This window comes from Prionailurus viverrinus, chromosome A1 (assembly GCF_022837055.1).
Source record: "Prionailurus viverrinus isolate Anna chromosome A1, UM_Priviv_1.0, whole genome shotgun sequence".
Taxonomy (NCBI): Eukaryota; Metazoa; Chordata; class Mammalia; order Carnivora; family Felidae; genus Prionailurus; species Prionailurus viverrinus.
The window spans coordinates 141,819,378-141,891,466 of record NC_062561.1 but is presented as its reverse complement, the minus strand read 5'-3'; the positions used below and the strand labels follow the sequence as shown (position 1 = coordinate 141,891,466).

Genomic DNA, 72,089 nt, shown 5'->3' with positions numbered 1-72,089 from the left:
ATCTTATTTTTAATGCATTTCATAGTAATTTACAGATAACAGTATAATTCACCTCTAAATACTTCAGCATGGATATCACTGACTGTAATTCAATATGTTTATGATTTTTTTTCTTTTAAGGCAAAATTCACATTCAGTGAAAGGTAAAAATCTTAAGAGTATCACTAAGTAATTTTGAAAAATAAATTTACCTGTGTAACCCAAACCCTCTGAAGATACATAGCACTCCCTTATACCCATTTTCTGGCAATCCGCATTTAAAAACACACAGATACCACTATTTTTTCTTCACTGTAGATTAGTTTTGCCTATTCTAGAACTTCATATAAATGGAAACACTTAGTACCCTTTTGTGTAAATGGCTATATATAGTACTTCTTTCACTCAGCATATTTTAATATTTATCCATATGTTGTATCAATAGTCTTCCCTTTTACTGCTGATCAGTACTCCACAGCATGAACATACCACAGTTTGCTTATCCATTCTGTAAGTATGGTGTTTCAAGTTTTTGACTATTATAAATAATGCTGCTGTGAACACTCTTATACATGGTTGTTTGTATGTAGATATTTGCGCTGAGTAAGTATCTAGGAAAGGAGCTGCTGGGCCATAGAGATGTGTGTTTCATTTTATTCTATTTTTTTAATTTAATGTTTACTTATTGTTGAGAGAGAGAGAGAGAGTGAGAGAGAGAGAAAGCACATGCAGGAGGAGGAGGGCCAGAGGGAGGGGGAGACAAAATCTGAAGCAGGCTCTGCTTGTCAGTGCAGAGCCCAAGGTAGGGCTCGAAATCGTGAACTACGAGATCATGACCTGAACTGAAGTCAGACGCTTAACTGACTGAGCCACCCAGGCACCCTATGTGTGTTTCATTTTATAACAAACTGCCAGACCTCTCCAAAGCGGATACACCATTTTATACTCCTACCAATAATTTATTTATGAGAGCTCCAACTACTCCACAGGCTTGCCAATTTGTTACGACCAGCCATTGTAATTTAGCCATTCTAGCAGACTTCCAGCAGGTATCTCATTTGATTTTAATTTTAATCCCCCCAATGACTAATGATATTGGGCACGTTTTCATGTGCTCATCAGTCACCTGTGTATTGAGAGTGCATTCTTGTATTGGTTTTTCCACTGTTCCTGTTTTACTCCCTTATCCCTCACACTTGGCGTCTAGTATCCTTTCTCAAATAAACTACCTGTTTGTGATCCTTTGTCTTGGGTTTACTTTAGGGATATCCAAGCTAAGATATCAGAAACAGCTGAAGAGCTAAGAGGTTACAAATCCATCCTATCCCTATTCCTGTGAAAATAGCAAAGGGGATGCTTCTCTATCCTGGTGAAACCTCACCCCTCACAGGTCATTAGGCTGGCTTCTGTGTGATGGAGGGGAGGGGTATCCAGAAAAATGCACCTACAACTGAGAGGATTCTGTACTGACTAAATGCAGGTGTGTTTCTATAGCTTTTACAATCAACAAAATCTTATGTTTTTAAAATTTTCTATTGTCATTGTTGTTTCTATTGACCACTAAGATGGTCATTCACACTAAGTTCAAACACAAAGGACATCGGTTTAAGAAACAGGCAGAGAAACGGCTTAGAAAAAAAAATTCTTCTGGGGCACCTGGGGTGGCTCAGTTTGTTGAACATCACACTCTTGATTTCAGCTTCAGGTCATGATCCCAGGGTTGTGGGATTGAGCCCCATGTCAAGCTCTGTGTTGAGCATGGAGCCTGTTTAAGATTCTCTCTCTCTCTCTCTCTCTCTCTCTCTCTCCTTCTGCTCCTTCCCCCTGCTTGCACTCTCTCTCCCTCTCCCTCTCTCTCTCTTTCTCTCTCTTAATTAATTAATTAATTAAATTAAAAAACCAAAATTCTTCTTCTGTTCATCACTTGGGCTTCACAGGAGACCCAGGTTGGCCTTCATATAGTGGACGCCATCTTTCCTCTGCACCCAGACTACCCTGAAGTACCTCACGACTCTCCAGTATCTAGGACCAAAAGAACAAGCCTGAGAAAGAAGCTCCCCCACCCCACCTCCTTCAGCATGTCCTATGCTTATGTTCTGCCCCAACAACAGAAATAAACCTTAGAATTTAGCTGAGGTTTGTAGACTTAAATACAGAACTACTACCCAGAACAGTGCCTTGTGCATATGCATTCAGTAACTGTTGGTTGAAAAATAATGAATACATAAGTGAACAGATGTAGATTTAAGTAAAAGGACAAAATAGTATGTGGTAAACACACACATATCACACAGAATGATACAAAGGGCAAGTTCCATGGGGAGGTGCAATTATGGAAGAGGAAAACACATGCTCCTCCCACCTGTCAACTGGTCTGGGGCTGATCAAACCTGTGGCCTCATTACTCCCAACCATGCCCGGGAGACCCACATCAGTACCAAAGGCCCTGAGGAAGCCAAAGAGATACCGGTGATGGCAGACACAGGTGGTGGCAGCTTGGGGACCATCTCACACTCGCTACGCCCACCTCCAGAGGAGGGAGTCCATCTTTGAACTCTGCAGGCTTCGACTACACTGCCCAGGTCTGAGTCCCTGGGGGTCATGGTCACAATGCCAACAAAACAGGGCAGGAAGAGGCTTCACTCCTCACAGAGCGTGTGATAGCAGCCTCTGCTTGGGTGGCTAGCAACAGCAGCTTGAAAACTGACTCTGAGGGTGGACAGCTGTGATGCCCTGCCAGGCAGAAGGCTCTAGAAATATGTGGCACAGATGGGTTGGGGTGTCAGGTGATGGCTGGGGTGAAAGCCGTGGAAGTGACAACTAGAAAGTGCACCATCTTCTCAGTAACAGCAGAAGAGAAGGTAATGAAGGAAGAGACGGCGGACAAACCAGTAGGTAAGAAAATAGATGTGTCCAAACTGAGATGTGCTGTAAGTGTAAAGTGTATACTAGATTTCAAAGACTTAGTACAGAAAAAAAGAGAATGTAAAATATCTCCATTCTATATTGACTACATGTTGAAATGTTATTTTTGAAATATTGCATTAAATATGATTTAAATGTTTTGAATGGAAGAAATCAGTAGGCAAGAATGGATATAAAAGATTTATGAAAGCTGAACAATCTGAACTGAGCCTTGAAGGGTAAGTAGGATTGAGCTGGGTAGGAGAAAAAGAAACAGCCTATAAGAGAAGACACAGCCTATAGAGACCTGAATTCTTTCTGATGACCCTCTTCCTGGCTGAAGTTAACTTTCACTGCAGCACTGAAAAGGTCAGGGACACTACCATCATAAGATTTAAATTTAAAACCCCCTTTCACTATTGATTTGTGTTGAACAAATCAATAAATGTGAGCCTCTGGTTTCTCACTGAAAGCAGGTATCAGAAAAATTCTATCTCATATGGCTATAGTGATACCTAAATTAGGTAATATGTTAAAGAGCTTTAGGGGTGCCTGGGTGGCTCAGTCGGTTGAGCGTCCGACTTCACCTCAGGTCATGATCTCATGGTCCGTGAGTTCGAGCCCCGCGTCGGGCTCTGTGCTGACAGCTCAGAGACTGGAGCCTGTTTCAGATTCTGTGTCTCCCTCTCTCTCTGACCCTCCCCTGTTCATGCTCTGTCTCTCTCTGTCTCAAAAATGAATAAAACGTTAAAATAAAATTAAAAAAAAAGAGCTTTATTATCAAGCATCTTGAAATCTATCCTTCTCACTTCTCCACTATTTCAGAATTGGCACATCTTCCCAACAATTTTTTTCATAAGCCCTGTGTTTCTCCTTCAGTATGCATGTATAGTCCCGGAGGCCTGTGTATTTGAATATATTTTGAGACACTTGAAAATACCTTACTCCCCTTCTGAATACATATCTCTTCCACAGATAGCAGACTCTTCTTATTGACTTTGGGGGGCCATGGTATATAGAGAGTAGAGTCCCTGCAGAGGAAAACGTCCATTTCTCATCTTCCTGATTTTCCTGTTCACTGAGTGGCAGCACCATGCATCCAGCTGAGTGAGCTAACACCCAGGAGTCACCCTCACAACACTCCCTCAATCCCCATATCCAATCTGTGAATAAGCGCCGTCTGTTCTGCCTGTCGGCCATCTCTCACTTCTCTGGCTGCCACTCAAGTCTAAGCTTTCAACTTTGCCCGAACTACTGCAATAATCTCCTAGATGGCATTATATCCTGACTTTTGCCCACCTCTCTACAATCCATTCTGCATTCTGCAGCCAAAGTGATTTTCTCATTATTAAGGAAAAAACATTCGCTCATGCACCATTCAGTATGATGTTAGCTATAGGGTTTTTATAGATGCCCTATGTTAGGTCAAGGGAGTTCCCTTCTATTCCAAGATGGCTAAGTCATAAATGGGTGTTGAATTCTGCCAAATGCTCTTGATATAGTAAATTATACGAACTTTGCCTGTTACCTAAGTATTGAAGGGAATTAGCTAAATGGGAGATAGAATTGGAAGGACAGAGCAAGATGATATTGTCTGAAATAACTGGAGGCATTATGGCCTGGTAGAAGGGAAACAACTAGACGCCATCTGGAAGTCTCTGCTGCCTCCATGATTCAAAGGCAACCGGGCACATAGCATATACTCTGAAACTACTGATTCCATCTCAGTCTGTGGTTGACAACTGAGATCCATTCTTCAACTCTCAGAGCACTGTTTTTGGGAGGCCCCTATAAGGTTTCAGTTAGTATTCATTCCATCTGCCTTGCTGTCCTTCAACAAACAGCAACTGTGACATCTCCACCATGAAACTGGGGATACAGGTTACTTATTATTTACACACAGTCCTTGTAATTAGCTGTTAAACTTCACTTGCCAAACCCCAATGCAAATCTACTCATCAGAGGATAATTAATTAAACTTGACTTTCTCATTAAAAACCTATAGTTTCCCTAACCTTTCATTCAGGTCATGGATTCCATGTGATAAATATCACCTTAAAATTTGTCATATATGTCAGAGCACTCTATTTTATCCCATAGAATGGGAGAGAATATTTGCAATACATACATCTGACAAAGAATTTGTATGCAGAATACATAAAGAATTAATACAATTCAACTATGAGGACAGAGGGGCATCTGGGTGACTCAGTTGGTTAAGTGTCTGATTTTAGCTCACGTCATGATCTCACAGTTTGTGAGTTTAAGCCCCGCATCAGGCTCTTTGCTGTCAGCACAGAGCCTCAGATCCTCTGTCTCCCTCTCTTCTCTGCCCCTCTCCCATTCATGTTCTCTCTCTCTCTCAAAAATAAACATTAAAATTAAAAAAAAAACTATGAAGACAGAAACCAATTAAATATAGGCAAAATATTTGAAATCACACTCCACAAAACAAGATATATGAATGACCAATAAATACACGGGAAGACCTCAACATCATTAGTCATTAACAGAATGCCAATTAAAACCAAAATGAGGGGGTGCCTGGGTGGCCCAGTCAGTTGAGCATCTGACCCTTGATTTCAGCTCAGGTCATGATCCCAGGGTCATGGAATTGAGCCCTGCATTAGGGCTTAGCATGGAGCTTAGCCTGGAGCCTGATTGGGATTATCTCTCTCCCTCTCTCTCTCTCTCTCTCTCTCTCTCCCTCTCCCTCTGCCCCTCCCCCCAAGCATAGGCATTTTCTCTCTCTCTCTCAAAAAACAAAAGAAAAAAACAAACAAAATGAGGTACTACTTCACACCCACTAGAATGACCAAAATGAGAGACAGACCATATTAAGTGTCATTGAGGATGTGAACCCCTGGAACTTTCATACGTTGCTGTTAGGAGTGTAAAACATTACCACTACGTCAGAAAACATTTAGTAGTTTCTCACAAATTTAAACATAGAGTCACCATATTATGCAGTAATTCTACTTCAGGTATCTATCCAAAGGAAGTTAAAATATATATCCACACAGGGGTGCCTGGCTGGCTTAGTCGGAAGAGCATTGGACTCTTGATCTTGGGGTCATGAATTTGAGCCCCATGTTGGGTGTAGAGTTTACTTAAAGTAAATAAATAAAAAACTTAAAAGTATATATATATGTGCACACAAAGACTTATATGTTCATAGCAGCATTTTCAAAATACTGTATAAACAATACCCTCAAACCAGAAAAAACCCAAATGTCATCAACAGAGGAATGGATAAATGAACTGTGGTATATAAAACTCAGCCAAAAAAAAAAAAAAAAAAAAAGAATCTACTGATACATGCAACATAGGTGAATCTCAAAAGCACTATCTATGATAAATGAAAGAAGCCTTTTATATTCCATTTGTATGAAATTCTAGAAAATGCACACTTTTCTATAGTGACAGAAAACAGATCAGTGGTCGCTTGCGGGTGGGAAAAAGGAAAATTTAGTGAACAGGGTATAAGAGAACTTGGGAGAGTTATGGAAATATTCTGTATCTGGATTTAGGTGGTGCTTACATGGCTGTACACATTTTTCAAAACCCATCAAACTATACATTTAAAATGGTAGCATTTTACTGTACATAAATTGCACTGTGAAGTTCATTTTAATTTTTTTAGTTTTTATTTTATTTTAGAGAGAGAGAGAGAGAGAGCACATGCACAAGCAGGGGGGAGGGGCAGAGATGGAGAGAGAGAGAAAAAGAGAGAATCTTTTTTTTTTTAATTTTTTTTAATGTTTATTGTTTTTGAAGGAGAGAGAGAGAGACAGAGACAGAGACAGAGCACCAGCAGGGGAGGGGCAGAGAGAGAGGCAGACACAGAATCCGAAGCAGCCTACAGGCTCCGAGCTCTCAGCACAGAGCCCAACAGTGGGGCTCAAACTCATGAACAGTGAGATCATGACCTGAGCTGAAGTCAGATGCTTAACCAACTGAGCCACCCAGATGTTTCCAAGAGAGGAGAATCTTAAGCAGACTCCATGCTTAGTGCAGAGCCTGACACAGGACTTGATCCCACAACCCTGGGATCATGACCTGAGCTGAAATCAAGAGTTGGACACTCAACCAACTGAGCCACACAGATGCCCCTGTAAAATTCATTTTATTTTATTTCATTTCATTTTATTTTATTTTTTTAAATTTTTCTAATGTTTATTTATTTTTGAGAGAGAGAGAGAGAGCGACAGAGTGCGAGCATGGGATGGGCAGAGAGAGAGGGAGACACAGAATCTGAAGCAGGCTCCAGGCTCTGAGCTGTCAGCACAGAGCCCGACATGGGGCTCAAACTCACAGACTGTGAGATCATGACCTGAGCTGAAGTTGGACACTTAACTGACTGAGCTACCCAGGCGCCCCTGTAAAACTCATTTTAAAAAGCAACAATAAAAAAACAAGTTCTTCAATGCTCCACTAGCTGCCCATTGTCACCTAAATCATAGGCTTGTAAAGGGGACATCTACTGTACTTAGGCTCCTCCAGGCAGATGTGTACTTGGCTCCCAGGTCATAGTGTAGTCCCTTACCATGGTGAAGAGGTGGGTTCACGATGGGAGAGAGCCCCACAAGAACCCCAACATGGGGCCTGGACCAGAGGCAGGTTTGAGGGCCTTCTGTGCCACCCTCACCCTAAGATCCCACTTAGCTTTCTCAAGGGAATAAAGGGCACCTCATCCCAAGTAGGGAGCTGAGCCGGTCTCAGGAGGAAGGAGAAGAAGGGTACAATGAACAGAAAATATCCCTTGTGCTGCTTTATAACTCATTCAGGGACAACTACCATGGTTGACTAATGACTCACTCTGGGCAAACACTGTGGTGAGAGTTTTTCATGTGCTATCATATTCCATTCTTGTCATAATGCTAAGTGTGACTCCTTCTGTCATGCAGTTTAGACAGGAAAAAGCGAAGGAAGCAGAGAAGCTAAGGAACCGTTCCAAGCTTTCAGAGCTAGTATATGGCAAAGCTGAACCCAAGCACCATGTTCAAAGCCTGTGTTCTTAACCACCACACTGACTTTGCTTGTAAACGAGCTCTGCTTCCGACTGCCTACACTGGTCCCTCCCCTCATCACCCTACACCAAGTGCACACTGTTGGGGGCAGGCTCAGAGGACAGTTTTCTGAGCAAACAGGACCCAGGCCTGGAACATGGAGTCCTGTTCTCCCCCGCTCCAGCTATATCAAGAGTGCCCAAAGTTCAGAATCGTATCAAGTCATTTTCTCCATAATTCAAATACAGAAGTACTTTTGAGAGACATGGCATTCCGGCTATTCCTGTGTGCTATAAATATGCAATTTATGGGGGAAAATGGGAACTCTGTGTCACATTGAAATTGAGAACTATCTGAAGAAAGGAGAAAAATATCCCATCTTATTGAGTCATGGGGAAAAATGTTTATAGTATATCATACTAGTAAATAGGAATGTAAAAATAGCTTCTGTTTGGAGGTGGAGATCAAATGTTAATGTGGCCTTGAGTTCATTTCAAGCATTTTTCATGAAGCATTTTCACTTCCACAACCTGGTAAGTCCCCCTTATTAAACCAAAGTCAAATGATTTTAGATGCCAACTTAAAAACCCTTAAGATCAAAGTGTTCAACTCCCTTTGAAAAGAAGAAGCAGGGGCACCTGGGTGGCTCTGTCGGTTAAGCATCTGACTCTCAGTTTCATCTCAGGCCATCATCTCACGGTTTCATGGGATTGGGCCCCATGTTGAGCTCTGCACTTGCTGGAAGCCTGCTTGGGATTCATTCTCTCTCTCTCTCTCTCTCTCTCTCTCTCTCTCTCTCTCCCCCCTCCCCCACTCATGCTTCTCTGTCTCTCTCAAAATAAATAAATAAACTTAAAAAAATTAAAAAAAAAAAGAAGAAACATACAACAACTGTTCTTTGAAAACAGACATGCAGGTCATTAATGATTAAAGAACAAGATACTTGAGGGCAGGGCCCCTGGCTGATTTTTCTTTGCCTTGCCCAGAGCACAAAGCTCAGTGTGGGGTGGCTGTTTCTCTTGGCCCAACACCCCTTTATTTCAGGACACAGAACTCTTCACTGGGAAAACTCCCTCCCCCACTCTGAGTCAAGTAAGAGCAGCCAAACCCATCCCCCTGACCACACAGGGGAGAAAGCCAGCCAAGCTGGGTCCCAAGATTCTTCGCATTTGAAGAGCCTGAGAGCAAAGGAGCTTCTGGCAGCTGTGTTTCTGGCTGAGGTCCTAAGTAACTTGCCCATATTCACATCATCACTAGCTTTGTGCCCTTACTTTGAGGGCAACTGTAACACTGCTTGGTCTGGATTTGGACTCCTCCTAACCATTCTTGTGTAGGCACAAATTACAAAAACAAATCTAAACTAAAAGCCTGGTACAAATGTTCTCATTTTTTTTTTTTTTTATCCATGGAGCTGGCAAGTGAGAGCTGAACCCAGTCCCTTGAGCCTACCCAGCAAGCCCATCAAACTGGTAATTTCGTTCACCCATAGTATTGACCCTGCACAGGGTTACCAGAGAAGGCAGCTGAGAGTAGAACTAGGGAAGAGCCTCAGATTTCTATAGAATGTGACTTTTAGAAATATTTTTTCTATTGTGGTAAAATTTACCATATTAACCCTTTTAAACCCTTTTCGTGGCATTAAGTACATCCACGTTGCTCACCCACCAACCATCTGCAGAACTTTTTCATCTTCCTAAACTGAAACTCTGTGCCCATTGAACATTAACTCCCATTTTCCTGCCCTCCCAGCTCCTGGCAGCCACCCTTCTACTTTGTCTTTTTTAAATTTTACTTTGTGTTTTATTTCTTTTTGAGAGAGAAAGAGAGACAGAGTATGATGGGGGGAGCGGCAGAGAGACAGGGAGACACAGAATCCAAAGCAGGCTCCAGGCTCTGAGCTGTCAGCACAGAGCCTGATGCAGGGCTCGAACTCATGAACTGTGAGGTCATGACCTGAGCCAAATTCAGATGTTTAACCGAATGAACCACCCAGACACCCCAACTTTCTGTCTCTTTGAGTTCGACTTCTCTGAGTACCTCATATAAGTGGGATAGTCTATGCTTTGAATTTTCAACTCCTCCAACTATTTACTGAAACCTACTATTTCTATAGCACTGTGCTAGGCTTTGTGGACAGAATGTATAAAACATGAGATCTGATTCCTGCCACTAAGATCATTATATGATTGACCCTTGAACAACACAGTGTGAACTGCTCAGGTCCACTTATATGTGGATTTTTTTTTTTTTTTACCAACACAGAACTATAAATATACATCTCTTCCTTGTGATTTCTTAATAACATTTTTTCTCTAGTTTCCTTTATTGAAAGAATATAGTATATAATACATATAACATACAAAATATGTGTCAACTGACTGCTTATGTTATTGGTGAGGCTTCTGATTTACAGTAAGCTATCAGTAGTTAAGTTTTTGGGAAGTCGAAACTTATGTCAAGACTTTTGACTTCACAGGAGGGGGTCAATGCCCCAATCCCTGTGTCGTGCAAGGGTCAGCTGTACTTGAGCTGTGAAGGCAAGGCTAGCTTCTAAGATACAATGCGAATGTGTACATGCATGATACCAACCTGGAGGACAGGAGAAATTTAAATGAGCGAGATCCACCATAAACTGGTATAGTCTAAGAAGTCTTCATAGGAGTGGTGACTCGAGGAATGAGAATGAGGTTTGGCTGGGCATGGAGGAAGGTTCTGGATTAACTAAATCATTCATACATTGAGGCAGGCTGGATCTTCCCAAGCAGCCAGAGCCAGAGCCAGTGGGCCACAGCATTCTGATCCTGTCTTTCTGAGGATAGTATGATAAACCCTAGACCTGTGAATCAGACCTCTGGTTGCAGACCCAAGCCATACATGCAATGGTTTCTTTTTCTCCTATTGCAAAACAGACACAAAAGAAAATCAAAGGATCCTTATTGTTGTTATTCTTTATAATTATGTCAATAAATAGCCCAACCAGGTCTTTTGTGCAAATTTGTCTTTCTTCTTTGGCAAAAGGAATTGGTAAGAACTTCTGAAACTTGTGAGGAATGTCTGACACCAGGTCAGGTCACATCAACTCTGACCACAGCTGGGGAAAGAGACCCCTGGGGTTGTGGTGAGATAAGCCTCCAGATGCTCACACTAACCAGCCACACAGGTGCTTTAAACAAGCAGTCCACAACACCCCCACTTTCCCCCGCTGCCACCAATATTTGGAGCAAGTGGCCAATGGAGCAGCACCCAACACGTCACTTTGTAAGCATAACCCTCGCTAAGGACTCTGTGTAAGAACAGTAAGGCCTGCACTGCTGCATCATATCTCCTTGTCTTTTTTTTTAACACTTTTTTTTAAGTTTACATATTTACTTTTGAGAGAGAGAGATCAAGTGAGGTAGGGGCAGAGAGAGAGGGGAGAGAGAATCCCAAGCAGGCTCTGCGCTGCCAGCACAGAACTCGATATGGGGCTCGGACTCACAACTGTGAGATCATGACCTGAGCCGAAATTAAGAGTCAGATGCCTAACCGAGTGAGCCACCCAGGTGTCCTCTCTCCATGTGTTTTCTTGTGTGTTCTTTCTTCCTGGCCTCCCTTTCTTCCCTTCAAGATGTGGTAGTAAACAAAAAGGTAGTCCTGACTTTAGACGTAAACATTCCTCAGTGCATCTCACAGCAACAAGGTTTGATTCTGCCCATTCAACTGTATGTATGTTCACAGAAATTGCAACTTTGGGGCCAAGTGAAGTGGCCAGAAAGTGCACCATGGGCCTTTACGAGGAATTTTACAGCCCTAAGAGAAGAAAAATGTAAAATGTTATCAAGCGCGCCCTGCAAGCCTCCCACAGTCAGAGGCATGGAGTGGTCCATGGCAAATGGATGCACATAGACCACAACAGAACACAGGATAGGGAACCAATGGATTCTGCAAAGGTATTGAAATTCTGAGATAAATCCTTGTACTATTTCTTCCTAACAGTTCTGAGAAATAGAAATCCTTGTCTAATGCCTCGCTGAGAATTCCCATAGGAAGGGCCGCCACCAGTGCTTTCTTCTCGTTCCAGTGACCTGGAAAAGGCCCCCTGGGAAGCACTACTTTCTAGAGATGAGTACACAGGCGTGGTACTGTCTGAGCAGGAGCTCAGTCTCTTCAAGGACACTGAGGCAGGTAAAAGATAGCAGGGAGATGGGGGAGTTACTTATTACTAAGCCATCATCCACCTGTTCTCTTGGTTATTACTTTCCGCTACATACTGAACAGTGTGAATCTTAAAAAGGTCTCAGCTCTGGTCCACAATATTGCAATACTCCAACAGGCCTACAGGTCTCTAGTTTGTGTTCTTCAAACACAGTTCCACTACTTCCCCAAGGCGGTATACTTAAAATATAAATGTCACTATTAATGCTCTTGCTTAAAACTTCCTTCAGGACAAACTTCAAGCTTAGTTCACTATATTTCGAACAAAAAAGAAAAGTGCATTTATATGTAATTAGAGTGAAAATGTAAAGGTTCAAAGATACGTCTAAAAGTTTCATAAATCTTCAAGCAAAAAGCCAACCAATGAAAAAAGCATAAAATCTATGTGAACATTTTTTCTAAACATTAGATGGCAGAAAATGATAGACATAAAAAATGAAGAAGTTGGGTCTGAAAAAACCTAGAGGTGAGGATTGAATATAGTCTACTACGTGGGAATAAGTTTTGTTACAAGTGTAATAGCAAGTATAAAATGAAAACATTATTTGAAAGACACATTTATAGTTAACAAACTAAGCCTCTTCATCTTGGTGTGCATTTCTTTCTTACTCTCCCTGTTGCCGGGGCCTCACTTCCCATGATCACCTCTCAGACCACCTGCATTCAGTTCTTGTCTCAGTCACTGCATTTGGGGGGACCGAAGCTAAGAGAGTAGGTACCAGAGTTGTCCCAGAAAGGAGAAGCTTAGAACCTCCAAACCTCAGGATGGGATTCTGGACCTGGGTTGTTTACCCACCTGATGGTAACAAGAACCCCATTTCTGGTTGTAAGGGAGTGATGATAACTCTTGGTGGGCTGTAACAGCAGGAGAAAGATTCTCACCTGTAATGGATTAAGATGAGGAACAGATGAAAGAGGAAATGTTGGTTTATTTGGTATCTTTGGCTGATTCTATAAAATATACACATCCAGAAGCAACTAGCCTGATATACCATTAGAACAACCTATTAAACGGTCAGCTAAGATGTCATTTAGGGAATATCCTGTAGGGATAGGGTGCTGTCCTCTAAGGTAAATTGTATGCATTAAATCAATGATTTATGGGTCTGTGTCCCCAATAACTAGAATACACGGGTTCTCAACACTGTGTACGCTTTCAAGCACCACAAAACCTGATGTCTATTAATATGGGTATTAAAAAGTAGCTAGATCAGAATGAAATCTTGACACTTGCAACAACACGGATGGAGCTAGAGAGTATAATGCTAAGTGAAATAAGTCAGAGAAAGACAAATACCATGTGATTTCACTCATATGTGGAATTCAAGAAGCAAAACAAATGAACAAAGAAAAAAAGAGACAAACCCAAAACAGCCTCTTAACTATAGAGAACAAACTGATGGTCACCAGAGGGGAGGTGGGTGGAGTGATGGGTGAAATAGGTGATGGAGATTAAGAGTACACTTATCAAGATGAGCAATGAATAATGTATAGAATTGTCCAATTGCTGTACTGTACACATGAAACTAATATAACCCTGTATGTTAACTATACTGGAATTAAATAAGTAATGAAGTAAGTAAATACATACTTTTTTAAAGGTAGCTAGATCATACCTGTCTCCCAATTCTCAGCTCTTCAAATTACCTTCCACTTTTCTCTAGGTCAGCAAAGCTGTAGTCCTCCTAAAAGAGTAATTCTGAGAACACTTTTCCAGTCAGTCTTCCCCATTCCATTCCCCATTCCAGGAACTCTGTTCTCCAAGTTCCGTGTCTGATTTCTCTTGGCAAACTTTTCTTCCTCCCTTCCTTTTTATCTTTTCTTCCCTCCTTTTTTCCTTCCTTTCTGCCTTCTTTCCTTCAAATTCTGCCAAGATGCATATAATTAAGGAAAAACTAAGTATTCCAGGGCATCAGGACAAAAGGAAAATAAAAGATTAGCACAGGAACTGGTAGGTGTCACAAGTTGAACTGTGTATCCTTCCCCCTAGAAAAAGATATGTTGACGTCTTAAGTCCAGGTACCAAACCTGGGGTTATTATTTGTAAATAGAATGTTTGCAGATGTAATCAAGTTAAGGTGAGGTCATTAGATAGGGCTTAATCCAATATGACTGGGGTTTTTATAAGAAGGAAACCTGCATACAGACACACAAAGGAGATCATGTGCAAGAAAGGTGGAGACTAGAGTGATACAGCTGCAAAGAAAGCAAGGATGGCTGGCCACCACCACCAGAAGCTAGGAAGAAGCACGGAAGGATTTTCTCTACAGGTTTTAGAGGGACCATGGCCTTGCTGACACCTTGATTTTGGACTTATAACCTTCAGATCTATGAGAGAATAAATTCCCATTATTTAAGCCAATGAGTTTGTGGTACTTTGTTACAGCAGCGCTAGAAAACTAACAGAGTAGGCATCCCATATTTGACTCAGTCTCTTCCTAGCAGCTGAAGCAAGGAAACAGTTTGTGGAATGATCCACAGTGTCCACAGGATTAAACAGTCCTATTTGCTCAGGGGATGCACAGCTTTTTATGACACTGAGAGATCAGAGAATGGTCTCCTTTACATCCTACAGAAAAAAAAAAAAAACACTGTAGGAATCAATGGACAACATGTGGATGACATCATGACACTAGCCCCAATAAGAAATTTTATGCAGCTATTTCCTACAAGGTGCACATCTAGGAATCAGAAATGAAAAAGGAGACATTACCATCAACCTTGCAGAAATAAAAAAAGTTAATTAAGGAATAATAGGCACAACTGTACATCAACACATTAGGCACCTTGGATGAAATGGACAAATTCCTAGAAAGATACAAACTACCAAAACTGACTCAAGAAGGAAGAGATGGGGGCGCCTGGGTGGCTCAACCAGTTGAGTGTCCAACTCTTTATTGTGGCTCAGGTCGTGATCCCAGGGTCAAGGACTGGGCCCTACATTGGGCTCCATGATGAGCGTAAAGCCTGCTTACAATTCTCTCTGTCTCTCCCTCTGCCTCTCTCCCCCACTTGGGCGTACTCTCTCACTAAAATAAAATTTTTAAAAAAATTTTAAAAAGAAAACAAGAAGGAAGAGACGATCTGAATAGACCTATAACAAATGAAATAATTAAATTAGTAATTAAAAAACTACTCATAAAGCCCAGGCCCAAATGGCTTCACTGTTGAATTCTACCAAACATTAAAAACAAACAAACAAACAAACAAACAAACACCAGTTATTTGCAAACTCTTCCAGAAAGGAGGAAAGAATACTTTTCAACTCATTTTATGAGGCCAGTATTACTCTGACACCAAAACCAGACAAAAATGCCACAAGGAAACTACAGACCAAAAGCATATATAGAATGTACCAAAAGAGTATGGTCCAAGTACACAGCTCTATAATTTTATGTCTTTGAGGTAATTTCCATAAATAGTTTTCTCACAATGGGTTTTTGGTAAGGTCAGACAGCAGATTTCAAGGCTATAATCTTTGGCAAGCATCTGGTGAGTAAATATTCCATGTTACCAATGAAATGCAGGTCTTAATGCTTTGCCAACTTCCAGAGGAGGGGAGAGAAATGAGGTCTTCTGATGAAAACTAAATGTTATTTATTTATTGTTAAATGTATGATGGGGGCTCCTGGGTGGTTCAATCAGTTAAGGATCTGACTCTTGATTTCAGCTCAGGTCACGATCTCACAGTTCAAAAGTTTAAGCCCCATGTCAGTCTCTGTCTCTGTCAGTGTGGAGCCTGCTTAGAATTCTCTCTCCCTCTTTCTCTGTCCCTACCCCACTCATATTCTCTCTGTAAATAAATAAATAAATAAATAAATAAATAAATAAATAAATAAGTAAACTTTAAAAAAAATAAATGCATGATGAAGGTTAGGGGAACTGCCACTACCAAAACAAGAATTGAAGAGCATTTTTCTTGCTGAAACTTGAAAAGTGTGGGGCAAAGAAGAAGAGTTATTAGGTATTTGAGAAATATTTTATAATTTATTTAAAAGTTAATTTAAAACTATAAGAAAGAGGTTTTAGATTATAAGAAAGTTTAGGCATTGAATCAAACACAGAAGATAAACAGACTCTGTTTCTCTGGACTTTGAAAATAAATCCAAAACACATCTTGCTAGGATAACAAACATGTAATTTCAAGAGTCCAAATCCTACCCTTTTTCAAATTTTGGTTAAATGCTGCCAGTAAAAAAAAAAAAAAAAGGAGCTGTTCTCAAATTGGTGTGGCACTTGAATGTTTCCTCTTATATAACTTTCCACTTTCTTCTTGAATTTGTCTTACTGTCTTACTGAAGTATAATCTTCCTGAGGGCAGGAATGGTCTCTCAAATTTCCAGACTCTTACTCGGGTTTAGGACAGTGCTTTGTTCACAACCAGCACTTAGTAAAAACTATTCTATGAACTAATGAAAATATCATGTACCTCATTACATGATTTTTAAAGTACTCAAAGCAATAAAGCCTGTTGTTAGGGGCACCAGGGTGGCTCAGTCGGTTAAGCATCTGACTTCAGCTCAGGTCATGATCTCATGGTCAGTGGGTTTGAGCCCTGTCAGCTCTGCTGACAGCTCAGAGCCTGGAGCCTGCTTTGGATTCGGTCTCCCTCTCTCTCTGACCCAGCTCACGCTCTGTTCTGCCTCTCAAAAATAAATAAACGTTTAAAATAAATAAATAAATAAATAGGGACGCCTGGGTGGCTCAGTTGGTTGAGCGCCCCACTTCAGCTCAGGTCATGATCTCACAGTCCATGAGTTCGGGCCCCGTGTCAGGCTCTGTGCTGACAGCTCGGAGCCTGGAGCCTGTTTGTATTCTGGGTCTCCCTTGCTCTCTGCCCCTCCCCAACTCATGCTCTGTCTCTCTCTCTCTCTGTCAAGAATAAACGTTAAAAAAATTTTTTTAATAAATAAAGCCTCTTATTAAAAGGATTGCCAGATAACAATAAACTTTAAAATTTTGTTTATGAATTAAGTCATGAATAAGAGATGACTTAACCAGATTCATTTATACTAGTTACTATTCTTTTAAGCAGACATCCACAGCATTAAGTATCCTTCTGAGAAGAAAAACATTAACCTGATAGTTAATCTTCACATTGCAAAATTATCCCTTTTAAGACATCCAACCAGTTTCTTCTGAAACCATTCTTGGAATGGTAAGGAGAAATTTCATTAATAGGCTTTGAAACTTAGAAAAATGTCTAATTGAAAAAAAACTACTTGAACCAAAGCATATAAGTGGACTATATTATTGTAACCAAAAATTTCCTGTCCTCCTTTTAAGAGAATTACACAATCTCTGCCCATTGTCATATACCTTGCAAGGTTTCCTTTTGAGAGTGTACTTTCTGGCCCCACTGACAACAGGCTTTGTCATATGACTTGCTTTGGCCAATAAAATGTGAGCAGAACTGAGGCGCACAGAATGTGTTTTAAGTTTTAAGAGCAGCACCTACCAGTGGTGTATAAGAGCTGACTGTAACATTTCCAGAAATTTGGCAAGCCACTTGTTAAACTTGTTAACAGTAGCTTGTTAAAAGTAGCTTGAAATCGGCCATGGTGGGTTTTTACATCATAGGTGAGTATTTACATCATGGAAACAGCAAACACTACAAACCAGGACTCCTCTTCCCTCAAAGTTGATTCCAGCACGTGGTGAGGTGAGTGCGTCCCAAAAAAGTTGATCTTTGAACCTGGAGCCTGGAGTGAATGAAACTAGTGGAATAGAGCCAAAGATACCTGCAGCAGATATAATTTGCTTGAGAAATGAATCTTTGTTATTGTAAATCACTGAGTTGTAGGGGTTGTTACCTCAACATAATCCATGAAAAGGTGACTGATACCACTAGCTAGCGTTAAGTTTTAGAGCACCAACGAGCCCAACCTTTATCTGTCCAGACCATGGTTCAGTTGGCAACAACTTGAACCATCAGACTCCTTGAACCTGAAAAGATGCAAACTGCACTCAGACTCCAGATAGGAATCCAGGTCTTGAAAGGTTAATGTAAAAGTATAAAATAAAAATTACATTTTCTAAAAGCACTAAACAATTGTATCATTTTTAAACCTTGGCAACCACAAGTCTGTCACTCGTGGACCTGGATAGTTAAGGAGTGACTCCCCAGTCCTTTCCCCTATAGGCCACACGTTACCACCCCACCCCACTTTTACCCCCAGAAGCGTGAATTGAACGCTGTGTCTTTAAGGGAGACGCGCGCAGTGGTTTCCGCACAGAACAAAATGTCTGCGAGGATCCTGAAGGCGACCGGGCGATCCCAGACTTCCAGCCCGCCTTCCGCTCCCGCCACGCTTCGGGGGTGATGGGGTGAGTGTGCGCCACCACGCATGCTGTGGCGCTCCCGGAGGCTGGGTCAGGGCGCGGCAGGCCAGGGGTGGGGGGAGGGGACCAGCCACAAGCCTCGGGGCCGCAGGTGAGCCTTCGACCCGCAAACGCCAGTATCCGCTATTATCACAGGCTGGCTGGTGCAGAGGCCGCCGGACGTGCCCTTCCTTCGCTGTGGTCAGGTTGTTCCCGGTGTAAAAGATGCGTGTGGCCCCAAAGTCTGAATAAAGGCACCGATCAGCTTCTTTTAGCACCTCATTTTTGCTCCTCCACAGTATCCCTTCAAAAAAGTTATTTGGGAATATCGAAAATCATCTGCTCTCCTTTTTAGTAAAATTGCCTTTTTTGCAGTCACACTTTTAACAGTGCAAGTGGTTGGGTGCCCTGTAGTGTGCTCTTTCTCTGAGATTATCTTAAGGTCTCAAATTTTGGTGAAGAGAAAACGGAATGCGAGCCAAATGCTCAAACAATCCCTGCCCCCACTTCCATGATGCTCAAACAAAAGAATTTTCTGATCCTCCCTGAGTATACAGGAGCAGTTTGCTGTAACTACTGACAGTAGCCAAATGCCCCAAGCTTACCAAGCAAAATTATTTTTCCTTCTATGAAAGAAAAAAATAACCACCATCCGAACTTGTAATTAGCCCAGACTACATGGATACGGTGTTTAAGAGAAACTGTTGTAGAGTGAGCTTAATAAATTAACATAATTAGGGTAATTATTTTATGCACTTCGCATTAATCTATTATTTGTACACCCTTTTTGGCCAAAAATAGCTTGAGGCAAAGGACAATAAAAAGGATACAACAGGGGCGCCTGGGTGGCGCAGTCGGTTGGGCGTCGGACTTCAGCCAGGTCACGATCTCGCGGTCCGTGGGTTCGGGCCCCGCGTCGGGCTCTGGGCTGATGGCTCAGAGCCTGGAGCCTGTTTCCGATTCTTGTCTCCCTCTCTCTCTGCCCCTCCCCTGTTCATGCTCTGTCTCTCTCTGTCCCAAAAATAAACGTTGAAAAAAAAAATTTTTTTTAAAAAAAAAAAAAAAAAAAAGGATACAACAATGTGTAAAATGGCCAAGAGCCAAAACAAGGAAATTCTCAATTAAAAATTCTTTGTTACAAAGGCCTTCAAAGTAGGACAGCTTTAAATTCTTCTAATTCATATCAAAGTATGCATTTTACAAGACAAAATGGATCAACACCCTTCCTTTCAGGAACATATGTATTAAAGTAATGTAGGCCTGAACTAAAGGTCCACTTCAGGGTAGAAAATTTTCATTTAAAAAAATGCATTAATAGAGAATACATCAGAGCCTTTTAGCTAATGGTAGAGGTATCTAAGAGTTTGGCTTAAGACATGTAGAGAACATCTCTGACTCTCCATATAATTAGTTGTGGGTCCAGTAAATTTTTTTAAAGTCCATGTGTAACCTTTATCTAATATTTTCACACTTATCCCTTTCTTGCCTGAGCCAAGTATCTACACTTTACTTGGTTTTTAACTTCATCAAAGTCTTCAGCCTGGTGATTCCAGACTAGTTTTTCTAATTGTCTCGATTTGTTTATAAACAGATTAATTCATTAATTAATATTAGTAAACTAATATTTCTACAGAGATGGACAAGTAACAGATGAGTGAATTGTGTTTTCCTTGATATTTGGGTCAATTGTCAAGGCTAATTATTTGTTTTAATTATTATGTTCTGCTTTGATTAAAGTTACTGGTGGATGAAGTAAATGAAAATGTTTTTATTGTTTCCACACAAATCTATGTGGATTTTGCATTAGTGTCAATTTCTTACTAAAATCCAGGCTCAACCTACACATACTTGTTTGTAATCCTGCCAGATTAATCCATCTGAAGTGATTGGCCTTGGGTGTGGAAGGACAAATACAGCTATAATTCCTTATTCCCTTTTGAGAACATTGCCTGGTTCTTTGGCCTTTAGCCTGCCTAATATGTTGTCTATGTTCAGGTTTAAGTGTAAAATAAAAAAAATTAGTTTGTTTTATAGGATGATTTTTAACGTTCCAGTCATGTTTTTTATGTACATACACACATATTTACACAAATTACTCATCCAGGTTTTGATCTCCCTTATTCTCTATACTGGTATTCAGGGGGGTCATACTGAAGAATCTCCATTTTAATCTGATAGGTTTTGAGAAGACTGGAACTTCAGAGAACTGCAAATAAAACTTTAAATGCAGTTTGAAGTAATTCATGTGAATTTATTATCTTTCATGGACTTTAACTTCTTACCATCCCTTCCAGATAGTGGATACTCAAATGAAACTCCCTTTGGGAGAGAGCAGAGGGTGGTACACTACTACTCTCTCCTCTTCCATGAAATAACAAAAATCTGCTTTTCTTTCAGCTTGTTTCCCTCTGAAACCAGACTAAAAAACTTCTACTGTTCATTTCATGCTAGCCGCTTTTTTTTTTAAGTTTACTTATGTATTTAGAGAAAAGAATGTGCACATGAGCTGGGAAGGAGCAAACAGAGAGGGAGAGAGAATCCCAAGCAGGCACCATGCTGTCAGCACAGAGCCCAACGTGGGGGTCGAACCCACAAACCAAGAGATCATGACCTGAGCCAAAACCAAGAGTCAGAGGCTGAACCAACTGAGCCACCCAGGTGCCCCTAGCTACTTTCATTTAGCATCAAGAAATTTTATTTTAGGAGCACTTGTCTGGCTCAGTTGGTAGAGCACCCGACTCTTGATTTCAGGGTCTTGAGTTCAAGCACCATGTTGGGCATGGAGCCTAGTTAAAAAAAAAAAAAGAAGAAGAAATTTTATTTTAAAATATCAGCTGGAGGGCACCTGGGTGGCTCAGTCGGTTAAGTGTCTGACTCTTGATTTGGGCCCAGATTATGATCTCAGGGTTTGTGAGATCGAGGCCCATGTCAGGCTCTGTGCTGACAGCATGGAGCCTGCTTGGGATTCTGTCTCCCTCTCTCTGCCCCTCTCCCACTCATGCTCTTGCTTTCTCTCAAAATAAATAAATAAACTTTAAAAAATAAAATATGAGCTTGGAGGTCTAGTTATAAGACTAAAGAACTTGGTGAGAGTTAGCACTAGTGGCAATGTGTTTTTGGGCCCTGAAGGAGGTGGAAAGGGAAGAGATGCTGAAGCAGGAATCTCTGCATGAACAGTTGTATAGGGTCCCCAAGGCCTACCCTTTCCCCAGCATGGACACCGTGTGATGGAATTCACCCTCATGAGTGAACACTGCTCTGACCTTTACCACCTGTATCAGAATTATTGCTGGAAGCATCTCTCCTCACCAGACGGTAAGCTTCTGGAGGGGATGGACTATGTGGGTCTTCTCTTGGCATCCTGGGTAGTAAGCCCTTGCCTGACCCTGAGCAGGTGCACAATGAGCAATTTGAATGAGAATGGATGGAGTGAATGGATGTAAGCAAAATAATCACATTCATTGTCACCTTTCTTATAATTTAAAAACTGTTTAAGCAGAAGAGCACCTAGGTGGTTCAGTCTGTTGAGCATCCTACTTTGGCTCAGGTCATGATCTCCTGGTTCATGGGTTCGGGGCCCATGTTGGGCTTTGTGCCAACAGCGAGGAGCCTGCTTTGGATTCTGTCACCCTCTCTCTCTGTGCCTCCCTCACTCATAGGTGTATATTCTCTGTCTCTCAAAAATAAACATAAAAACAAAACAAAAAAACCACCTCTGTCTTAAAAAAAAAACTAAGGAAAAATTTAGGGAGTTCTTATTTTTCATTTTCTTCATATTAGCTAACCATAAGTTAATAGGTGTGTGTTTTTGTTGGGTACTTGGTAAGGAAGAAATGCATATCAAAGGGCTCCAGGAAACCAGACCTCCCCATCAATTTTTTTTTCCTCCATCATTTTCTACCTGAGAGGTGAGCAACCTAATTTGCATGCAGGTCAATTTAGGAAATAAGTTTGGTTGGGGAGGGAAGGTGGATCTGTGATTCTTTGTTTTTTATATTCAAAAACCCTCAAGGGAATTCTTCCAACTTAAACTACCTATTGTAGTGAATAATAGAATGTCAAAGAGAGAAATAACACTGCCTTTAGCTACTAAGATCTTAATGTAGGCATGTATGAACAGTAAATGCTGGTAGCTTCTTTTTGCTCATGTCTTGAATTTATATGATATAGCACTGGAGAGTCCAATAGTGAGATCATCTGCATTATTTGATTTCAGCCACCAGTTTAGAGGCAGATAATCTTATCATTTCCCTTGACAGATGGGGAGATTGGGACTTGGTGAGCTGGGCCTAAGAAAAGTAGAGTCAAGTCATTACATTGAATACAGTGTCCCTTGAATGCCTGCCTGTGCTAGGGAGATGAGTGAGGTGTGGATCAAGACTCCTTCTGCTCAGGCAGGGCACAGCAAACCACCTGATATCGAGCAACCCTCCACACTGGGTTCCTTCCACGGCCAGATGGCAGCACCCTATGCCCCATCGGACTGATCCTCCAGTCTCCATAGTTAAGGTTGCTTAGCCCAGCCTGAGCTCACATACCCAAGGATTGTTTCATTAAATTATTTTGTATTTATGCTGTCACGAGCACTCTGTGAAGGCATGTACACAAGTTCTGTCTTTCCACAATGTCAGCTTTATTCAATCATAAAGCAAGGTTAACATAATTGTAAAGCAGATTCAGAATTCCAAACTCAAAGACGTTTCACTACGCATTTAACTTGGCGTCGTACATGACACGCAAAACAAGAAAGATACAGTAAGGGTAAGTTAATGAATGAAATGCGAAGTCAGTCCATGAGCACACAGCTGGGATGAGGCCTTGACCAGTATGGGTCCACTGAGCGCTTCCTGCTTACTGTGTTCAAGCAGTGGAAGATCTCCATCACTTTCAGAGATCAAACGAGCAGAGCCTTCAGTGGCAGTTGCCTGATGCCAGTGGGACAGGGAAGGGTCAGCATCTGGAGAATCTGGCAGTTTGCCTCAACAATCTTCCCTTTTTAAACGAGTTTCATCAGTCTAGCCCTTTCAGACTTCTTCTGGGTCTAATGATTATCGGTTCTCCTTTCTTCCAGGCTCCCTTGGTTTTGCTGGTTATCAGTTCTGGGTGCCCCCAGGCTGTTAACAGTTTTAGCAGTATCTGTTCTCAGCTCATCACCCTTGTCTGCTTTCTTGATTCATTACATCCTTGCCTGACATGAGTGACTCCATCTTGCTCTCTACGTATGTACAGACCCTGCCATATATGTAGTCTACCTAAATGTGTCCACAGATGTGCATGCTTTCTTAGTACCTTTTTCCTCTTTTGTGTTGGATGCTTCCCTTTCTCCTTTCACACTAGCTGCCACACCCTCAACCGTCCCTCAACCAACCGTGTATCTCCTTATTTTTCTTCAGATATATATAAAATCTTAATATATCCTACACAGATCTATATATTATTTAATAATAATGACATATTATATGTACTTCATCTGACTTTTCTCCCTGTAGAATTCCTCCAGAAATCCCTCTAGATCATCTAGCAGAGTTCCAATCCATGCTTTGAATGGCTGCACAAAATTCCCTGGTGTGAACACATTATTTACCCAGCTATTCTCTGACAGGTGTTCCCATGTTTCCAGTTTTTTGACATCCCAGATAATACTGTAGTAAATATCCTAATACATTACTTTACGTATTAGTACTTTTAGTTCTACAGAATAGATTCCCAGGAGTGGATCCCTGATTATATTTATTTTTAATTAATATAAATTGCCAGATTGCTTTCCTAAAAGCCTTCACATCTCCACTAGTAACGTATGAACGTATCCTTTTCTTTGCCTCCCTTCTAGCTTTGGCTGACAGACCTCTTCATTTTTGTTAGTGCGACGGATCTGAGACCTTATTGTTACTTTAATAGCACTTCCCTGAATAGAAGTGATGTGTATCTTTTCACATATTTCTTGGCCATCTAATTTTGTTCTTAGGTCATTTGCCTATTCATATTTCTTGCCCATTTTTTATTGGGTTATTTGTCTTTTTCTTGACAGTTTGTTAGAGCTCTTTGTGTATTAGGGTTGTGACTGAAGATGCTAACTAAGGCTTCTCTTCCAAGCCAAGATGGTTGGCTAGGAGGCTTCCCTCCCTCTGCACTGTAGGAAAAGTCGAAACAAGCTGAGGGGTTGTTTAGCAGAACTAGGAAGGCTGTTATGACTTGTGGCCACAGACTGCTGTTCACCGTTTAGATACTTAGTCTGAACAGAAGACTGTATTGAACCAGAATGTAGCCGTATGCGGAGGACTGAGAAGGTGAGGCAGTTCAGTACTGTGCTGCCTTCCACCGGTTAAGACCTCCGAGAGCGAAGGCCTGCCAAGGCAGAGGATGTCCCTCTGCTGCCCTTGGAGGGGCAGCGCTGTGCTGGCCGACATTTGTAGTGCTGCTTGTCCATGGCTCAGATGAGGTAGTCCACTAAGTCTAAGTCCACTAAGTCTTAATTCTGATTAAGACATCAGAATCAGTGCTTCTCACTCTTTTTTTCCACCTTCACTCTTGTAACAGATGGCATTCATGTATGTGGCACTCCTCTGGGCATTCCAGATTTTGAAGAAACCCAGAGACATCTTGCAGGGAGGTAAAGCATGACTAATTGTTCACCTCTGGTACTTTTAGGGGCACATCAGTAATGATCACTCTCAGAGTGTGGCACAGGTAAGACAGTCTACAGCTTATGCATAGTTTTCAATCCCCAGCTCAAGAAAGCATATCAGAATTCAAAGTAATAGTCTTGATATTCTAGAATACCTTTAAATCTCTTTTAATTTATAAAAAAACAAGGATTCATAATACTATTCTCTCCACTTTTGTTTATGTTTAGCAATAAAACAAGGAACTCTGGAAAGAGAAGATTCCAATGTAGACGAAATGGAATTCTAAAAAAAATTTTTTTAGGTAAATTTGGGTAACAAAAACAAAGTCTAATACTAAAATCTGGTCTGTTGACTACCCATAATGTTATATAACCATAATGTTTACTAAGCGTAAAGAAAATTATCCGTGAAAGTGGTCTGTAACTCCCCTCCTCATCCTGTTACTCCCTTTTTGTGGACTTCAGGGATTTAGTAAATCTCTTGGAGGAAGTCTAGCCTTTAATTTTTAAAGATGTTTTATAATAATTGGCCTTCATGAGTAACCATATTCAAATCAATGCCTAATGTATCAGAAGATATGTAAATAGCTATTTCTTTTGTTAGAAGAAGCCTGGTACTTACTTGTCTTTTTTGATGATTCTGGTAAATTCCTTCTTTTTTTAAAAATACGAGCGATATGTTAAAGGTCATGTCTGAGCCTGATTACACTTGCTTGGTGGGGGAAAAGTGAGCTTTGGAAAACTGTAATGTATCTGTAACAAGAATCTTAGCAATTGAAATAAAAGCTTACGCTAAACACTACTGCTATTATAGCAACTTATTTTTCCAACTTTGCCTTCCATCATTCCCAGTTAACGTTTAACCAAAAACATTCTGGAATTTTATCATCTGCACTGTTGCTGGTTCAAAGCCTGACAGCATGAATGGGCACTGGCTATCTCACGGCGCATCTTGGCCTTGATATTCCCCCTGAAATAAATTCTCAGAAGAGCTCCAAGTCTTCCACGTGTTCTCTTACTATTTTTAAAGTTCCAGAACAAAGTTGTTTAGAATCACACATTTGGTCCTTTGTGAAGCTACTTTCTGAAGAATCAACTTCACCTTTTCTATTCCCCCTCGGTTGGTAGGTTATTGCTATGATGAATTGTTTTAACAGAAAAGACTTTGCAGCGACAGTCATTGGGTTGTGTTTGGATCCTTTTAACAACATACACGTTGGACAGAGCAAGTAGCTCTTACTTTTCTTTATTTTCTTCCTTCATTAAAAGTAGTGATCAAGCCTTTTATCTTTTAAATATATAGAAGGGAACACTGCATTGTGATGAGCAATAAAGAAAACAAATTTTGTTTTGTAACTGGAGCACCTGTGACAGGGTCAGAAAAACATGAACACTCAAACATGGTGCTAGCCAGCATTTCTAGTATCTATGTTTAGGGGGCGGTTTGCTGAATTTCTTTTACTCACTGCCTGTCCTCTGAATTTACTCCTAGCACTGCTGATGGTTCTTCAGAACTCAGGATTCCTGCTCAGTGTGTCCACCTGAGAACTTACATTGGCTGGAAACCATGAGGCAATGACAGGGACCCCCCAAGGCCGACAAGACATGGCCTAATACCTAATTTAAAGGTAATGATTTAGAAAACTGCTTTGTGTTTTGGTTTTCCTAAAGACATACATTTTTAAAACTAAAGTGTTAGTGGTTTTTAGTGCTGCCATTTTCCTCATAAGCACGTTGTTTTTAAATTCACAAAACAAAGACTTATTTTGAAAAAAGTTCCCTCATTGAGAGGTTTTTAAAAGGCTGTTCAACTGGCACTTTCCCCCCTAAAGTGTAAGAAACACATTTTTCATTCCCAAAGCTTTCTTTTCAGCTCGTTTCTACAGTTTGTTCCCTAACACTAAGAAAACAAAACGGACCCTTGCTCTTATTCTGAAAAGGCAGTACATTTTTAAGAAGAAAAGGAAAGGGGCGCCTGGGTGGCTCAGTCGGTTAAGGCTGTGAGCTCAGCTCAGGTCATGATCTCACATCACAGTTCATGAGTTCGAGCCCATGTGGGGCTCTGTGCTGACAGCTCCGGGCCTGGAGCCTGCTTCGGATTCTGTCTCTCCCTCTCTCTGCCCGTGTTCCGCTCACGCTCTCTCTCAAAAATAAATAAAAGCATTAAAAAAAAATAAAAAGTTAAAACTCATACATACAAGAGCACTTATTTAGCTGGTTTTTCCACTGAAGAAGCTTGGCTTCCCAGTTTTTAGTGTAACTACCCGCTAGCTGCGGACCCACGTGATTTTGAAGAGCGTTCCTAGTTCAGGGAAGAAGGCCTGGACACGTTGAACATTTTCTGAGGAATAAACCGTTAACACTGAAAAAGAACCCCAGGTACTACCCGAACGGAAGGGGTTTCCTCAGTTGTGAGCGTGGGTGTGGGTGGGTGTGGGTGTGTGGCTGGCGGCGGCCCTTACCTGTTTCTCCCTCGAACGCAGACGCCGCCGCGGAGAGAATGAGGAGTGACGAGCCGACGACGCCCATGGAAGAGAGCGGCGCGCCAGACGACGCTACGGCGCAGGGCGGCCCGTGTCCCGGCCTGGCCCCGGCCCCTCCCGGCCGCCTGGGGGCGCCCTACTGCGAGGCCTGGGGCTACTTTCACCTGGCCCCCGCGCGCCCGGGCCACGCGGCGGGCCAGTGGGCCACCTGCCGGCTGTGCGGGGAGCAGGTGAGCCGCGGCCCGGGCTTCCACTCGGGCACCCCGGCGCTGTGGCGGCACCTCAAGAGCGCGCATCGACGGGAGCTGGAGAAGAGCTCCGCCCGCAGCTCGCCGGCCGCCGCCCCGGGCCCGCTGCCGCCGCCGCCGCCTCCTCGCGGGCCCTCGGCCGAGGGCGACTGGGCGCGCCTGCTGGAGCAGATGGGCGCGCTGGCCGTGCGCTGCAGCCTGCGCGAGCGCGAGCTGGCGCGGCGCGAGGCGGCGGTGGAGCAGGGCGAGCGCGCCCTGGCGCTGAGGCGCAGGGCCCTGCAGGAGGAGGAGCGCGCGGCGGCCCAGGCGCGGCGGGAGCTGCAGGCCGAGAGGGAGGCGCTGCAGGGGCGGCTGCGGGAAGTGAGCCGCCGCGAAGGCGCCCTGGCCTTGGCCTCTACTCCGCTGCAGACTCCGCTCAAAGAAGAGCCCTTGGGGGAGAGGGACGGCTACATAATTACCAAGGTCCTGTAGGTCTGGGCCGCTTTCCACTCCCAGCCCCTCCCGTGCCAGCGCTACTCCAAGAGTGGTCCACGGATCAGCCTCACCTGGGGGCTGAATCTCAGGCCCACCAAGATCTGCAAGTGTGGACCCTTGAGAAGCACTTAGGAAACCAGAGCAGAACCAAAAATCACTTAATGCTCTGTGCCCCGCCACGCCCCGGGATGCCTGGGAGCACCAGCTCCAGGGGCCTCCTTTGCTGTTGGGCTTCGGTGCAAGGAGGTGGTTTTCCTGCAACTCCTTTCGGAAGGACAGCTCCGGCCTATATTACCCGGAGTCCTGTAACTTCCATACGGACCAAAGACTGCCACACCACGTGGCTGGACACCCGCCAGGGCAACCCAGGGTGGAGGGAGCACGGAAATGAGGATCGAGCGTTTTATTCAAGGAGAGTTTTATTCGTTTCCTCACGAATAAATCTTCGGCAAGTTGGCTTTGCCAGGCACGAGGTTCTGAAAAGGGGGCCATTTAGCCTCCACAACTGTTCTTTACCCTGTCATCCTAGTGCCTCATCAGAACAATCTGGGAGAACCCCTGTTTGCGCCCCAGCTTGAAGAGAGCGCACCCCAGCTGTTCCCTTTCCGTTGAAGACCCAGTGGCGGCTGTGGTGCGTTTGTGCCTTACGCTTCCTTACTAGCAAAACATGAGCTCCTCCCTCCTGAGGAAGGGAGCTTGGTTCCCCACAAAACAGTCCTCACTTCTGGGCCACAAGAGAAGACCTCTCTCCCATCTGAGGTCACCTTTACTTCTTCCCGTTTGCATCCATTCCTCTTCCACCTTTACTGGACCTTTGCTCCATTACCGTTTCTCCTTTCCTCTCACTCCCTCTCTTCCCCAGACTACTCTGGTTCCTCAGCAACAAGTCTCGCCTTGTACTAAAAAGAAAGATTTGCCCAGCTTGACTGTCCCCAGCTTAACACTACCCAAGAGGGGTCCAGTCATCCTTGCTGCCTGTATTTCCTCCCCATACTTAAGTCCTTTCCTGGAGGTCAGCTTCCCATTCTACACTGGACCCGTAAGCTGAATAGAATTTGTTTTGAGCCTTCATCTTGCTAGTAAAATGAACACCCACATATACCCTCCACCTAGACTGAACACTTGTTAACATATTGCCTTATTTTCTCTGCCCTCTATCCCAAACATACATGGCATTTCATCCTGAAGTATTTCAGTCTATATATCCTAATAGCCTCTAATACAGAGTCCTTAAAATTCTCCATTGTCTCAAAAAGGTCTTTTTATCTTTCTTACAAAACAGGGTCCAATCAAGGTTCATACATTACTTTTTGATAACTTTAGTCTCTTTTAGTCTAGAATAGCTCCCTTATTACTTTTTTTTCCATGACACTTTTTTTTTTTAACATTTATTTTTGAGACAGAGCATGAACGGGGGAGGGTCAGAGAGAGGGAGACACAGAATCTGAAACAGGCTCCAGGCTCTGAGCTGTCAGCACAGAGCCCGACGCGGGGCTCGAACTCACGGACCGCTAGATCATGACCTGAGCCGAAGTCGGCCGCTTAACCGACTGAGCCACCCAGGCGCCCCTCCATGACACTTTTTGAGAGTCCCAGCCCTCTGGCTTCTAGAATGCCCTTTATTCTGGGTTTGATTGTTTCCTTAAGCCAATTTATGCGCTCATTCTTGGCTCATCTGCCTCTGTGCCAGTGACTCCTGACTGCCTCCAGCCTCACGTTTTCTTCCCAAGTTCTGGCTTCATGTCCAATCCCTGCTGTGTGTCTCTACCTCTGTATAGCGTGCCACTGCAGATGGAAAGGGCAAATCTCTTCAGTTCCACATCCCCACCCCTCACCCGATTATAACATTTATGGGGCTCTGAGAAAGTATTAGGTATATACTGCACACTGTACATGTACCATCCGACTCTATTCTCACAGCAGCTCCTTGAGGAGGTAATACTGTGCCCACTTACAGCTAAGGAAATGGAGATAGGGGCTAAGTAGGTTGTAAGTAGTAGCTTTGAGATCCAAATCCAGTCTATACCTCCAGATGCCCTGTTCCTAGCTGCTGCACTATCTCCCTTGCTAGTCACTGTGTGAACACCAGTTTCCTCCCTAACTCTAATTCCAGGTATACTGGCACCATGTGCCAGAGCTGTGCCAAATGCTTTAGAATAAGTGCATGGGCAGCAACCCCATGACCTAATTATTCTTATGCCCATTTTGTAGAGGAAGAGACAAGCTCAGGGAACTAAGTAATGATGAAGGAGAGTGGGATTTGAATTCATCTCACTGAGGGACACCTGGGTGGCTCAGTTGGTTGAGCATCCTACTCTTGATTTTGGCTCAGGTCATAATCCCAGGGCCGTGGAATCTGTGTTGGGCTCTGCTGAGCATGGAGCCTGCTTAAAATTCTCTTTCCCCCTCTGTCCCTTTCCCCCACTCACACTCTCACTCTCTCTAAAAGAAAAAAAGAAAAAAGGTTTGAATTCATCTCACTCAATCCTAGGCCCCTAATATACTGAGGCTATTTCTATAAAGTGTCACACCTTCTTCCTTCTGGTGCCACCTGCTAAGCTCAAGCCTCACGTAGCATTCATCTGGGGTTCATCTTCCCATCCTCGTCTTCCCCAGTTGCCCCCTTCCTAACACTCAGCTTGGCCAAAGGAACTGTTCTAAGCCAGCACTGATTATATGCTCAAAGCCCCCACCCCCAGCCCCATCACCCATCGTTAAGCTTCAACTCTGTGGCCTGACATTCAAGTGCCCCCACCCTGGTGCCAATCTTATCTGTCCCTTCCCCTACATGTATTGTATGCTCCAGCCAAACTAGACTCTTTGTTCTTCCTGACTGTCCTGTTCTTATGGCCTTCCCTCCACTTAAAATGCCCCCTCAAACTCTGAGTATGAAAAATCCCACCCATTTCAAAGACCATGCTCAAATTTGGCTGCCTGCATGTAGCTTTCCTTGATTTCTAATTTAGGGACGATTCTTTACTTCTCTGGGTTCATGGCATTTTGTATGTAAGTGTCCATTATTGGGCTGTTTGGTTTGAATCCAATCAATTGTACTAGTATGTCATTATCAGGAATGTTTTTCTTAAAACATTTTTTTTTCATTACACAAGTAATGCAAATGCAATGCCCCAATCTAGGAAGAAATCAGAAAACAACAATCCCCCAGGGAGCCTGGGTGGCTCAGTCAGGTAAGCCTCTGACTCCAGCTCAGGTCATGATCTCACAGTCCGTGGGTTTGGGCCCCTCATCAGGCTCTGTGCTGACAGCTCAGAGCCTGGAGCCCGCTTCAGATTCTGTGTCTCCCTCTCTCTCTGCCCCTTCCCAGCTCACGCCGTCTCTCTCTCCTTCAAAAATAAACATTAAAAAAAATTAAAAAAACAAAACAATCCCCCAAAGTCTTGTCATCTCAGTAAAACTTCTGTTAACTTTTTAATGTATTTTATTCTTTTGTATTCCATAATTTTTACATTATTCTAATAATAGTATTTCTATTAAGTATTGAAATTTAACTTCTTCACGTGGATTTGAAAGTTGGGCTATACTATAGGAATTTGAATTTTTAGAAGGGAAAAAAGCTCCTACCAATGTTACTCTTCTATTCCACCAACTGTTAGAACCGTTAATACCAGCAAAGACTAAGTTTTAGAATTTTAACTGCCTCCTCAAGAAAGATGACTAATGGGAGCACCAGTAGCCTCTGTTTAGGGGACGGGGGAACAATATCAGGGGTCTGATAACTTAGTGCTGGTTGTGGGAGAGATTTTACTTTCTCTTTTATATACTTCTGCCTTGTACTTTTTTTTATACCAAGCATGAATTACTTTTATAATCAAAAATAAAATAATTCACATTTCTCAAATGAGAACTCCTGACCATCAGCTTTCTACTTCCTTAGTTAAAATAAACAAAAACTCCAATACAAGGACTGATGTAATCCCCACTTCTAGAAAAGCCTAGAAAGAAACGCAGCCCTTGTCCGGTCTATCATTTGACAGAGGGGGGACAAAGAAGCCCCAGGGTGGCTTGCTCTCAATCAGAAGACTGCAGCTATGGTGGTTCACCTGACTCCACCCTCAATAGATACTGTGCCTCTTTGGCCTTGAGGACTTATGCTGGCTTGTCCAGCAAAGCATGAGGGCTGTCAGGACTCATAAGCCTGCATTGGCCTCTCTGCCTGTGTGTGACACAGTCGGCTCACAGAGTTATCACTGGCAATGGGTGATAGGGACACACCTCACCTATATTGGCCGGGCTTCCCTGACTTATGTGCCTGGGCTTACTAAGAGCGTCATCCAGGTGCTGCCTTTGAGAGCAATGCACACAGTGGCAAGGTGGGTGGCTGGAATGGGGGTGCACAATGCCCTGAACCCAACTCCTGAAGGCCTGCCATGACGTAAAGTGATCAGTCACTTCTTTCAGTTAAAATCTGTCAGGGAGGAGAGGGAGGCAAAACAGAGTACTAACAGCCAAGGCTGAAACAGCTAGGGCCCTTTACACACCTAAGCTGTCATCCTGGGAGCTGCAGAAGGGGAGAAAGCTTGGCTTGGTTTGAGCTGAGTTTCTATTTTAAATGACTCCATGTCTTTAACGTCTTGGAAGGAATTCATAAAGACTGGGCTTTGGCTTTGCTGCCACTCATCAGGGAACTATATATCTAAATGTTTGAACTTCTTACTTTTCCACAACCTGAATCTGTTTCTTTGTCTGAAAAATGGATGAGGTCATCATTCAAGTCCTCTTTGGCTGCTGACATGGTATGATCCCATGAAATAGTCAAACATCAATTGTCCTTTGAGTCAATGAGTTGTTCTATTTAACTGGATTTTCTTGTTAATTGCAAATTTAGAAATAAATGTTGAAAGTGACATGCCTATTAGTAAAAAATACTAGTGGGTCCAACTTCTTCCATAGTACTGAGGTACTAACTCTATCACTCACTCCCTAGAACTGAAAATGTGTACAGCAGTAATGAGTACACTCTCTTATACTCACTCTTTTTGTCCTCATGACACCCTGCAGGTAGGGCAGGTTTAGCTGCCCATATTTTACAAACGAGATCACATACTCCAACAAGGTGACGTGGTCTTTCACCTGGTCACTTCACCTTGTTGAAGGGTGTGGCCTCACACCATAGTTTGGAGGTTGGAGCTCAATCCACGGATCCTGGGCATACCTGGGGCTAGAGCTGCACCTCCTTCCAGGCCTCCCTTCTGCTCCACCCCTTCACCAGTGCTATCCTGGCCAGAGCACCTACGGACACTTGGGTTGATGCTGGCTCCTCTCCACCCACAAGCTCTTGGGCTGATGGTAAGCCAGGCCTTAAGGAAGTGAGGTTGGCCTTTGCGTTAATTTCTTACTGCAGCTGTAACAAATTACCACAAAGGTAGTGGCTAAAAACAACTCAAGTTTATTACAATTGCAGGTCAGAAGTCTGAGATGGAACTCAATGTCAGCAGGGCTGTGTTCCTTTCTAGAGGCCTTGGGTGGGAATGCCACCTTTTCCAGCTTCTGGCCCCTTCTACCTTCAAGGTCAGCAAGGGCCAATCTTTCTCAGATTGCATCACTCTATTACCCTCTTCCATATTTACTGGACTCTCTCCTTATCTTACTGCTGGTTAACAACCTAATTCTTTCCACAACTTTAATTCTTCCCTGCCAGGTAACATATTGATAGTTTCCAGGGATTAGGACATAAACATTTGCTGGGGGGCAAGGGTGGGGGTCTATTATGTGCCTACCACAGCATTATCCTGCCTGGCTCAGGTTTGAGGGTACGTGAGAAAGGCAGAGCTTGAAGGGGGGCCCCTATTCTCCAGAAATCAATACTTTAGTGGGGTCCTAACCTTCCCCGCCTTGTAAATCTGCCTCATGCAGGTGCAGGGAGTACTCACAAACTTTTCTGAGACAGATACCTGAAAGGTGTGTGTGAAGGATGCCTTGGGGGTTAATCAGGGGCCTCCATAATGTCGAGAACTAAATATTTAAATATCTGAGCACTAATTAGGATCTGGCTGACTAGGAAGGCCAGGTGGTGATATGTGAAGAGCTGATCAAGCCTTTGGAGTCAGATATGAATTAAAATTTAAGCTTAAAAAAAAAAAAAAAAAAAAAAAAAAAGAAAGAGAACTCAAATATTACAATGGAGAAAAATATTCAAATACTTTTAAAAAATCTCAGTTCCCAACCAGGGTATGTTAGGTGTCACTTTGGTAACCACCTTAACCTCTCTGAAACCCAGCTTCCTCATCAGTAGAATGGAGATAATACATACCTTACAGAGCTATCATAATGACTAAGTAAGATGTTATTCAGGCAAATTCTGATACACAGTTTAAACTCAGTAACTATGCCTTCTTTCTCTCTTACTTACATGAATGGGAGTGCAAAACCAATCCAAAGGATCTCAGAAAGAGCAGATTCCCTCAGATGATTCCTGAGAGCAGCTGCTCACAGGCCACAAAAGTTGGCCAAGTCATTTTCCTTCACGACAGAACTCCTTTTCTATCAAGACATAAGTTCCATACCTGTTATCGCAAATGAGCTAATCCAGTCAAAATTCTGTATGACTTGTGACTATAAAGTAGTCTGACAGTCTTATAAGTGAATATACCAAAATCTATCCATCTAAGTGCTTTTCCCTTCAAAGTAGTCACTTTGAAAGACTAAATAGTTTTGGGGCACGTGGGTGTGGCTTCAGTCGGTTAAGCATATGACTCAATTTTGGCTCAGGTCATGATCTCACAGTTTGCAGGTTTGAGCCCTGCAATAGGTTCTGTGCTGATGGTGTGGAGCCTGCTTGGGATTCTCTCCCTCTGTCTCTCTTTCAAAATTTCATTTAAAATATGAAAAAAAAAATCAGATTAAAAAAAAAGGAAAGACTAAACAGTTATTCCAAAAATGTTTCCATGCTTAAAACGTCTCTGGAACTCCTCTTTTAGAGTTGCTCTCAGAGTCTCTGACACATTCTTTAAACCATAATTAAGTTGGCAAATACTCACCTTTCCAGGAAAATTTTGATTTTTGAAAAAAGCTGCCATTCAGAACCCAGCCTGATAAATACGGTAGATGGTTAACCAGATTAACATTTCAGGCTAATAAAGTGTGATTATAATAAAGCAATCATTATTTTTGTGTGGTTCATAAATTGGTCTTCATAGTGTTATATATTAAGGTTAAATAAAGGTAGCTTGGCCATAGTAGACATTAAAGCTCACTTTAGTGGGTTTATGATGTGAATTAATTCAGATAGCACTGGGAGTCATTACATATTTAAAAAGTATTAAATGCTTCTTTTCATGAAAATCTTAATTATGACATTCTCTGAAATCTGATTTCATAGTATTAAAATAAAGGCTTTAAGGAAAAGCATTAAGTGCTAATGAAAGCTTTATTATTTCGGTATATATTCTCCTGGGCCTTTGGTCAAGATAAGTAATGATCAGATGAATGAGTTGGAAACCTTCCTGGCCTCTGAAGTCTACTAGTAATTGGAAGCTAAGTAACACACTGTCACTAGCTTGAATACATTTAATAATATTCCACCAACTTCTCCCTGTCTTTTGCTTTCTGGACAATGAAATACCATGGCATCTTAACGCAGATGAAAAAAGGTAGCAGGCAGAAGACAATGTATGCCTCCATTCACATTAACTTCCTCCCCAGGGTGTCTGCTTCTCATCTTCCAGGGACTTTCTGATTTACATGTTCTCCATCAACTCCAATTTCCAATGACCTGATTCATGGTTTTGTTTATTTTTGTTTTGTTTTGTTGGTACTTCAATGATTTATCGTTCAGACTAAGAGGCACAATACCCAATGTCTGAGTAGGCAGAGTCACTATCACTCTCAGGTAACCAGAGGAGATACATAATTGAATGAAGGGCTGCAGCCTCAGTAAGGTTTTACTGTTGTCTATATATCCAAAACCCTCAAAAACATGAATACAAATTTTTTGAAGACAGAGATGATAAGATTCCCTTAAAAAGGTCCTGTTTAGGGGCGCCTGGGTGGCGCAGTCGGTTAAGCGTCCGACTTCAACCAGGTCACGATCTCGCGGTCCGTGAGTTCAAGCCCCGCGTCAGGCTCTGGGCTGATGGCTCAGAGCCTGGAGCCTGTTTCCGATTCTGTGTCTCCCTCTCTCTCTGCCCCTCCCCCGTTCATGCTCTGTCTCTCTCTGTCCCAAAAATAAATAAACGTTGAAAAAAAAAAAATTAAAAAAAAAAAAAAAAAAAGGTCCTGTTTAGAGACAGATCTGAAAACATTTGAAAAACACAAATTGCTCCCCTCCCACCCCAAGAACTTTTGCAAAAACTCTGAAATGAACAGAAACTGTTTTGTTTAACACTCAGGAACTATCAAGGGCTTCATGTGACCAGTTGGCCTTTACATTCTACAAATACCATCTAAAAATAAGCTCCAAGATGACAGTCTTGTCCCATTTACTACTGTATCCCGAGTGCCTAGAATAGTGCCTGGCCTGTATTAAGTGCCCCAAGGTTATCTGCTGAATGAATGCGTGCTGTTGAAAGATTTTACTATCTGAAATCTAGTTCCTCTTTCAGTTCTCCCTATAGTTCTCCTGCTTCTAGAGTGTAATGAACACCAGGGTGGGCCTGCTAAATGTCCCTGTCACCTTCTCCAGAAGCTTCATTCCCAAAGTCATGCAGAATCCACCCCTTCTTGGAGGATGACCTCAAACGGTCACATACAATACCTTCTACCCTTTCTCACTCTCTATCATCTACTAGTTTCCTGCTCATTCTGCAGTACTCGTTAAGAAATCCAGCTCCTGGGGGCGCCTGGGTGGCTCAGTCAGGAAAGCGTCCAACTTTTGCTCAGCTCATAATTTCACAGTTTGTGAGCCTGAACCCCGTGTCGGGCTCTGTGCTGACAGATTGGAGCCTGGAGCCTGCTTCGGATTCTGTGTCTCCCCCTCTCTCTGCCCCTCCCATGCTCATGCTCTGTCTCTGTCTCTCAATAATAAATGTTTAAAAAAATTTTAAAAAGAGAAAAGAAATCCGCTCCTGTAATCAAGACAGTATGGTACTGGCACAAAAACAGACACTTAGATCAATAGAACAGAATAGAGAACCCAGAAATGGACTCATAAATGTATGGCCAACTAATCTTTGACAAAGCAGGAAAGAATATCCAATGGGATAAAGACAGTCTCTTCAGCAAGTGGTGCTGGGAAAACTGGACAGCGACATGCAGAAAAATGAGCCTGGACCACTTTCTTACACCATACACAAAAATAAACTCAAAATAGATGAAAGACCTAAATATAAGACAGGAAGCCATCAAAATCCTAGAGGAGAGAGCAGGCACAAACCTCTTTGATCTTGGCTGCAGCAACATCTTACTCAACACGTCTCTAGAGGCAAGGGAAAACAAAAGCAAAAATGAACTACTGGGACCTCATCAAAATAAAAAGCCCTGCACAGCAAAGGAAACAATCAGCAAAACTAAAAGGCAACCGACGGAATGGAGAAGATATTTGCGAACGATGTATCAGATAAAGGGTTAGTATTCAAAATCTACGAAGAACTTACCAAACTCAACACCCAGAAAACAAATCATCCAGTGAAGAAATGGGCAAAAGACATGAATAGACACTTCTCCAAAGAAGACATCCAGATGGCCAACCAACACATGAAAAAATGCTCCACACCACTCATCATCAGGAAAATACAAATCAAAACCACAATGAGATACCACCTTACACCTGTCAGAACAGCTAACGTTAACAACTCAGGCAACAACAGATGTTGGCGAGGATGCAGAGAAAGAGGATCTCTTTTGCATTGTTGGTGGGAATGCAAACTGGTGCAGCCACTCTGGAAAACAGTATGGAGGGTCCTCAAAAAATGAAAAATAGAACTACTCTACGACCTAGCAGTTGAACTAAAGGTATTTATCCAAGGGATACAGGTGTGCTATTTCGAAGGGACATATGCACACCAATGTTTATAGCAGCACTATCAACAATAGCCAAAGTATGGAAAGAGCCCAAATGTCTATCGATGGATGAATGGATAAAGATGTGGTATATATATACACTGGAGTCTTACTCGGCAATCAAAAAGAATGAAATCTTGGGGCGCCTGGGTGGCGCAGTCGGTTAAGCATCCAACTTCAGCCAGGTCACGATCTCGCGGTCCGTGAGTTCAAGCCCCGCATCGGGCTCTGGGCTGATGGCTCAGAGCCTGGAGCCTGTTTCCGATTCTGTGTCTCCCTCTCTCTCTGCCCCTCCCCCATTCATGCTCTGTCTCTCTCTGTCCCAAAAATAAATAAACGTTGAAAAAAAAAAATTTTAAAGAATGAAATCTTGCCATATGCAACTACGTGGATGGAACTGGAGGGTATTACGCTAAGTGAAATTAGAGAAAGACAAGTATCATATGACTTCACTCATAGGAGGACTTTAAAAGACAAAACAGATGAACATAAGGAAGAGAAGCAAAAATAATATAACAACAGGGAGGGGGACAAAACATATGAGACTCTTAAATATGGAGAACAAACAGAGGGTTACTGGAGGGGTTGTGGGAGGGGGGATGGTTTAAATGGGTTAAGGGGCATTAAGGAATCTACTCCTGAAATCACTGTTGCACTATATGCTAACTTGGATGTAAATTAAGAAATACATTAAATAATTAAAAAAAGAAAGAATTCCAGCTCGTGAGTCAGCCTTCTTATCCACACCTATCTATCATCACCTCAAGGAGTGAAGAGGACCCATCCACTTATTTGCCCCACTGCTCTCACTTCAATAACCACCATACCCACTCCAGAATGCTACTCCTAAAACTGTACCCTTGCTAGGGGTAGCAGGGCATAACAACACAAAAAATTGCTAATATTTGAGGACTTATTATGTACCGGGCACTGTTCAATACGACATAGGCCTTATCTCAACTTCCCAGTAACTCCATGAAGACTAATTAAAGTATACAGGCTTAAATAAACTTTTAAACATCACTCAGCTCAGGAGTGGTTGAGCTGTAATGTGAATCCAGGTCAGTCAGACTCATAAGCCGGTGCTCTTAATAGTCCACTGGGATGAAAAGAATAAAGATTTAAACCCAAGCTCTACCACTCTGCCACACAGACTTTTTGGAGGTGCCTGGGTGGCTCAGTCAGTTGGGTGTCTGACTTAGGCTATGTCATAATCTTGCAGTCTGTGGGTTCAAGCCCTCCATCAGGTTCTGTGCTGACAGCTCGGAGCCTGGAGCCTGCTTTGGATTCTGTGTCTTCCTCTCTCTCTGCCCCTCCCCTGCTCATGCTAAGAACAGATAAATATCAAAAAAATTTTTTTGAAATAAATAAAACATAGAAAATAAAAAAAAGTCTCCAAATCTCAGTTTTCTAACTCATAAAATAGTGGCAGGAATTAAGAAGATAATATACATTAAGTGCTTAGCACAGTATTTGACATAGCACAAATGTGTGTTCCATTCATCCTACCACAAATGCTCACTGAACACCTCCTAAACATCCAATGCTGTGATAAGTACTGAAGATAGAGCAGAGAATAAGACCAAAAAGGTCCCTGCCTTCACAGGTCTGCACAGCTCAATAAATGGGTGCTGAATAAATACCAAATAGAGGGGGAAAAGCCCTCACAGAGGTCTGTCAGCCTCCACTCCGCCCCCCTTCAGTCAGTCATAGCTATTTTGCTATAAAGTGATATAATGAGAATTAGATTCTCTGCTTAAAATCCTCCAGGAATTCCTCACTAATGAAGAGACAAAAAACCCAAATTTCTTAACACAATATTTGAGAATAGCTGTAGGTATGTGTTTCAGTTCCCCTCCCCACTGGCTCCTCTTTTGTTTTTTTTTAATTTGTTTTTTCTTAATGTTTATTTATTTTTGAAAGAGAGAATGTAAGCGGGGAAAGGGCAGAGAGAGACAAAATCTGAAGCAGGCTCCAGGCTCTGAGCTCTCAGTACAGAGCCCAAAGTGGGGCTCAAAGTCAAGAACTGTGAGAAAATGACTTGAGCTGGTATCAGAGGCTTAATTGACTGAGCCATCCAGGTGCCCCTCCCACTGGCTCCTCTTAAAGAGGTAAAACCTTTCTCCATATGAAATCTATCTGGAAGTTTGAATTGTAAACCAGTCAATGTAGACCAGTTCTGGTAACAACACAAGAACAAGAGTCACCAGTTTGGCACCTCAACCTCTTCCCACCCCCATCACCCATTCTCTCTGCCTCTGTCTCTCTCTGTCTCTGTCTCTCTGTCTCTCTCTCTCTCTCTCACACACACACACACACACACACCTGCAGTTCTGTAAGGCAGTGTCAATGTCACAGATTCTGTCAAACCATCTGAAAACCAAGCTTTAAATCCATATTTTTCCAATTGTGGGACACAGGCCATCAGTGGATTATACAATCAATTTAGTGGCTGGAATCAGTGACTTGGAAAACAAAATAAAGAGTCCATTATGTGAACTAACAGCTAAGTACTGGTGTATAAAACTTGCTATAAATGCATACACAAGACACATACTGAGCTGTCATATAAACTGTATTTCTTAACATGGACCATGGTCAAAATGGTTTGAAACCCATTACCTCATACCCTCTATGTAGCCTCAGTTCCTTCCATGTTTCCTCAGTCACACAAAACCCATCTGTATCAAGCCGCTTGCAGTTCCCCAAACCCACCTTGCTCTTTCACTGTTTGCCTTTAAGTATACAAGCCAGGCTGGGTACTAGGAATACAACTGTGAGAAAAACCCAGGCCTTGCCTACATGACATGTAAGAATCTAGACAGACAAATGCTATACTAATCACATTAATATATGTGAACTGAAATAAGTAGTCTAAATGAAACAAATACAGATTTTCAAGAACATTTATCAAAGGCAATCCAGTCTACTGGATAAGGGAGGCATCCCTGAAGAAAATCAATTAGCAGAGATCTAAATGTCAGAGTTAACTATAAGGGTATAGGAAGAACATTCCAGACGTACCAGAATAAAAGTGGCCTTAGGGTAAGAGAAGGTGTGGCATGTTTGAGAACTGAAAAAAAGGTTCCTGCTCTGACACGGACCAGAAAAGCTGGCAGTGGCTAGACCAGGTAGAATGTTATGGGCTAGGATTTTGTTTTCTGTCCTCAAGAGTAATGGAAAGCCACAGGAGGATTTAAATAGGAAATGATGAAAGAGGGGTTGTGAAGACACTGTCCGTGCCTGCAGCGTAGAAGATGGACTGGAGGGAGGACAGAGTGACTGCAAGCCGACCAGCCGGGAAGCTAGTAGAATAGTCCATGTGGAGGTTCCTCAAAAAAATTAAAAATAGACCTACCCTATGACCCAGCAGTAGCACTGCTAGGAATTTACCCAGGGGATACAGGAGTACTGATGCATAGGGGCACTTGTACCCCAACGTTCATAGCAGCACTCTCAACAATAGCCAAATTACGGAAAGAGCCTAAATGTCCATCAACTGATGAATGGATAAAGAAATTGTGGTTTATACACACAATGGAATACTACGTGGCAATGAGAAAGAATGAAATATGGCCCTCTGTAGCAACATAGGTGGAACTGGAGAGTGTGATGCTAAGTGAAATAAGCCATACAGAGAAAGACAGATACCATATGTTTTCACTTTTATGTGCATCATGAGAAACTTAACAGAAACCCATGGGGTAAGGGAAAGAAAAAAAAAAAAAAAAGACGTTAGAGTGGGAGAGAGAGCCAAAGCATAAGAGACTCTTGAAAACTGAGAACACTGAGGGTTGATGGGGGATGGGAGGGAGGGGAGGGTAGGTGATGGGCATTGAAGAGGGCATCTTTTGGGATGAGCACTGGGTATTGTATGGAAACTAATTTGGCAATAAATTTCATATATTAAAAAAAAGAGATGAACAAGAAAATAAATTTTACAATACTATTAAAAAAAAAAAAAGAAAATGTACCAAATTAAGAAATAATCTTTAAAAGAAATTTTTTTTTTTACATTTATTTATTTTTGAGAGACAGAGCACAAGTGGGGTGGGGGCAGAGCGGAAGACACAGAATCCAAAGCAGGATCCAGGCTCTGAGCTGGCAGCACAGAGCCCGATGCAGGCCCTAAACTCACTAACCATGAGATCATGACCTGAGCCAAAGTCAGACGCTTAGCCAACTGAGCCACCTAGGCACCCCTAAGAAATAATCTTTAACATGAAAAGTAGGAAGGTGTTTGATTTGGGTGAGCCATTAATTTTCATTAAGTTCAGAACAGAATAAAAATGAAACATCACAAGTAAAAACTTTTAAAAGCAGGGAAAAAAGTCATTATGAGGAAAAAGTGCTACCTAGCTATTTAATTCTACAAAATAATTTCTTTATTTTACTCTAATGTTGACGGTTTCTTCTCTTCTCAAATTTCACCAGCTTCTCATGTTCTGGCAAAAAGAATTCAGCAACTTGTAGCTCCACTTAAAATAAACCTTTGGGTAGCCTAGGTGGCTCAGTTGGTTGAGCATCCAACTTCGGCTCAGGTCATGATCTCAGGGTTTATGAGTTATAGCCCCGCATCAGGCTCTGTGCTGACAGTGCACAGAGGCCGGAGGCTGCTTCGGATTCTGTGTTTCATTCTCTCTTCCCCTCCCCCACTCGTACTGCCCTCTCTGTCTCAAAAATAAATAAATGTAAAAAAAATTTTTTTCAATAAAATAAAAAAATAAACCCTTAAAGGCTACCATAATTAATTTACACTGTGTGAATATAATTTAAAATATGAGACACAAAACAATTTTATGTGTAATCCAAACTACATAATTCACATCTACGCTTCTAAACAAACAGAAGCTCACATCTCTGTACTTTTACAGTGTACAAACTGCTTTTATATACATTTTCTCATTTTCTATTCAAGACAGACACGTGAGATAAATATTATTCTTATTTCACAGATGGAAATAGACTTAGACATTATTCAGTCCTTTATCTACCATATAGTATAGCCCTGAGACTTTAGATTTGCAAATGGTTTTAATAACATAAATGTCACATATATTTCCATTTTTATCACCATTTTCAAGTCTCCATTTTCTTAACAAAAGAAAGCAATGAAAAAAGTTTTCTACAATCTAATAATAAAAATGGGAAATATTATATACACAGTTGTACTTTACTCAGTGAGTAAAATCTACCACAATTCTACTTTGGGCCTCCTATACTATTACCTATATACAGGGCCCAAGTGCCAGAAACACATGTAAATTTTTGTTTTCTATTTTAGAGAAAATAATGCAGAACACTTCTGTTGCCTTCAAGCCTAATGTACATAAAGAAGTGCTGGGTTGTGTAGGTGGCTAGAAACAATACAGAAAATGACTTTTTGCAGATCTGGAGTTATAGGGCCTCTGATTATCCCAGTTTAGGCCTGTAGGGTCTTGACAACTTGTTTGGTCATATGTCCCATCTTTTGTAATAAATTTTTCTTTCCCCACACTCCTCTTTTCTTCCTAAGTACCCTGTACCATCTAGAGTAGAAATTCCAACAGGGCGTCTTTCTTTCTGAATTATCTTCCCCATTACATACTTTTTTTCAGAACTTTCTTTTCCTATTTCTAAATCTTGAAGATATTTCTTTATAGTAGATGAGGGGGGAGCTATAGCTGATATTCACTGCCAGGAAAGAGAAAGTCCCAGCAATAATTTCCCAGCAAAAAGCTGAGAAGGAGTTAAATGGAGAGGAAAAGAACAGTGATAACTGGCAGGGCAGGGACATCTGTACTCAGAAAGCTGCACTGCAGTTCTCCAATATTTGAAGTTCTCCTGTTGTTACTACTCTGCCAATTTAAAGAGAAAATTCTGGCTGGTCGTGAGTTCAAAGCAGACCAATATATTTAAAACATTGGTTCAATGAATCACTCTTTTTGATATTATGATTATAATGTTTTTATTGCATTTGAAGACATTTTCAATAAATATCTTGAGTTTGAGGCCTGGGCTAGGCAATCCTTTTGCAATAGAAATCAGATTTCTCTGGCACAACTCCATTGCCAGCAATGGGATTTATCAAAACTATAAATGCCAGCACATGGAATATTTCAATACTGTACTCAATTGCTCATATCTAAATATTTCAGCTATAAAACAAACCAAGTGTAAATGCTTATTATATAGTACAAACCAACAAATTCTTCACAGAAGAAAACAATGAAAGACTAATTTTCTATAACATATCACCTGTTCATTAGTTCTTCAACAATATTACTTAGGATATTTTAGGAATAAAATTTATGCACCACTACCCCTGTTTTCTCAACATTTTCCACCTAGGTTCTAAAGGGCATAAACAAGGATGCTTGTAATCATACTTGTTTTTATAAACTTCCGATGTTTCTCTTGTTGTATATCTTATAATGATGAATATATGAGACAAGGACAAATGTACATTTAAAATTACTGGTTATATGAATTTTGCTTATATGGGTCTTATAAATGACAAGATAAAATAACAAAGTCTGATAAACTCAGCCGTGCCCTGTGAACTTTAGTTTGCTCACAGCATAATCTAATTCAGTTACTATTTATTAGTTTTAAAAAAATGTTTTTTAAAAGCTGCAAACCACCCTTTATTACACATTTCTGAATCATGAGGGGGTAAATTGTGATACAGTTCCCTCATGTTACGGACTCTTTTGGAGGGAAAACTTTTGCAATAAAGAGTTTCCAAACTCTTTTTAAAAAGCTTGAATTGTGTTCTATGACTGACATTCAATCTACAGTCCCTTTGACCCAAGGGACGGTCGCTGGCACATCTTTTTGAGATTTAGTTTCTGGGAAGTTTTCGGCAAACCTCTCACGTGCTTTCTCCCAGTTCTTTTTGCTCTTGTTTTGGAGAAGGTGAATGTCTTCAATTGAGGATGGTTTTCCTGTCCCCAAGCCTGCATGTGTTCGCCGAAGCTGAAGCTGGATCTGTTACCAAAAAGTGAGATGACTTACTGTGGAGTCTAAATACACTGAAATCTGCTGTACCTAACGTGGTACTTTAATTCTCTGACTTAGAAAGACTGATGAAAAATAAAAACCTGTCAAATCCATCAAATACATAAAGAAATACATACATGATTATACATAGAACTTGAACTCATTTTTCTACTATGTCTTGTCTATCAATAATGTCTATGTACTGTCTATCAATAATTACAGCTGTCTCAATACAGAAAATACAGTGCTCCTTAAATAGCCATCACCAAATTTCAATGAGATGCTGCACAATCTGTCATTAATCCCACTCTAGCCAGAAGAAAAGGTAATACTACTATCATCCTAGCCTTACCTAAGAAAGTGAATGGGTAGATTAAACATTAAGAGTCATAAAGAGGGACAAAGAGAGTCATAAAGAGAACCTGATTGTTTATTTTCATGAAAAGAGGGAAAGGACTTCTCATTATTTTGAGAACCATTAAAAGCCACCAGTTAGTTACTAAATGCCTATTGTATGTCAAATACCCCACTTGGGACTTTACCTTCATGACACCTCTTAGAAAACAATCCTTATAATCCCCATTTTTACTGATGAAAACTGAAGTCCAAACTTGCCCTACATCACACAACTAGTAAGTGATAGAGCACCCATTCTAACAAGATAATTCTATTTAGTAGGTTTGACTACAAAACCCATGTTCTTCCCATTGTACCTCAGTAAGAAAGAAAATTCACATTAAACCTCATACTGATGTATCCATTACTTCTTTAGGTACCAGGTAATTATCAAGAAAGTTCTTTTTTTTTTTTAATGTTTATTTATTTTTGAGACAGAGAGAGACAGAGCATGAATGGGGGAGGGTCAGAGAGAGAGGGAGGCACAGAGTCTGAAACAGGCTCCAGGCTCTGGGCTGTCAGCACAGAGCCCGATGCGGGGCTCAAACTCACGGAGTGTGAGATCATGACCTGAGCTGAAGTCAGACGCTTGACCGATTGAACCACCCAGGCGCCCCAAGAAAGTTCTTTAATCATGTTACTTTGTAAGGTTTTTGTAAAAGATAATTTAAATTTCAGGGCCCCTGGGTGGCTCAGTCGGTTAGGCATCCAACTTCAGCTCAGGTCATGAGCTCACAGCTTGTGAGTTCGAGCCCCACATCGGGCCCTGTGTGGACAGCTTGGAGCCTGGAGCCCGCTTGAGACTCTGTGTCTCCCTCTCTCTCTGCCCCTCCCCCACTCATGCTCTGTCTCTCTCTCTCTCTCTCTCTCTCTCCCTCAAAAATAAATAAACATTTAAAAAAAGTCTCGGAAAAAAAAAAAAAAGGATAATTTAAACCTCTGATGAACCATGGGGACTGCAGAATTAAACCACTGTACTGTCTTCCAGACATTATTCCCTCTACTGCTTGTTACATGACCTGATTATTTAAATCTAAAACAGATTATCTATCTAATACAGAATCTGCCTGTTTGTAAAGTAACACTGTGATTGTTCCTACACTATTTAGTACCAGACATAGCATGGAAGTCATTAATAACAACTAAAAGACACAGAAGAACCTATGGCTCAGGAAATGACATTTACTATCCCAGCTTGGAGGAAGGAAAAAACTCTAACGGGTTTCCAAAAAACGTTAAAAACAGAACACATACACATATATACATTTGGTAATTGTGAATACCACAAAAACAGTAATCCTGTCTGTGTTTGATATTATATTCCTGAAACGTAAGGCAACGCCTGGCACATAGCAGGAACACAGTAAATATATCTGCTATAAGAATAAAGAATGAAAGAAAACACAAGTCTTACCGGAATTTTCATTCCTCCACCATCCTTCCCTAGGCCCTCTCCCTTCTTCCAACCCATCTTCTCCAACATCTTCCGACCTTTGTTGCTATCAGTAATTTCACTTTAAAGAAAATTAAGATAGTTGCTGATTTCTAAAAGAACATGTAGGTCACATTTATAATAAACTAATAATAAAAGTAATTGGTGCAAATACTAAAGACAATTGTTTGGCACTACCTAATAAAGATACACAAATTCCCCTCCCCATATTACTTAACAGAAAGTAGTGCACCAAAAAGATATGTACAAGAATGTTTCTGCAGCAAATCTAATAATAACTACGAGTTGAAAACAACTCAGATGTTATCAATGGTAATATGTATAAATTGTGGCATACTCACGTAAGAGAACATTATAGAGCACTGAAAATAAAATATACCTAACAAAATAATGTTGGACAAAAAGAATATAGACACAAAATAAACAGTGAATTACTCATTTAAAATTCAAAAACAGTGAAATTAATCTGTTCCTGTTGGAAGTCAGGAGAGTGGCTGCCTTTGGAAAGGAAAAAAAACCAAATAGCTATCAGGAGGAGGCACTAGGAGGGAAGGTTTCTGGGGGTTACTGATAATTTCCTATTTCTTGATAAATGTGTATTCTGCAATGTGTTAATCATACAATATATTATTAAAATTGATACTTAATTTGTGTATTCTTTGGTATGTAAGTTATATATCAATAAAAAGGTAAAAACAAAATGAAATAAAAGCTCTCCTTCACTGTGTGCATTTTGTTCTATGACTTTATTTTATGCTAGTTTAAGGGTATTTTAATTTTATGTTCTGACATTGTATTTTCAGTACTACAAAATATGTTAAATTAGCTCTTCAATAACAATAAACCAAGCAATATCAGACCAATGTATTTCATTTTTATTTCTGCCTTTACTTTAATACAATCTTCATATTTTCCAGCCATTACATCAAAAAATATTAAACTTTAAAATGAGCCATGTTGTTGAGTCTACCTAATTAAGAATGCTATATTCTATCAAATCTGATGGATATAAGATGCAATGCTGTTTTATGTACCATAAAGAAAAAAACTGCTGTCCTATGTAACTAAAACTCTATCCTAGTAGTGAATCTTAGAATTAATAAAATATATTTAATAAAAGTTTATAATTAGCTGCCAGTCCTACCTGAAAGATTTAAATTCTAACTAAACCTTGAATTTATATTCTCAGGAAAAAAAATGTAGCTGATAAAATATTAAAAGCAGAAATATGGTCATATTGTATAGGCCTCAAAATTATATTCTTCATATTATCACTGCTACTTTACCCAAAGAACAGTACTGAATCAAAAAATAAGACAAATAGTATTTCAGGGTCAACAAGAATAAAAAGTGGATGAGTACTGAAATGATTATAAAAGATACCAGTCCATACTAATTTCTTACTAGTCCAACCTTCTAGATATCTAGTATACAAAAATATGTTTACTCAAGTGGGTGGCTAAAATGTTAGCTATGTGTATATATGTATGTTTAAGTATGTGTACTTATGTATATGCTAAGCAATTTTCTAGGGAATGAAATTCTAATTAGAGGAATACTTCCACCTCGTTATGAGCCATTCCTTTAAAGGCTACTTATCAGAATATACAACCCTGTAAGTTATATTACCCTACAAATGTGATTATGGTACAAAGAATGTTTCAAGCAATTCAAATGTAGTACTTACGAGTGAACGGATGCAGGAGCATCATCTCTTTGGAAAGTTCCTTCACTTCCAACCTGCTCCCTACGTTTTCCAGCTCTATCTTTATATTTTGGATTCTTCAATGCCTTTTCATCTTCATAGTCTGTATTCTTTATAAACATGAAATATTCATTGAAGAAAATAAAACTGATACATACAAATGTACTATCTGCATATTTGCTTTACCTGGAAATATGGTTCAAAATGGTCTCTATTAAAATAACAAAGCAGGCCATGATATAAATTGATACAATTATGTTAGAGTATGCTATTTTTATTCTATCTCCTTTAAAATGCTTATATTTTGTCCTGTGTCAGGCTCCACACTGGGCATGGAGCCTGCTTAAGATTCTCTCTCTTCCTTGCCCTCTGCCCCTCCCCCCTCCCTGCCCACGTGTGTGCTCTCTCCTCTCCAAAAAAGTTTGTATTATTTCAAGTTGTAGAACATAAACTGTATGTAGAATATAAATCATACATAAATCATAAAATGTAATAAGAAATAATACATTGAAAATACTGTATGTCTTGACTTAATACTATGTATTCATAGTCTCATATGAACTGACAGTATTCAAAGAAATATGTAGGACCCCTGGGGTTGGCAAAAATCTTTCTCCTTTTCTCTAAGGAAATCAAAGTTCAAAAGGACCTAAAATAGTGTGGCATTATTCCTTGAAAGGGAAAAATATAAAAAGTGTGGTACTCTTTTACAGTAATAATAGCTTTTTGCTTCAACAGCGTCCCATTTATATGATTAGACAGCTGCTCAAGAAATGTTTACTGAATGGAGACAGCTGGGTGGCTGTCAGTTAAGCAACTGACTCTTGATTTTGGCTTAAGCCTCAGGTCATGATCTCACAGTTGTGAGGTCGAGCCCCACATCGGGCTCTGTGCTGGGCACGGAGTCTACTTAAGATTCTCTCTCTCCCAGTCTTTCTGCCCCTCCTCTGCTCGCACGCACACATGCTTTCCCTCAGAAAAACAAAAAAAAACCCCACATCTAATTCTGTCATTTAGCAGCTGGGTGACCCTTAGCCTACTTTCCCAAATGTAAACTGGAAATACTAATTACCTTCCTGGTCCACTTATGGGATTAAATGGTAACCGCCCCACCACCTTTTTTTAATTGTTATTCCAATTCAATTAACTATAATAAATTGCACATAAAATACACAATTAGGTGCTTTAGAGATTTGTATATACCTATGAAACCATCACCACCATCATGATAATAAACAGATCTATCTCCCACAAAAGTATCTTCATCTTTCTTTGTAATCCATCACTGCAGACTCTCCCTGTGCATCCTTCCTCTCTTGTATCCAGGCAACCACTACACATTCTGTCATGATATGTTAATTCGCTCTCCTAGAATTTTATATAAATGGATGTATACAGTATGTACTCTTGTTGTCTGGCTGCTTTCTCTCAGCATAATTATTTCGAGTTTCTACCATAGTGCAGCCTGTATCAACAGTTCATGCTTTTCTATTGCTAAAGAGTATGTGACCATATAGATTTACTACAATTTGTTTATCCATTCATGATGGATACATGAGTCTTTTCCAGTTTCTGGTTACTAGAAAAAAAGCTGCTAATACCACAATGAAATACCACTTCACACTAATGAGAATGGGCAATATGCAAAAGACAAAAAATAACAAATGCTGGTGAGGATGTGGAGAAAAGGGAACCCTCATGCACTCTTTGTGGGAATGGAAATTAGTACAACCACAGTGTGAAACAGGATGAAGGTTCCTCAAAAAGTTAAAAACAGAAATACCACAGGATCCAGGAATTCTACTACTGGATATTTGCCCAAAGAAAATGAAAACAGTACTTCAAGAAGACATATGCACCCCTATGTTTACAGGAGCATCAGTAACAACAGCCAAGATATGGAAGCAGCCCAAGTGTCCATTAATAGATGAATGGATAAAGATGTGGTATACACACACACACACACACACACACACACACACACACACACACACATCACTCAGCCATAAAAAAGAATGAGATCTTGCCATTTGTGACAACATGGATGGGCCTAGAAGTTACTATGCTAAGTGAAATAAGTCAGAGAAAGACAAATGCAATACAATTTCACTTATATATAGACTATTAAAACGCAAACTGACAAAAACCAGAAACTGACTCATAAATATAGAGAACAAGGTGGGGGTTGCCAGAGGGGAGGGGAGGTAAGGGATGCATGAAATAGGTGAAGGAGATTAAGAGGTACAAACTTCCAGTCACAAAATAAATAATCCATGGAGATGAAAAGTACAGGATAGGAAATATGAATATTTTAATAACATTATTTGGGGACCAATGGGAACTCCACTTATGTGGTAAGCGTCACATAATGTATATAATTGTCAAATCACTATGCTGTACACCTGAAACTAATATAACATTGTATGTCAACTATGGCAATAAAAAATTTAAAAAAATTAAAAAAAAAAGTTTTTTTAAAGAAAGAAAAAAGCTGTCACAAACATTTGCTTACTAGTCTTTGAACATATACTTTCTCTTGGGTAAATACCTCGGAGTAAATGGTTAATCACATGGTAGGTGAACATTTAACATTTAAAGAAACTACTATTTTCCAAAGCAATCAAACCACTTTATATTCTCACCAGCAGTATATGAGAATTTCCAATTCTGCTACATGACTACCAACACTTGGTATGGACAGTCTTTTTAGTTGGTTTTAATTTACAATTCCCCAGTAATACTGAACATCTTTTCATGTGCTTAGTTGCCATTTGTACACTTGCATTGCTGAAGGGTCTACTCAAACCATGGGCTCATTTTTAAATAGTTTTTTTACTGAGTCTTGGGAGTACTTTATACATTCCAGATATAAGATCTAGGATTTTTTTTATCAGATATATGATCTATAAATATTTTCCTGAAGTCTGTGGCTTATCTTTGCTTTAATAGTGTCCTTATAATAAGAAGAGAAATTTTGGAGGAAGTGCAATTCATTAATTTGCACTTTTATGGATTGTGCTTTTGGTGTTAGATATATCTTCAAAACTACTTGTTTTTCTTAAAGGTATGCTTCTAGAAACTTTATTGTTTAAAGTTTTAAATTTATATTTATGATCCATTGTGAGTTCATTTTTATAAGTTACAAGGTTTAGATCAAAGTTCTTTTGTTTTTGCAAATGGCTGTACAAGTGTTCCAGCATATTTATTGAAAAAGGCCATCCTTTCTGCACCAAACTGCCTTCACACCTTTGCTAAAAATCATACACATTACACCCCCATACATTTATCTATCTATCTATCTATCTATCTATCTATCTACCTACCTATCAATTTATTTCTCAAGTCACTATTCTGTTCCCCTGATCCATTTATCTTTATTCCAATACTGTACTAATTACTGTAGTTTATAATAAGTCTTGAGATCAGGCAGTACCAGTCCTCCAAGAACATCCTTCAAAGGTACCATTTTAATGCATATTTTTTAAAAACCAGAAATGGCTATTCAAATGTTGGATATTATTATCATTTTTCTACTCTAGCCTCAACAGTTGTTGAGGTAAACAGTAACCAACTTACAGAAATCACATAAATCTCAAAATCATTATAAACAGCTCTATTTTCATATATAAAATGGACTAAACATACCTAAAGACATTTTTAACTTAGAACCAGATGAACAATTAATACATGTAACAATATTTAACATCCTTACCTGCAAACCATATTTTACTCGTATTTTCTTTAATTCTTTTCTCCTTTCCAACTCTTTTTCCTCCTTACTTAGTGCTGGACCAACTAAAAGGAAAAAGTGAGTTTCTTTAAAAAAAAAAACTGAACCTGACAGATTTTACATAAAATAGTGTTGTTTAATAATAAAATTAATACTAATCCACCTGCATATCAACTAAAAGTTCAAATAAGCATTAATATAAAAGAATCTTGGGTTGTGGTGATGTCCTTTCAGCATTTTGGTAACTAAATCTACTTGGAAAATAAACCAAAACCCAAAAGTTATAAGAATGTTACAGTATGGACACCAAAAGAAACACTGAATTTTTTAATATTATCATATTTAATATTATCTTAACTTTTTAATATTATTTTAATAGAATCCTAAATGGAGAAATATGGTTAATTTTCCAAAGGAATACAGGCATATTCAAAAGAAAAATCACTGAACCCAAGATTCATATTATTGTGTAATGTACTGTAACTCATTTTCATAATCTAGTATCAGAAAACAGAAAATAGGGGGTCCTTGGGTGACCTTAGATTAGTGGATATTCTTTTAATGTTATTTTGAGAGAGAGGAAGCGCATGTGTGCGCATGCATACACACACAAGCGTGCACACATAAGCAGGGGAGGCAGGGAAGGGAAGAAAAAGAGAGAGAATCCCAAGCAGGCTCTGTGCTATCAGCAGGGCTTGATCTTACTCACCATGAGATCATGACTTGAGCCAAATCAAGAGTCGGACACTTAACTGAGCCACCCAGGTGCCCTTGGATGAGTGGATTTTAAAGCAAGGTAGCAACCTCTTACGGTGTTACTATACAAAATAATGGTATATTGGGGCACCTGGGTGGCTCAGTCGGTTAAGCGTCCGACTTCAGCTCAGGTCACGATCTTGCGGTCCGTGAGTTCGAGCCCCGCATCGGGCTCTGGGCTGATGGCTGATGGCTCAGAGCCTGGAGCCTGCTTCCGATTCTGTGTTTTCCTCTCTCTCTGTCCCTCCCCCATTCATTCTCTGTCTGTCTCTGTCTCACAAATAAATAAACGTAAAAAAAAAAAAGAAAGAAAATAATGGTATATACACAAATGATATATCAACACAAACTGTAAGTAGGAAAGCAAATGTTATCAACCAATAACTCTTAATACCCTGGTCTATTATTTTCTATGTTATTATCTGACAGAGTTTGTGGATGACTTCTTCATATCCCCAAAGAGAAGTCAAAAGCAAACTAATCTTTACTATAATTATGTCACAATTCTTTTTTAAACTTTTTTAAATGTTTATTCATTTTTTGATAGACACAGAGTGTGAGTGGGGGAGGGGCAGAGAGAGAGAATGGGGGAGACAGAATCTGAAGCAAGCTCCAGGCTCTGAACTGACAGCACAGAGCCTGATGCGGGGCTCGAACTCACAGACCATGAGATCACGACCTGAGTGGAAGTCAGATGCTTAACCGATTGAGCCACCCAGGCGCCCCCACAATTATTCTTTTGAAGGACATTTAGCTATCACTGCAGTGCTGCCTCCAAAGCCTACTAAACTGGATTAGCAAAAATAGCTCATCATTACATGTCAGAAAGCAACCTAATGCTGTAACAGCACAGCTAAACTGCTACACAGAAAAATCAACTAAAATCATAATCTACTAGTCTAGGTTTCAAATTTCAACTATATGTCATTCCTTAGTCTCATGTGATAATATTCACTGAAATCCAAATGTATCTCAATATAGTGTTATATCAAGTAGATATGAAAGTTGGTAGTTGATACATTTTAGAACACTCCAGTGAATTAAGTAAAAAACTTATCATGCTTTCATGTAACAATACATTTCACATACCAAAAGATTCATCTTTCTTATCAAGACGAAGGTGAGCTCGAACCTGTCCTGGTTCACAGCCGTCACAGGTATCACTGCCAGGGTGGATGTGAAAGGACAGTACAGTCTCTCCAATTTTCACTTCGTCACCATGCTCAAGTACATAAGGGTCACATTTAGTTTTAGGCTAAAAGAAAAAATTACAAAACAGAAACCCAAGTATTACATGAGATTATTTTATGTCTATGCTAAGTAATGTCTGATTAAAAAAAAATATTTAGGATGGTTCTCACTGAGAAAGACACACATATGCACATACGGCATACATTTCCACAACTTGAGGATGATAGAACTTTCAACTAAAGGAGAAGAAAGCTGAACTGAGCAACTTCTAACTTTTATATTATCAAATCCCCTAATCTCCCTGGCTCCATGCACAATCCTATAGAAATACCCAACCCAAACATCAAACAATCTATTACCAAAACAAATATCTATCACAGTCAAAAAGATAAAATGTTAAGGGGATAAGGGCACATTTCTCTTTTTTCCTCTTATTGTCTCTGATAATACAGTTTTACTTCATTTTTTATTCTTACAGACTAAAAATTAAGGTATTCCCCACTCCCTTCCATATAGTTTATTATGTGCTAATAATAATAAGCACCTTAAAGAGTTCACTGGATAGACACAGCCTCTGTCTTCAAGGAGTTTCCAGTTTAGCAGTATTTCCATTAAAATAATTTTTTTAAAAACACCAAAAAAAAAAGGAGTGCCCCTAAAGTTACTGTAAGAATGTTTACTCTGAATAGCTTTAAAATGCATTTATTTCTAAAATAAGATATACAATTATGATAAAAGTCAAGAGTTAAGTATCCACTTATTATGTACATTTTTCAGTTCTTTCTGGGAACCCCCTTCCATGTAATACATTTGGGCTTGAACAGGAATCTGAACCAAATGATAAGTATAATAACTATGGCCTTCAGGAATAAAAATTTCAGTTCGGTTTTTAAAACTGATGTGCAAGTAATTAATAAATATACACTCACCTGAAGAATCTGTTTTCCGTTAACAATTGTACCATTTTGACTACCTTGATCCACAAGGACATAACTTTGTAAGTCATGGTCAAAATAAATTTCTGCATGAAACTTAAAAAAACAAAAAAAACAAAAAAACCCTGAAGTAATTATAAAATTTAATACTTTTTAAACCACAGATAATTTCTCTATGATAGGATAAGATAGATTTAAGGCTCTGATAACTTTAGCTATTTAAAAAAAATTGTTTTTAAATAAGCTCTAGGCCCAATGTGGGGCTCGAACTCACAACCTCGAGATCAAGAGCTGCAAACTCTACCAACTGAGCCAGCTAGGTGCCCCAACTTTTACTATTTTTAATACTTTTTTTTCTGAATACAGAAATATTGTAATAGCCCTGGCAGAAATGTGACGGCTACAGAAAAAAAGTTCCTTATAATTCCGTCTATCATTGCCATTAATAATTTAGTGTGTGTCTTACATTTTCTAGTTTTATAACATAGTTCAGATTATATTACAACAACAATTTGAAATTATTTTTCACCTAATGTAAGTATTGGTCTTTATCATTGAAAATTCTTAATATAAAAGTTGATTTAAAATATTCAAGGTGAACTTTTAAGATTTTATTATTTTTTTTAACTTTATTTTTACTTATTTTGAGGGCGATACAGAGCGAGGGAGGGGCAGAGAGAGAGGAAGACAGAATCCCAAGCAGGCTCTCCGTGGTATCAGTACATAGCCTGATGTGAGATCGCGACCTGAGGTGAAATCAAGAGTTGGGTGCTTAACCAACAGAGCCACCCACGCACCCCTAAAGATTTTATTTAAAAAAATTCTTTTAAATGTTTTTATTTCTTTTTAAGACAGAGAGAGAGCATGAGTGGGGATGGGGCAGAGAGAGAGGGAGACAGAATCGGAAGCAGGCTCCTCCAAGCTGTGAGCACAGAGCCCAATGCGGGGCTCAAACTCACGAACTGTGAGATCATGACCTGAACTGAAGTAGGATGCTTAACCAACTGAGCCACCCGGGCGCCCCAAAATTTTATTTTTGTAAGTAATCTCTACACCCAAGATGGGGCTTAAACTCACAACCCTGAGAGTCACATGCTCTAACTGAGCCAGCCAGAAGCCCCTGAAGATGAACTTCTCAGGGAAGTTTTTCCAGATTTTCAATACTCAGGACCAAGCATTCCCTCCTTGCTCCATAGTACTTTGTTTACATGGGGTGCCTGGGTGGCTCGGTTGGTTAAGTGTCTGACTTTGGCTTAGGTCATGATCTCACAGTTCATAGGTTTGAGCCTGCATTGGGACCTGTGCTGACAGCTCAGAGTCTGCAACCTACTTCAGTTTCTCTGTCTCCCTCTTTCTCTGCCCCTCTCCTGCTCATGCTCTCTCTCAAAACAAAAAAAAAAATTTTTAAAGTAAACTCTATCATCAACATGGGACTCAAACTCATGACCTTGAGATCACGAATCACATGCTCTATGGACTGAACCAGCCAGGTGCCCCACCTAGTCTGCCTTTTGAATTTGTTTAAAAAAGAACTTCAAACTTAAATTATTCAAAATTATCTTGTCTTCTGTGATTTTTTCCTTTTTCTAAACTTAGAAGTTCTTCTCCTATCCAGTGGTTAAATACATGTTTCTATTTTTTCCCCTAATATTAAGTGTGTGGGTTTTTAAAAATTTTTTCATCAACTTGGAAATGTGTGATATATACTGTCAAACTGATTTCAGACAGCAAGAAACTATTTACCCCATCACTGAACACCTTAGTTTAAAAGAAAGAAAGAAAAGGCAGAAACGCCACCACACAACTACCTATATTTTAGATAGAGTGGGAGAAGGACTTCTTTGCTATTTAAATCACAGTTTTCTTTGGAGGCAGAAGAATTAAGAGTCATAGTAAAGTAAAAAAGCAAGATAATTTGCTCAGGGTTAAAATTATGAAAATTTCCTCCCTTCTAAAGGAGTCAAAACAAAGTAAAAAGAAGTACACTTTTGAACAAATAATGGAAAACAAGTTTCATCCCCACAAGACAAAAATCACATAAAATATATACTTTAAATCCGTATTACATTCTACTAAATAGAAACAAAATGGGGATTATGAAAGATCAGAAAAAGAAAAAAGATAACAACCATAAAAGAGAAGCAGAAAACAACAGAAAATACACAAGAAGATAATATCAAGTATACAGAGTCTCAGTAGCAAAACCTTTTGTTTTTCTTCTTGTAACTAAAATTGTAACTCTGTTCTTACTGTTTCATTTGAAAACCCAAGTGTTCTTTTTCCTGAAACCATTACAGGAGCAACTAGGAAGAGTTATAAATGGAGAGCCTTGGGTGGTGGAGGACAGATTGTTCTGGAGTTGTAAAATACTCTGGACTCAAACACAACCATCTAGTAACAGCCTGAATCGCAACCGTCTAATAACGTAGCCTGAATCCAGGTCTGATTCATTTTTAAACTACAATCATATCTAGCACATTTATTTCATTTAATAAATGTTTGTTAAATGGGTGTTACTTTAATACTTAAATTAATCCACATTTCTACTCCTGCTCCAAACTGTTAAAAATTAAATATAATTTTGTTTACTCAAATTCTGATAAAACATTATTTTCTCAAGCAGTGGAATAAACAAATCTAAATTGTTTTCATTACCATCACTACCTAAACTATTAAATTTCTACTAAATGAAAAAGCCCCTAAGTTTTCTGCCATAATGAAGATTCATAAAATCAGTATCTATGAAGCTACACATTTGAAAAGCCAAAGAGCTTACCTTACTAACACCAACTTCAGGGATTCGGAGAGTATGCTCCATATCTTTTTCTCTGCAAAGTAAGATGTCTTTAACAATTTTTGAACCATATATAGATTAAGCACTTATAGTTAACAAAGAAACAATTTAATATTTATTTAGAGAGAGAGAGAGAGAGAGAAAAAGAGAGAGAGAGAGAAAGAGAGAGAGCGAGCAGGTGCATGCACGTGAGAAGGGGAGAGGCAGAGAGAGAAGGAGACACAGAAGCCGAATCAGGCTCCAGGCTCTGAGCTGTCAGCACAGAGCCCGACACAGGGCTCGAACTCACCAACTGTGAGATCATGACCTAGGCCAAAGTCACATGCTTAACCAAGTCACCCAGGCACCCCAACAATTTTTTTTTTAAGATTTTGTCATTGTTGTTTTAAAATATAATGTTAAAATACAAGCCTTTCTATTATACTAAGTCCAGTTTCCTTAATCCTACTCTAAATTTCCTATTTGAAAGGAAGTTCCAGGATCACTTTTACTTTTTGAAACACCTACCCCAAGTTAATATTAACATCCAGTAGGACACCTGGGTGGCTCAGTCCATTAAGCATCTGACTCTTTATATCGGGTCAGTTTACCATCTGATGATTCTGAGATGGAGTCCCACGTGGGGCTCTGCATTGAGTGTGGAGCCTGCTTGGGATTCTCTCTCCCCCTCTCTCCCTGCCCCTGCACCACGCTCATGCACGCACACTCTCAAAACAAAAATTTTTAAAAATAATAATAAAACATCCAGTGGGACAACATATCCTATGTACTAGTATCAATCACCTATTCCAAATCTGTTGACTATTTGCCACTTCTATTACTGCATGTAAAAGGACCATACTATTCTCAAGAATTTAAAGTTAAGATACTATATAGAATCTGAATTACGAATAGATTTTTCTTTCTGGTTGGCAAAAAATGAAATTATCCTACTCATGATTGAAACCTACCTCTCTACCAAGCTGGTTACGAGTCACAAAGAAACAGAGGAGGAAGATTAAATACCAGACAAACACTGTATTTAAGTAAGTAATTTAAACCTAAAAAGTTAAGAAAATGACAAAATCTCTGTGAGAAAACATAAGTATCAACAATATTTTCTGAGTGGAAGAGGGAGGAACATGGATGTCATTAAGTGTCTGCCTGGCAAAAAGTGTTTGCACATTTCAAGGTAACAGCTTGAGTAATGTACAATCCACTGGAATAAGATAAATATACAAACAGAGTAACATTAAACATTTTTACCTTCCAATTGTAGCAGGATTAACAGCGGTAATGATAAAAAGTGATCCTGTCTCCAACACTGGTGATCTAATAACAATTACTCTAATACATGGGGGCCAAATTTTTTCCTCATCTGTTAAAGAAAAAAATCGGTAAAGTATTAACCCAAATGCTATGGGAAAAAGTTAGAGATGTCTAATTTCTAGGCAGGAAATAAGAAGCATCCATAAAATAAAACGTATTGATCAAAATCTTAATTCTGTTTGAAACAACCTTCTTAAATTCTGCCATATGACATACATAATAAGTAAGGCTTTAACACTTAAGATTTAAAGGGATCAACCTAGGGGCACCTGGGTGGCTCAGTTAAGAATCGGACTCTTGATTTAGGCTCAGGTCACGATCTTATGAAGGTTTGTGGGTTCAAGTCCTGCATGAGGCTCTCTGCTGTCCTCACAGAGCCTGCTACAGATCCTCTGTCCCCCCCCCCTCTCTGCCCCTCCCCAGCTAGCACTCTCTCAAAACAAAAACAACAACAAATTTCTCCTAAACAAGAATTCTTATATTAACTTAGAAAAACTGAGTCCTCCTTTAAAAAAAAAGGGGGGGGGGGTGACTATTTTCAAGAAGTAAGTTCATATGGCCTAATATGAAATCTTGGGTTTTAAAAAAGTATACCTTTATGACCTCAAGTTAAAAAAAGACTTACCCTAATACTTACGTAGCTTAATTTATGGACTACATGTTTTTAAAGGCAATTTATTTTTTCCCTTCAATTTCATAAGTGGCCTCCAAAGATCTAGCCCACTCAGACAGACAACACATGTATCTTTAGGGTTAGAATATATGTAACTTGGTTTTGTTCTACTGATTAGGCCATTCGATGCAATAAAACTTTAAAGGTCCAAGTATTAGTCATGTATTCAAATCCTTCCCTCTAAAAATAACCAAGTGGTAGCCCACATAATTTTCAACACTATCATTAAAATAATCAGCTTCAAACAGTTTATTTTTTGGCAGATACATTACATGCGTTTCTAACATTTTTAACGTCTTGTTCTTTTACAATGACCAAACTGGGTTCTTTATAGAAAATTAAACAATGGTTATTTATTCACCTTCATCCTCAGTATCTTCTGCAGTTACATTGTCCTCACTGGTAATGTCTTCATCATAACTGTCCTCTGTCTGAGAGTCTGTAATTTCACCTTCTTCTGGCTCACTATCAGTCTCCATGACTTTCTCATCTTTAAATGACATTGAATTATAAATGTTTTCATTAAGAGAAGATTCTACAGTCTTTCCACTAACTGGAACAGTGAATTTGGTGGGACTGTTTTTGTAATGAATGTCCATTTTGGCTTTCTTTTTCACATTTGCAAAATCTTCTCCCTCACTGCAGCCTATATGTTCAACACTGGATGCTTTTTGATCTTCTGAATTCAAATCCTGGAAAGAGGTAGGTAGGGAGGTAGGAACAGAGAAAAATGTCTTAAACACGACCATCTTCTAATGTTTAATGCCAAATGTTTCAATGAGTAAGTGAAGATATACGTACATTATATATGAAATAACAACAGCTCTTACGTATAACCCCTCTTCCTCTCATGTTCCCTTTCTTGCTTAATGACATTACCATCCATTTATCATCCACATCAAAAATCGTATAGTTATCTTTGACATCCCCTTCACTATTACATGGAATCAATTACCAAGTGCTATGGACTATGTTTATACTTTATCCCAATTCTCTCTCCTTATCATTTGTCCTAGTACAGGCTCTTATCACATATTGCTTAGACCATGCGACAGCCTAGACCACTGCTGTCCAACAAAAATATAATGTAAGCCGTGTATATACTTAAAATTTTCCTAGAAACCACAGTAAAAAGGTAAAAGCAGGTGAAATTCATTTTATTATTTTACTACCTAGTATCTACAAAATCTTGTCATTTATTATATATAAATAACATTTTATCACTATAAAATGATTAATGAACGTGAGCACACTCAAGTAGGAGAGTTGGGGAGTGGCATAAAGAGAGGGAGACACAGAATCTGAGGCAGGTTCCAGGCTCTGAGCTATCAGCACAGAGCCCAAATTGGGGCTTGAACTCCCGAGCTGTGAGATCATGACCTGAGCCGAAGTTGGAGACTTAACTGACTGAGACACCCAAGCGCCCCTAGTATCACAAGCATTTTTAAAGTTCCCCTCTGTCTTCATATATTACCATTTTAAGACCTAAAGAATGTTTTTTCAATTAAACATACTATCATTTTCTTAACCAGGATCTTGCAGGCCATATGAACTCTTCATTTTTTTCTGTTCTTAAAAATATTGCTATATAGGGGCACTTGGGTGGCTCAGTCAGTTAAGCATCCAACTCCTGATTTCGGCTCAGGTCACGACCTCACGGTTTTGTGAATTCGAGCGCTGCGTCTGGCTCTGCATGGACAGTATGGAGCCTGCTTGGGATTCTCTCTCTCTCTCTCTCTCTCTCTCTCTCTGCTCCTCTCCTGTTCATGCTGTCTCTGTCTCTCTCAAAATAAATAAAGTTAAAATAAATATACTGCTATATAACAAAGTATTTTTCTTTCTTTGGATTTTGAAAATTACTAGAAAAGAGATTTTCCAGTTAAAGAATATGAACATTTTTATGGTGATTGATACAAAAGGCCCATCTACTTTCCCCAAATACACCAATTTCCACTTCTAATAAATATGTAACTACCCTGTATTTGCTAGCAACTGATTTAATGTTTGCTAACATAATAGGTAAGAAATAGCTCAACATGATTAAGAAGTTGAACTTTTATCTACACCTACATACAATCTGGGCTTTTCTTTTATTATTCTAAACTGTGCAATTACACAATTGACTGAGGGTCTGACTGCTCTTCTTCCAAATTATGTAACACATGAATATTTTATCTGCCCTAAATCTACCTCCTTCAAACTTTAAGAAATTCCTTCTATTTGTAGTGACTGAGAATTTGTGAAAAAGTACATGTTTGCCCCCATGTGAATGCTCCTTGGTTGATAGATTCTGATATCTTGTTATCTTGATATGCTTGAAATATAGTTACTGAATTATGATTTTCAGTTTCATCAAAAACTTTGACAGAATTACATCATTATATAAATTTTTAAAATTATGAAGACATTACCTTTTCCTCATTTGTTATAGAAGAATCTGGATCCTTTCTTTTTTTCTTCAATTTTTTATCCTTACTTTGTTTTGTGCCACAAGTCTGATAAGGTTGCAAATCAACTCGAGAATGAAATTGGTATCGACCACTTTCCACATCACAGTAGTAATAAATTCCGGTGGAAGGATCATAATATAGTTGATTTTCCTTTCAAAGACAAGAAAACAGTAAGTTCTAATCAAGTAAGATGAAATAAAATTTAAAAATAAACAACATAAACCAAATACATTCAAAAATAGTAAAGGTTTCTTTTTTTTTTTTTAATAAATGTTTCTAGTATTTTCTGAAGATAATGAGTAAAGATGACAGAAAGGAAAACGCTTATAATTTTCCAAAATACTTTGCCATGCAATATTTGCAGTGATTTTCTTAGTACGAAAAACGAATACATTTAAATATTAAACTGAATCTCACGAAACTGGCAATATTTGACCATTTTCACATTTACAAAAACAGGAATTTCATATGGTTCAACTTAATACATTAATGAAAAATGACAGCAAAAAAACCTTTCAGAAGTCATGAAAACTAAGGCATGCATCAAAAACAGCTGACCATAAAAGCAATTCCAGACTTATTATCCTTATGATTACCCAATAATGGTTTGGTAGTATAAAACCCCCAACCATTCTCTCAAAGTCATAAAACAAATATCTGCCTTTTAGTGTTCACGACTAAAAGCTCTGAAGAAAAACTGAAATTAAAATTAAGCTCTGGGGCGCCTGGGTGGCTCAGTCAGTTGAACACCCAACTCTTGATTTCAGCTCAGGTAATAATCCCAGGGTTGTGGGATCTATTCTCTCTCTCTGTCCTTCTCCCCAGCTTGTGCTTGCTTGCTCTCTCTCTCTCTCTCTCACAAAACAAAACAAACCCTCAAACTTACAAAAAATTAAGCTCATAAATACAACATAAGAGTTTATATAAAGAAAGTGATAAATAACTGTCTTTACTAATTCTACCATAAGTAATTAAGTAAAAGAGCTATGCAAAAATGAATTTTGGCAAATTATGGATAAAAACCACAACGATTAATTTATATAATCATCTATATTTATTAGATACTGGCCCATATTTTATAATCAAGATTTAATGGAACAATCTATGTTTTATTTACATCATAAGCCTATATAGATCAGAGTTGGAAACATCTTACAATATACTAAGGTTAACCAACTAAACCTGCCTGGAAAAGACTATTTTCTAAGAGTTGATATTACTGCAATTTATTGTGTTTAATTCACTTTGCGGATCTCTTACAAAAATACTTAGAATTCTCACTATCTTTCCTGAAACTAAAAAACTGAATGGAAGTGATGATAATAAAACTTTTATAACTCGAACCTATTTAATCTCGTGTCTTTCAGTCCAAAACACATTTTCAAAAAAAGAAGAAAAATGAAAATTAAAATAAAAAAATAAAATGAAAACTGGCACAATAAAAAGGGCAAAACAATGATGTCCCTAATTTACTAAAACACAACCTACACAATGTTACACATAACCACTTATAGAAGAGATGTAGGAGGAAAGAGACAGAAAGGAAGGTAGACGAATGATGAAGACTAACATCATATACGTACAAACTCTGTATTCTCCTCAAAACCAAATAAATATTTAATCAGCTACTCTCTTTGGTAATAAAAAACGTTAATTTTTGGGGTATTAATTAGCATTGTCAATTAGCATACCTCTGTGGAAGAAAACCCTTTCTTCATAAGGGATTTACAAAGAAAACCAAGAGCAAACTGACAAGCTAATGAAATCTTTCATCTAACTATTTAGTATTATCATTATGTTCCTTCAATTAGCTAACAATAATTCCAGTGATTGGAACGGTGAACATCTGCTCCACTTTGGGGTACCACATTCTAGAATTCCTGAGGAGATCACATGCCTAAGCCACTGAGGTTGAGGTATATACATATGTAAGTGCCATCATCATTTTCATCAAATCCTAAATGAAATCCCATTTCAAGTACCAGACGGCAACAGCCATAATACTGAATTATAAATCATGAACTTTGTTTTCTCATTCTGTCCTGGTCAGTGGTCCATTACACACATAACACGTCTGATTCCATACTAAATCCCTAGTTCTCACTGTTAACATTGATTTTTAAAACAAGTGAAATGCTGGGGCACCTGCGTGGCTCCATCAGTTAAGTGTCTGGCTACTGATTTCGGCTTAGGTCATGATCTCACGGTTCGTGGGATCAAGCCCCATGTCAGGCTCTGTGCTGACAATGTGGAGCCTGCTTAGGATTCTCTCTCTCTCGTTCTCTCTTTGCCCCTCTCCTGCTCATGCTCTCTCTCTCTCTCTCTCTCAGAAATAAACTTAAAAAAATAAAAATGAAAAAAATAAAAAGAGAAATGCTTAAAAGCCAAAGAAGTTTTAAACCAATAATAAACATGCTATTGAGAATTCCAGAAAAAGACTCCCTTTGGGGCTCAAATGGATTAAGTATTTGAAACAACTCTAAAGTATCTCAGGCCAAGCCTAGCATTAACAATGTCACTTCCTTATCAATTCTATGAAAAAATATTAGTTTAGGTTTTTAAACATTGTACAACAATATAGTTAACTGTTTTTATTAATACTCTAAAATCGCTTCTTGGCCTTTTGGCTAAGATCAAGTGTATTGATACCCCAACATCTCTGCATGTTACTTGACATATAAAAGGTTATTAGAGGGGCGCCTGGGTGGCTCAGTCAGTTGGGCGGCCGACTTCGGCTCAGGTCATGATTTCACGGTCCGTGAGTTCGAGCCCCGCGTCGGGCTCTGTGCTGACAGCTCAGAGCCTGGAGCCTGTTTCAGATTCTATGTCTCCCTCTCTCTGACCCTACCCCGTTCATGCTCTGTCTCTCTCTGTCTCAAAAATAAACATTAAAAAAAAAAAAAATTTAAAAAAAAAAGGTTATTAGACCTTTCGGAAATATTAATCTATAATAACCACAACTAACTTATTTAGTTAAGAACATAGAAATGTAGCATCATAAGCTATTCTACAACTCTTTACTCATGTCAAATAGCTTTGAATCAAATTTAAACGCAGCCTCTTGCTTTTCTTAATTCAGTTTAAGGTTGAATACTTGGTATCAAGCAGCAAGGACACAACCATACAACACTAAACGGTCGGAGATACTTACAGAATCATAATAGAAGCCGGTGCTGTGATCAAAATACAGTCCGGTGTTCTCATCATAGCTAAATCCAGTCTGAGACACTGCAGCTTCTGCTGCAGCTCTCAAACTTTCAGCTAAAGAAGAACCTTCTAAGGATGTATCTTCTGTTGCTAATACAGACGCTGGCTCCTAGGTAAGATACATTCATGTCAAGTAAGACCAATACTTCCTTGTGTCAATTTAGAAGTTGGCAGAATTAGAAAAAAATAGACTTAAAGCAATTTTAAATAATAAGACTTCAATTTCTGCAATAGAAAGAAATGGCTATCAATTACAGTGTGGTCCAGTGTAAAAAATAGTTACTAGTGTTTTAGTTAATTCAATTTTGACCCAGTTTTGAAGATATTAGAAGTGAGTGAGTGACCATTACTCAAAAATATTGCCTGATACTATAGGGTAATAATCTACAAAATATAGACTCTGATACATTCTTTAAGAATATCTTTGGGGGCGCCTGGGTGGCGCAGTCGGTTAAGCGTCCGACTTCAGCCAGGTCACGATCTCGCGGTCCGGGAGTTCGAGCCCCGCGTCGGGCTCTGGGCTGATGGCTCGGAGCCTGGAGCCTGTTTCCGATTCTGTGTCTCCCTCTCCCTCTGCCCCTCCCCCGTTCATGCTCTGTCTCTCTCTGTCCCAAAAATAAAAATAAAACGTTGAAAAAAAAAAAAAAAAAAAGAATATCTTTGGATCCTGGGATCCTGATTGAAAGTGAAGAAACACATTTCTATGACACTCAGGCAATAGTGGGAAGATATTTGACATTAAATAAGAATTAAAATAATTTTAGTACGGGGGTGCCTGGCTGGCTTAGTTGGTGGAGCATGTGACTCTTGATCTCGGGGTTGTGAGTTTAAGCCCCACACTGGGTGGCAAGATCACTTAAAAAATAAAATCTTAAAAAAAAAATTCTTAGTGTGAACAAGATATTGTGGCCATTGCCCAAAATTTTTTGGTTGGGTCAAAATATAGTGATAAATTTTCTTTTAGCTTATGTATATCACAAATTTTTAGAACACAATAGAGTAGAAAAACAATTATATATATTAACAAGTTCCAATTTTTGTTTCCCAAAAACTGTTAGTATTCACTGCATAACTATGCACAGAATGTTTATAACTCTGATATATGTCATAAGGGACCAAAGAAGTCTATTTTTCTATATAATAACAACAGAGAAAGATATGTTTAGGGCATCAACAGTTTTTTTTTTTTTTCTTTCCTAAGTTTTATTTACTTAAGTAGTCTCTACACCCAACATGAGACTCAAACTCACAGCCAACTGAGACAGCCAGATGCCCCATCAAAAGTTTCACGCTAAACGTTACCTGTGAATTTGAGGCAAAATGGTCTTCCGTACATTTAACATGTTCTGTTATATCAGTACCAGCGTAAGCATCATTTTCTACTTGTGACTGGTCTTCAGAATTAAAAGTAGAAGCTTCGATATCCTGATCTTGGTGAACTGAGAGTTCAGTCACTTTATTTGGAAGACTAACATCCTTATAGTATGTCTGATAATAATAATCTGTAGCAAAAACAAATTAGGTTATATCATATTAGAAAAACATATATAAAAGAAGTTAATTCCAAACCAGTGGCACTGAACACAAAACAGCACACAAGGCAAACATAATGTATTTTTATAACTGTATACAATTTAACAGATTAAAATGGATAGTGCAGATAAATCTGCAGAAGTAGGTATCTTTGATTGTAACATCACCTTCAGTACCCCCGCTGTCAAACTAAAAAGGAAAAAAAGTGGTAGATTTGGATTTTTCCATAGCAAGAGTAAAAAAAGAAAAAAGGTATATAGGTCGTGTTCTGTCAAAAGAAATGAGCTTCTCATCACGTACGACGACCTTAATATAGTTGCCTATCAAATGATCATGGGATAAAGATCAAGCTGATTTTTTTTGGTCAAGTTTCTCTCATGATGCTGACTTAAATGTGTGTATATATATACATATATATATATATGTGATCATGTTACATACGTCATATTATATATCATATATATATAATACGTTATATTATATATCATATATATATAACACATGTGATCATATTATATATGATATATATACATCATGCATATATGTAATGTTAATTCTGCTGCTGTGTTTAACAATTTAGTCAAATCACATACTGAATTTAAAAAAAGCAAAACTTAATGCAAAGATCATTTCTTGTGATCCGTATTTATTAAAACTCAGTTGCTCAGTTATTTTGCCTCACAATGTCATTGATGAGGTCATAGCTGTGAGCTCATCACTCTCACAAGAGCCTAAGAGAATGGCACTGAACACAACACTAAGTGGAATGCATCAACAAGAAAACACATGTGCCTGGTCACAAGGAAGGCCAGATATGAGTAGATGGTTCACAGCATGGCAAACATTACTCAGTTAATGTGCCACTGAAAACATATTAGCAATACTACATATTTACAGGAATGACATTTCTATTTTCCCACCAGAGCAGCATACAGATTACCTGAAAACACCAAATCATATGGAGAGAAGTCAATGTAACAGTTCTCATGTTTATTTCCATATTTGTCTATTTTAAGTCTAAAGAAAACTCTGCCTTAGCAGGATGTGAATGTAACAGCATTAAGATAACTTCATTATAAGCTGAATACCTGAGATTGACCAAGGAGGGTGGTTCTCCGTTTGTACTTCTACATCAGACTTTTTATTATCCTCGTTTCTCTCACAATGGAGTATTTTACTGAGCTCTTCTACCTAAAAGAAAACAAGACTTAAGGAAAATAAATCGTATAGCAACCTAATAATATACACACCATGCTCCTGAAATTATAAGAATTGTATTTCTTGGTAAAAGTTTTAGAGAAGCACCAAAGCTGCTAGTCCCCTTTTCATAAAAATAAAAAATGCTATAACTGACTTTCTTTCACCTTTCACATTTGCATAGGGAAATGTTTTCTTTTTTTTAGGTTTTTAAAATTTTTTTAATTTAAGTAATCTCTATACCCAATATGGGGCTTGAACTCACAACTCCCAGACCAAGAGTCACAAGGTCTTCCGACTGAGCCAGCCAGGCAGTCCAGAGATGTTTTTATTCTTATACTCTCTTGCCAAATCTCAAAATATTTCCTCCAAAAATCAGATGAATTAAATTAACAAGACTTTTCAAAAAGGATCCCTTATTTCTAACAATACAAATGTTTTTATACTAAAATTTTAATCAGTTCTCCCTAAAGAATTAATTTAAAAAAACATTAATTCTTACTCATCAGATGAAGCTATCTAGTATCATTCAGTGTCCTCCACCTGGAATTAACTATTCACCTAAATATATTAATACTCATATGCTTTCATGTACTTTTTTTCTTTAAACAGCAGACACGTTCTTTAAACAGTCTGTTCTTTAAACAGTCTCATGACTAAGTAACTGCAGCAAAAGGGAATGGAGGTGTGCCTCAGGGGGCTATCTATCCTCCCTGTGCCTCAGTGAATGCCAAGGTCAGAGCAGCAGTATGGAAACACCCATAAGCAGATGAGAAGCAATCCCATAAATACATCTCATTTGGGAAAGATCTCAGTGTGAGACAACGTCTATTATAGGCATAAAACTAAAAAACAAAAAGAAAAAATGAAAAAGTTAAATATTTAATGACACATAAAGCTTAAAAGTCGAAAGGTGTTAATCTGATTACACACAGATTATCTAGCCACCTCATTAGTTATCAGATCCTATTAGTACCACCCAGTGGAACTAGAGTGAACCAAACAAGGCACCAAGACCACAAAATTTAAGGAGGCACTCATTCTCAGCTTCACAGAAGTAGACGGTCTGTACCAGACAATGAGTACTCCTTAAATTTTTTGCCCTGGGTTACTGATTGCCTTGCCCCAGTCCTGGCTCCTACCACTATTACTAGATAATTTATTTAGTATTTGCTACATCCTTGGCACTAAACTTGGTACTCTGGATAACCTCTCATTAATTCTTCCAAAAACCTTACAAAATAGTGACCCTAATCACCCTTTTGCATGAGAAATCTGAACAAAGTAATTTGCACAAAGTTCTTTTGACTCCCAAACCTGTATTATGTTTATCAGTTCACCCTCAATTCTCAAGCCACTCCAAATAAAATACTAGTGATTTGGGATGACCGTTAACATTGAAACCATACCCACCACCAGGGGAGGCTCACTAGGAGGAGGGTAAAGAGGAGTTACTATCAACAGTAGACTCATGGTTTTTTATGCATTCCAATTTTCATGTTAAGACCACCATATCAAATTAATACTAGTAACAAAATGCTGGCTCTTCGAAGACTAAAAAATGTTCTTTTAGATCTCTGTAACAAGCAGTACTTTAACAATTTATAATTATAAAAGGTTTTTTTTTTTTAAAGGCTGTCATATTTTGCTCCCCTTCCCTCATATTTTAACTATTTGAGTAATCTCCTAGCACAGTCCTTATGCATTCATGTTAAGTGTTCAAGAACTAGTTACTGAGCAAACAAATATATTTTCTATAACGTCCTATCAACAACCTATACAACGGACACGCAAGTCACTGCATCTCGGCAGTTATTTTCACAGATCATTTGATAACAAAGCATAACAAAGTTTGCTACCATTTCATGTAGAGCCTTTATGTGCAATTTTGGGAAATGTACCAGTATATCACAAAGAACTAGACAATTTAACTGACATTAATAATTAAAGGGAAATAACTTGTTGGGAGAGTGTAACTGCCCAACAAATCAAGCTGAGGAAAAAAAAATATGCTCGTTTTTAAAAGTGAGAAAAAAAGAAGTGTGACTGCTTAAATATTTATGCTTACTCCATTTTATGGAAATGAAGTCAGCTGGTTAAAGTCTCTAACAAAGACAGTATGGGCCTCCCTACTTTCACCAGAAAACTCAAGATGGTAAATGCCCAGAATAACAACCTGGCAAATATATAGCGTTCAACAGTGTGTAAAACTCTAAAACCATTTGCTCACGCTTAATTTGCTTGTGTGGTACCAACATTCTCATTTTATGGCCAACCGAGGCTCAACATCAGTTCACACCAAGTGAGTGATAAATGGGATCCTACTTCAAGGCCAGAGCTTTAACAAACTCAAAAACGATCTAGAAAAAATAGTATAAATATTCCTAACGCCAAGGGAACGTTACAAATGAGAACAAAAACTAAGGTAATGAAGTTCACTTCCCACCATCAGCTCACGCACTTGTCTAAATCGAGGAACCCAAACTCTTAGGCTAGTTCCAAAAGTACTTGGATTTGTAACAGCACTGAACTTTTATTTCAGGTAACTCTATAAAGCAGTTCTGGGCCCCTGCCAGGCAGCCCTTCCAAGGCTATCAAAGGCTCCGGAGGCATCGCCTTGGGTGCAATGGGGCACGAGGCTGGAAGCGGACCGCGCACCTGGGTGCGGAGCTCCTGGTTGTTGCTCTCTGCGCTCTGGTACAGCCGCTCCGTGTGATGCAGCAGCTTCTCGATCTCCCGCACCTGCCGCTTGCAGCTCCGCAACTCGCATTCCAACTTCTCCACCTTCCGCCTCAGCTGGGCCAGTTCAGGCTCGGGGGAGGGTGGTGACGACGGCGACAGCGAAGGCGACGGAGCCTCGGAGGCCATGGAGTCTTGCGCAAGGCGGCCGGCGGGCGTGGAGGGACTGCGCTCACGCTGAGGTGGTCGCCGGCGGGACCAAAAGCCATGAGAGCCCGCGGGCAACCGAAGTTGGCCTCAGACCGGCCGGGCCCGATCGGCCCCCGGCCATGACACCTTAAAGCTCCTTGCCAGTAGCCTAGAAAGACTGTGGGCAATAAGCAAGGGGACAGAGGATGAGCCCGGCCCAATCCGCCAGACTTTGAAACGGGGAAACTTTATTGGCAGCTACCTTCCCCACAACCGAAAAAGCTGAAAAAAACGTTGGCGAAATGGTCGGCCAGAAGAGCAGTGGCCAGAAACTCGGAAGCTTCCTGGGCCGAGCCGGAAACGCTGGTGGTGGGCGGGGCCAAAGCCTAAAAGGAAACTACGGGAACCGGGAAGGGCCTTACGACACATGCGCATTCTCTCTACCTTACCACCGAACCTCTCTGTGCGCCTGAAGAGAATCGGTATGAAACTGTGTGCGAGGCCCTGGAAGCTAGGTTGAAGGTCGCTTCCTCTGGTTGCGTTTTTTGCACTTGCCTAAGTCAGGGAGCAAGAATTCGTGTCTCCTCAAAGGTCCTTATAGCTGCTCTAAGAATCAAATTCACATGAGACATACTAACAAGAGAAAAATCAAATTTAATAGGCGTAGGTATGGGGAAATGCACATAGAAGAGGAAATTTCAAAGATAAGCAAAATGAG

The 72,089-nt window shown here is 39.8% G+C and overlaps 2 protein-coding genes, 1 non-coding gene and 1 pseudogene across 3 annotated transcripts; 3 read left to right on the top strand and 1 right to left on the bottom strand.

Annotated features, from left to right (window-relative positions):
* Nucleotides 1-24,679: 24,679 nt before the first annotated feature.
* LOC125147571 (small nucleolar RNA SNORA47) lies at nucleotides 24,680-24,817 on the top strand. Its single transcript, XR_007145242.1, has one exon. It is a non-coding gene; the product is annotated as a small nucleolar RNA SNORA47 (small nucleolar RNA).
* Nucleotides 24,818-27,532: 2,715 nt separating this feature from the next.
* Nucleotides 27,533-31,037, top strand: ZBED3 (zinc finger BED-type containing 3). Its single transcript, XM_047865022.1, has one exon. It carries the CDS (start codon nucleotides 27,533-27,535, stop codon nucleotides 28,232-28,234), a length of 702 nt encoding a protein of 233 aa, XP_047720978.1. The 3' UTR covers nucleotides 28,235-31,037.
* An 11,923-nt stretch (nucleotides 31,038-42,960) lies between these two features.
* AGGF1 (angiogenic factor with G-patch and FHA domains 1) lies at nucleotides 42,961-71,732 on the bottom strand. The gene is made up of 14 exons (XM_047868087.1): nucleotides 71,162-71,732; nucleotides 68,395-68,497; nucleotides 67,076-67,275; nucleotides 65,718-65,882; nucleotides 62,528-62,716; nucleotides 60,478-60,808; nucleotides 59,381-59,492; nucleotides 58,118-58,169; nucleotides 55,336-55,437; nucleotides 54,305-54,470; nucleotides 52,442-52,524; nucleotides 48,712-48,839; nucleotides 46,986-47,085; nucleotides 42,961-45,163 (listed from the first exon to the last, which is right to left on the bottom strand). Exons 1-14 carry the CDS (start codon nucleotides 71,369-71,371, stop codon nucleotides 44,963-44,965), a joined length of 2,142 nt encoding a protein of 713 aa, XP_047724043.1. The 5' UTR covers nucleotides 71,372-71,732; the 3' UTR covers nucleotides 42,961-44,962.
* LOC125147701 (uncharacterized) lies at nucleotides 65,174-65,344 on the top strand (annotated as a pseudogene).
* Nucleotides 71,733-72,089: the final 357 nt, after the last annotated feature.

What these genes read in the sequence shown, in the direction of transcription:
- ZBED3 (XM_047865022.1), top strand. Translation starts at nt 27,533, where the DNA reads ATGAGGAGTGACGAGCCGACGACGCCCATGGAAGAGAGCGGCGCGCCA.
- AGGF1 (XM_047868087.1), bottom strand. Translation starts at nt 71,371, where the DNA reads ATGGCCTCCGAGGCTCCGTCGCCTTCGCTGTCGCCGTCGTCACCACCC. An exon ending in ATTTTGCCTCAAATTCACAG is followed by an intron (nt 65,883 to 67,075) that starts GTAACGTTTAGC and finishes TATCTTACCTAG; the next exon opens with GAGCCAGCGTCTGTATTAGC. An exon ending in CTATAACAAATGAGGAAAAG is followed by an intron (nt 60,809 to 62,527) that starts GTAATGTCTTCA and finishes ACCTCTTTCCAG; the next exon opens with GATTTGAATTCAGAAGATCA.